This window comes from Punica granatum, chromosome 6 (genome assembly GCF_007655135.1).
Source record: "Punica granatum isolate Tunisia-2019 chromosome 6, ASM765513v2, whole genome shotgun sequence".
Lineage (NCBI taxonomy): Eukaryota > Viridiplantae > Streptophyta > Magnoliopsida > Myrtales > Lythraceae > Punica > Punica granatum.
In genome coordinates, this window is record NC_045132.1 from 16,376,076 (window position 1) to 16,444,052 (window position 67,977).

Here is a 67,977-nt window from a genome sequence, read left to right on the forward strand (position 1 = left end):
TCAAACGTTAACTAACAGTGGGTCCTTCTTCCACCTCCTCCTCCTCCTCCTCCTCCTTCACGCCTCTGCCTTCCCAGCTCCTCTAAGGGTCCACCGCTTTCCTCTTTCCGCGGCCTTCTCCACCTCCTTTCCTCGGCAATTTTCGTCGCCGCCTCTTTTCCCTTTCTTGCGAGGAGTCTCATTCTCATCCTCTTTCTTTCCTTCAATTTCTCCACAGCGAAATCCTAGAAATTGAAGAGCAAATTGATATGATAAATCCTTTTTAGTTTCTCCGATCAAGGGAGAGGAAGTAGGTTACAGTCTCAATCGTTTCTTGTTCGGGTTGATGTTTCGAAATTCATTTGTCGATTGTTTGAGAAAGGGGGAACATGTGGCGGTCCCGAGTTGCTTTTCTGTTTGATTGCAACAGAGGGAACAAGTGATGGACCTAACTACGACAGTTTGGAGAATCATTAATAAGTTCCCTTGTTTCTTTACAGTTATTATATGCGAATTTCCTCGTTTCTTTATTGCGTTTGGGCCCTACTTCTTTACTACATTGAAGAAGACAAATGACTTAGATTATTCCCTTACTTTGCAAGTGGCCTTAAATTGCGTGGTTGAAGTTGTCAATTTATTCATTTGTTTATTGAAATCAAAGTTAAACAATGTAAGCTAAAACATTCAATTACTTCAATTGTTTACAATTGATTACTTTATTTGATTATTCATAATTAATGATGATTAATTTAGTTGAAGGTGTTCGTTATTTTATTTGTTAACTAATGATTTTTTTTAATCTTTTACGATTAGTTCATGACAATAAATTTGTGCTGATAATTTTTACATGCTCTGGCTATTGTAGGGTTCGAACTGAGGTTGGTTTGAGACTACACCATGGAGGATATATGGAGTCTAGGCTACAAGTTAAGTACATTGGGGGTTCATCAACCATTTATCTTGTGGATATTGATAAGGTGTCTTGGGTTGAGTTAAGGAGTATACTTGGTGAATTTGGGTATAAGGAACCAAAAAGGATGTGGTATTTGATCCATGATACTAGTTTGGTTGTTGGGTTGTGTGACATGAACACTGACTTTGAAGTTTGGAAGATGATTGAGTATGGGATGAATCATAAAATTGTGGATATACATGTTGAAGCTGATAGAAAAGCTGAAACTTATAGTGAAGATGATGCAGCGGAGGATGACGATGATGATAAGGGTGAATATGATCCTTTTCAGCATGCTAGTTCAGATGATGATGATGATGATGGAAGTGTAACTGATGATGATTGCTTGAGTGACTTAGGTAGTGAAGAAGATAATGAAGAAATGGTAGGTTCTCAGAAGTTTTGTAGAGCTTTTATTAGTGAATGGAATAAATGTGACATTGTTCACAACACCATATGTGAGTGCTTTAATGCCTACATTTTGCAAGCGAGGGCTAAACCGTTGATAGATATGTTGGAAGATATTAGAACTAGATAGATGAAAAGGATGGCCAAGAAGAGGAAGTTGGTGATTGGGTCTACTGATGAGTTATGCCCAAGGGTGAACAAGAAAGTTGAGGAGGCCATGGAACTAAGTAGGCGTTGCGCCATTGTAGATGTTGGGGAATCAAAATTTTAGGGTGTTGATCTTGGGAAAGGTTATGTGGTTGATTTAAAGAGAATGATATGTACTTGTAGAAAGTGGAACCTCAATGGCATTCCTTGCCTAGATGATGTGGATTGCATTGTTTATTGGAGCAGAGAAGAACTTGAAAAGTATGTGCATGAGTACTTTAAAAGGGAGATGTACTTGAAAGCATATGAAGAATCCCTAAATGGTAAGAACTTATGGGCTAAAGTACAAGATCTACTAGTGTCGCCTCCACAAGTGAAAAAAATACCAGGGAGGCCAAAAAATCGAAACAAGGATGCCAGTGGAAAAGAACCCACAACAAGAAGAAGCAACAAGAAAGAAAATAGCCAAGCTTAACTTTCCACAACTCGTAAAAGGAGAGGTAAAAAGAAAAAAAGATAACCAAGTTGAATCTTTCACAACTCGGGTAAGTTTTTGGTATTAGGTTATGTTGGTGGAATATGTTCATTTTATGATTTGTTTAAGCCTGAATGCATTCCTGCATGTTGGACATGTTAAAAAGAGAAACAATACTGACTCAGGAGACATGAGTCAACCTTTTATGCACGAGGTGATTACACATGACCAATAACGTCTTGTTGTGCTAGAGGTTCCTTCTGTTAGACCTGGTTGTGTTTATGATTTTAGATCACCAAAGCTACAAGCAAGTTGGATATATCTTATGTTAATGAAATCCATGCAACTTTCACCACTTACTCTTTATTTGCATGTAAAAAGGAAACAAATGCACCAACTCCTAAGGCACAAATATTTAAAGAAATTGCTTTAGCTAAGAAAGATTGTAGAGTCCTTACTGCAAATAGTGGCAATACCTATGTCTGTGTAAGTCATAAAAAAATTGTCAATTATTATTTGAATATAAGTTGAACACCTTTGTACAATTTAATGGCGTGGGTATATGTTATCCTTAGATACCTTGTGAACTAGTGAAAATCTCTTATATCGGTGAGTATGGAGGGTAGTTCATTGCTACAACTCAAACCAAGCCATATCTTTATCTGCAAGGGCAACAACAGAAGTAACAAAGGCAAGTGCAACATCAATGGAGACCCATTAAAAGGGCTCAATGAAAGTATTTGGTGTTGAACAAGAATATGGCAGTCAACAGAGTAGTGGCACACTCCAATTTGATGTTGGAAGATTTGAGGAGAAGAAGAAGAAGAATTGTGCTTGGAGCTGGTAATTTTTGACGTAGGCTCTTTCATGGTTGATTATAGACTTTTTTGCTCTTTTTGTGGTTATTGATTGAGATATTTACGGTGCGTTTGGTTTCAGAGTTAAAGTAACTTCGATTTTGATTGTGGAAAATGACAAAATGTTGTGTAGTGTGTTGAGTTAAAGTTAAAGTTAAAATTTTTGACTTGAGAAATGTGTATTTTTGTTGTGTAGTGAGTTGAGTTAAAGTTAAAGTTAAAATTTTTGTGATTTTAACCCTGAAAACAAACATGCCGTTAGATTTGGGAATCTTGTGTTGATAGAAATGATTTAGGTAGATTGTTTTTGTGGTAGTACTTGTTGGGTTAAGATGGAAAGTAATGCATATGACGTGTTTTTTGGGGGTAAAACTTGCCCATGGATATAATGAATGGATCATGAGCATGAATTGAGAAGGGATTCGCCTAAATTTGCTCCAATTTCGAATCTTTCTGCCGAAATGGGATCCAGGTCGAGGATTGCAAGCTTGCTCAAGCTGCTGCTTCAGAGCTTCGATGTTTTCACCGGGTAATGCTCCTCTACAGGAGTTTTCCAATATGCCCAATTCGAATCTAGCTCGAAAATCCCAGAAAGATCGAATTTTTACAGCTTATCTGTCATTGTTATTGAGTTTTGTTTTGTGTTGGAGCTGATTTAGTTTCATGTTTAAGTTCATGTTATGGGTTGGCATTTTGGCTGATGACTTGTTGGAATTCTTGCATTAGATTGGATGATTGGTAGTTGATGATCCCGATATCCAATTCTCTAAAGTGTCGTAGTTGGGACCATCACCTGTTCCCTCTCTCGCAATCAAATAGAAAAGCTAGTCGGGACCGCCACCTGCTCCCTCTTTCCCAAACAATCGAAAAATGAATTTTGAAACACCAACCCCACCAACCCAAACAAGAAATGACTGCAACCGGAACCTGTTTCCTCTCCCTCAATTGGAGAAACTAAGCATGATTTATCCTATCACTTTGCTCTTCAATTTCTAGGGTTTCGTTGTAGAGAAATCGAAGGAAAGAAAAAAGGAGGAGAAGGAGACTCCTTGCGAGGAAGGGAGAAGAGACAGTGGCAAAGATTGCCGAGGAAAGGAGTTGGAGAGGGTCGCGGGAAGAGGAAAGCGGTGGAACCCTGGAGGAGCTGGGAAGGCAGAGGCGTGAAGGAGGAAGAGGAGGAGATGGAAGAAGGACCCACCATTAGTTAATGTTTGATGGCGTTATCTTAAGAGAGAGATGTCATTAAGTTTTAAAAACGAGGTTTAATGATGTGCTAGATCTGAAAATAAAATGGTGATTTGTGTTAGAGCGTGACAACTTTTAAAAACGTGCTAGGAAGTGAAAATAAAGTCACTATTATATGGGGCTATTTTCCCTTATAAATATCATAAAAGATATAGATAAAATATAATATGATTTATATTATTTTTTCAGTGAACAAACCTGATTTTTTTAAAAGAAAATCTAACTTATATATATCTATAAATATTATTTAATCTATATTTAAAAATAGATATATGCAAAAACATATAATTCATATATATTTTTTTCTCACTATATATTCTAAAAGTTGTCAACATAACCATATATTAACAAATTTTATATTATGTATCAATATATACTAATATATATACTTATTTTGATGTTAATATTTATTTATGAAATGCTAATTTTTTATTTTAAAAAATTCGAGATTATTAAATAATATTTATACATATAATAAAATCTTCTCATTTATTTCAAATACATTATGTTATATAGATTACAAAAACTAAAGAAATCAAGAAATTGGATTTTATGATGAGATATCATTAAAAATATTTTTTTATCGAAAATCATTCAGAAAAATAAAAAATTCAAAAAACTAGAAATTCCATGTATATCTATAAAATTATATAATCTATTTTAAAAAATTAGATACCTATAAAACAATATAATTCATATATATTTTTCTTATTATATATAATAAAAATTTTCCACATAGCCATATATTAATATATCTATATTATGTATGAATATATAATAATATATACTTTTTTGATGTTAATATTTGTATGATGAAATGTTATTTTTTTTATTTTAAAAAATAAAATTTTATTAAATAATATATAGATTATACAAATTTTTAAAAATCAAGAAATTATATTTTATGATGAGATGTATCTTTTAAAAAATATTTTTATTAAAAATGATTCCGGAAATCAGAAATTTTTTTAAAAATTAGAATGTTCCATTTAGAAAATTCATATTGCATTCAACAGAGATCACTGAATTATCCAAAAGATTTTATGATATTTTTTATTTTATTAAATGAAATATTATTTCGGAAGATTTTGTTGCTAACTTTATAATTGAGTATAATTTAAAATTTTATAAAACTCAAAAAATAAAGATAAATTCATTCACAAACGGAGCCTTCTAAGGCCATCGTGATGAAATATTAACTTTTATATTAAAAAGTTCAAGATTATTAAATAATATATAAATTATGAAAATCAAAGAAATCAAGAAATCAAATTTTATAATGAGATATCTTTTAAAAATAGTTTTTATTAAAAATGATTCCGAAAATTAAAAGATTTAAAAAACCTAGAAAGTCCATTTAGAAATTTCATAGTGTCATCAATTGGAGATTATCGTATTATCCAAAAGATTTTATGATATTGTCGATTTTTTAAATGGAATATTATTTCAAAAGATTTTGTTGTTAATATTATAATTAAAGATAATTTAAAATTTTAAAAACTAAAAAAGCCGAGGAAATTTCGTTTAGAAATGGAGAGTTCTGTGGTCATCTGGCAGTGTCCACCCTATATCTTGCTTATATATATATATAGATATATATACACATACATACATATAACAGGCTGATTGTCAATGTTTGTATGTCGTCCACAATTTTGTTTTATATATTTTTTTATATGCATGATATCAAGTCTAGAACTTATGATATTAATTTAGTATGATTCCCCGATGCAGTTCAAATCTCATTTTATAAATTGTAACGTTCTTCTTACATCTCCTATCGTACTTGTATTCGTATCTTTGTTATTTTTCAGAAGTGAAGTTCCTGAAGTTCAAAGTAAAGTATCTGTTCGATGCTTGAGCAAACTAATACCTAGTTATTCCCATAAAAGCTTGTGAATATATATATAATGCAAAAAATGCAGTTTATTATGCACATTCCTGAAGATCCCAAACATAATTACCGAACACAATTCTCATCATATTTCCATTTATATATATATATATATATACACGTATATGTACATACCCGAGCATCTGAAAGTTGGAGCCTTATTCAATCATTATCAAGAATGTGAGTATACTCAAAAGGCCACCCTAATGTGGAAATTTATCCAGTTGGACAAAGTGGCGACCGCCTACTACATTATGTTGGACAAAATGATTTGATGTCCTTTTCTTGTTGTTGGAAGAGAAAGTTTCTTTCTTGTCAGATTGTATCTCTGTCGTTTTTATTCTCCAAACTCTTGGAATGTAAATATATTCGACTCTTATTGTTAATTATTTTTGTTTGTTTCAGAGATATTATTTTCAAGTATCGAAATGGAATAATTATTGTTAATTACTTTTGTTTGTTTCAGAGATATTATTATCATAAATCGAAAAGGAATAATTACGTTTATCGTCACATTTTTTTTTTAAATTACACCAAATAACATGATTTTTTTCTTTTTTTTTATACGAAAGCAATACAATTACGTTATATAAGACAACGAAAATTGGTCCATAAGAAGGACAGAGGGAGTAGGGAGAGTTTTTATATTCTCATTATTTTATTTTCTATAAAATATCATCCGTAAATTTCACGTGCATTCTTTGTGGTTAATTATTTGTTTGTTTCAGAGAAATTATTTTCATAAATCTAAAAGGAACAATTATATCTATCATCACATTATTTAAAAAAAAAAGGAAAAAGTACAAAATCCCCCTTATGGTTTGAGTTTGGGACAAATTAGACCATATGATTTTTCGAGGGATAACTAACACCATGAGGTTTACTTTGTGAGACATAAAGGACCTCACCGTTAGTTTTTTCGTTACTTTTGGTCATCAAACTATTTTTTTGCCATTATTACCTTCAAACTTTCAACTTTTTACAATTTGATCTCAAAATTCAAAAAAAAAAGAAGGGAATGAGCTGGGGCCGCTGGTTGGCGACTCTAACCCCACCATAGAGGTCGCCGACACCCACAGAGGAGGCCGGAAACCTCGAGGTTGGGGTTGAGATTCCGGTTGATTTGGGCCAATCGGCGACCTTGACCCCACCTCCATGGTTGGCTAGCAACCTCTATGGGTGCAAGCGACCTCGATGGTGGGGTTGAGGTCACCGACCGTTGGACCAAATCCCTTCCACTGTTTTTTTTTCTAATTGTAGAACTAAATAGGAAAAAATTGCAAGTTTGAGTTTAATAATGGCAAAAAAGAAAAGTTTGAGGACCAAATGTGACAAAAAAGTTACTAGTGAAGTTCCTTATGCCTTGCAAAGTAAACCACAAGGTGCTAGTTATCCCTTGAAAAATCACATGGTCCAATTTGTTCCAAGTTTGAACCACAAAGGAATTTTTGTATTTTTTTTCAAAAAATTACACTGTAAAACACGATTTTTCCCCTTTTTACACGAAAGCAATACAATTATATTGTATAAGACAACAAAAATTGGTCCATAATAAGGATAGAGGGTGTAAGGAGAGTTTTTATACTCTTATTGTTTTATTTTTAGTAAAATATCATCAGTAAATTTCGCATGCACTCTTAGTGGTTTCATTATATACTACCAACACTCCCTCCTCTTGAACGAAAGTACTTACCAATCTTACTTTTATTGACGTGATAGCTGACTCAGTACTATGTGAACCCTTGAACATACATTATTCTCGTGAGATTATTACTTATATTTTAGAAAATAAGAAAACAATTATGAAAAATAAAGAAGAAAAAGCCTGAAGGGTAGTCCTCCACCGGCATCTGGCTGAATCCCACTCCCCAGACGCTAGTTGGCTACATATTATTGTCATATGCTATCGTTTGGTCCATTTGGCTTGCTAGGAAAAATGCTATTTTGAATCAAAAGATTGCCAATTTTGACGAGCTTATTGAGATAAGTTTCTTCCTCTTGTCCATTGGGTCAAAGCCACTTGTGATGACTTTCCATACTCTGCTTCTGGGCTATCTCGTTCGTTGGTTGGTGTTCGTACTTGGTCAAATCATCATAAACAATGTTGTTTAAACTTATTTTCCGTATCTTGTGAGGATTGTTGAGTCTGGACATATAATTAATGATTTTTATGATTTTCTAGGGTTTTGGAAATATGTGGGTGCCGATTATGGAGGAATAGGTCGTATTTATTATGGATCGGGCCAAGTTAATTGGCGGTCCGAGCAAGGGAGAGTGGGCCAAGGGCATCGTGACAGGCCGGGTCGGATTTGAGTTTAAGTTTGGACCCAAGCCATGGGGAGCCTAATGGGTTAGAGTCCAATTGAAGGAAGCCAGCAAGAGAGCCTATCATCATGGAGAAAATTGATTTGCTTGGGTGTGCATGTGGCAGAGGCAATAGAGGATTTATTTTCAATGGCAGCCGGGCATTTTGGAGATCAAGGAAGTAATATTCTCGTGTTATGTCATGATATCTTTGATCTTTAGATAGTGAATAAGTCAAATATTTCTCCAATATAGTTTGACATTCTATTTTAGGCAATTTAGTTTGATATTCAATTTGGTGGGCTGCAGGCCCATTAGGCCCAATTGGGATAGTCCAGTAGTGGGCTGAACTAGTTGTCTCGTCTTTCAGAGACGACATTCCAGAAGTTGCTTGATTTCCTTGGTCTCAATGATGATAACGTGCCTGCTAATACTGGTAAAAATTTTATTTTGGTAAACCTTGGGCATGATTGGATAATTGATAGCGGAGCTTCTAGGCATATGACTGGACGTGCAGATTTTTTTGTTGAGTCACAACTACTTGCCAAGAGGCCGAAGATTCATATACCTAATGGGGGAGCTTTTGATGCTTACATAATTGGACGAGTCCATATGGGCTCTCTTGTTCTCTCATACGTTTTATTGGTTCTAGAATTCAATTGCAATCTTATTTCCACATCTCAGTTATATAAAAACTTGGGATTGTTGTGTGATATTTTACACCGATTTTTGCTTGATACAGGACACACCACCAGGAAGACGATTGGAGTGGGTGAGCTCCAAGGGTGTGTGTATTATCTACGGCATGTGGCTATTCGGGAACTAGCTAATCGAGTCATCAGTGATGAGACAAATGATTTGTGGAACATGCGACTTGGACACCCATCATGATGAATTAAATTCAATGGCACTAATTTAGAATCGAATGTAGCTACGAATAAGGAGTGTGATGTTTGCCTCTGGGCTAAGCAAACTCGATCAAGTTTTGAAGTAAGTATGAATAAAGCTGCTTTTCCATTTCAATTGATTCATTGTGATTTATGGGGACCTTATAAGGTGACGTCTATTTCTGGGGCTCGTTATGTTTTGGCAATCGTGGATGATTATAGTCATGCCCTATGGTTATATTTATTACGAGAAAAATTGAAAACACAATGTCTTCTCATCAACTTTAGCAAATTGAAGAATCATTTTAATCGCATTGTGAAAATAGTGCGAAGTGACAATGGGAAGGAATTTATTTCTCGGGATTTACAGAATTATTTTTCCATTGAAGGAATGATTTACCAAACATCTTGCATAGACACGCCTCAACAAAATGGACGCGTCGAGCGAAAGTTTAGGCACATATTACATGTTGCGCGATCATTGCTTTTTCTGGAGGGGCTTCCGATTGAATTCTAGGGAGAATGTGTTACCACGACGGCTCATCTGACCACTTCTGGGATGTAGGAGCCCATACGAAATCTTGTTCGATAGGCCGCCAAATTATTCTAATTTGAGGGTATTTGGATGCTTATGCTATGCTCATGATGAGCCGAGGGACAAGGATAAGTTCAAACCTCGATCTCGTCGATGCATATTCGTTGACTATCCGTTCGACAAAAAGGGTTAGAGAGTTTACGATCTTGAGAAAAACGAGATATTTGTAACCCGAGATGTACAGTTCTGCGAGAAGGAATTTCCATTTTCTATGCAAATGGATGATTCGGGCTGGAAAGATACAGATCGCATTCGATTCTTTACTGATACTGAGAGGCGTGTCTGTCGAGCAAGGAGTCAGGGGGAGTCGAGATTCGAAAACTGGGCTGGAAAATAAAGAGAAAATGGGCTTTTGAGTCTTTTAAGCCAAATGGGTAATCAAAGGGAAATGGGTCGGGCTGGACCAAGCTGATCCTACTAATGGACAGCCTGGAAGAAACAACGGGTTGAGAGAAGATTTTCTTGACGGGTAGGCTGTAGATGATATGGGTGAGTGTAAGAAACCTGATACATCTCACACTGAAGTGGAGGGTACGAAACAAAAGTTACGGCGTTATGATTGACTAAAGTTTGCACCCAAGTATTTGAAGGATTTTGAAGTTGACATTCACACCACCTTACCCTCCCCCAGCTCATCTACTTTATCTAAATCCACAGGTATGGGTCATTCTATTGTGCAATATTTATCTTATTTTGGTGCATCTAATCAATATCTTGCATATGTAAGTGCTTTGGATTCAGAGGTGGAACCTTCGTCATATCAGGATGCAACAGCCAATTCACGATGGAGGCAAGCTATGGCAGAAGAGATTAAGGCATTGGAGTCTAATGGGACATGGACTATCGAGCGTCTGCCTCCGGGAAAGCGACCGATCGATTGTAAATGGGTTTATAAGATTAAACGTCGAGTCTATGGGAGTATAGAGAGATATAAGGCGCGACTTGTTGCGAAATGATTCACTCAAGTTGAGGGATTGGATTTTAATGAGACATTCGCACCTGTGACGAAATTGGTCATTGTAAGGTGTCTTCTAGCTATGGCTATGGCAAAGGGATGGGAGATACACCAAATTGACGTCAATAATACATTTTTGCATGGAGATCTTGACGAGGAGGTTTATATGCGCTTGTTGCTTGGATATTCTTCTCAAGGGCATGGTGTAGTTTGTCGTCTCAAGAAATCACTTTATGGGTTGAGGCATGCTTCGCGCAACTGGTATGCTAAACTTGTAGAATCTATGCAGCATTATGGGTTTCGGCAGTCTGGAGTGGATCATTCGCTCTTCGTATTTAATCGTGGCAATGTTTTTCTTGCGGCCTTGGTATATGTTGATGATATTCTCGTGGTTGGCAACAATCATGAGCAGTGCACATGTTTCAAACGATATCTTGATCAGTGCTTCTGCATCAAGGATTTGGGACCTTTACGGTATTTTCTTGGTATTGAGGTGATCAAAATGGAATTTGGGCTCTTTCTTAATCAAAGGAAGTATGTGCTCGACATACTCATGGAGTGCCAGATGCTTGGTGCACGACCATCTCCCTTTCCGATGGAGTAACATCATCTAATGTCAGCAGGATCCAGAGCTCCTTTCAATGACCTTGGCTAGTATAGACGACTAGTTCATCGTCTAATTTATCTGACGATTACTCGACCAGAACTTAGCTATCCTGTGCATCTCTTATCTTAGTTTATGCAAGATCCACGTCAAGACCATTGGGATGCCGAGATGCATGTACTTCGTTATTTAAAGCAGTCTCCAGGACAGAAAATTCTTTTACGACCAAGCTCATTGGAACTCGAAGTTTATTGTGACTCGGACTAAGCCAGTTGTCCCATGACGTGTCGTTCGATCACGGGATATTTTGTTACATAAGGAGGGTGTCCCATCTCTTGGAAGACAAATAAACAATCTACGGTTCCCGTTCTTTAACTGAAGCAGAGTATCGAGCTATGGTAGGGGCCATTAGTGAAGTCTTATGGCTCCAGAGTTTACTCAATTCTCTTGAGGTTAATTATATTGAGCCTACTCGACTATTCTGTGATAATCGGGCTGTTTTATATATTGCAACTAACCCAGTGTTTCACAAGCGGATGAAACATATATAGATAGATTGTCACTTTATTCGTGAACATATTCGGTCTCGCGTTATCGAACTTCACACGTTCCGACAAGATTGCAGCGTGCAGATATCTTCACGAAGGCTTTATGGCGAGATCGAATCCACTTTCTCTTAGGCAAGTTGGGCATTCGAGATCCTCATGCTCCAACTTGAGGGGAATTATTATGGGATATATTACGAGATATGTTACCGAGATTAGAGGAATTATCTTGTATCATATAATCATAGCTAGCCTTATTAATTTCATGTATATTAGGCAATAGATATCTTAGATATCTTTTCCCTTTTTTCCTGTAATCAGTAATATATGTACATGACTGAATAGTGAATGAAATTACGCTTCCCATTTGACAAATTATCAATAGTCAATTTCTTATTCGAATATTATCTTGATATCGTATTTTATGGGCGTATCCGATTATGATATATTTCTAGGATTTCATTGTACACGCCTATACATACATGTCTTCTAGTTTGTTGTTAGGTTCCGCACATGAATCTATCAAACCCGCACTTTTTATATCATTCGTTTATCGCACTTTCGTTTATTGCACTTTCCTTATCCCGTACTTTCATTTATCGCACTTTACTTTACTGCACCTTTCAATTGCCATTCGTTTATCCTTTGATCGATTCCCTGCTGATCAAGGGAATTCGTCCTTGGAGGTCCTGGGTTTTGAAGGCGAGGACTTTCTTCAGCATCACTTGCCGAAGTCTATCTGAGGATTAGATTGACTTGCATGGGGGTGAATGTCCTTCATTTTAAACTCAGCTTCTTGGGCTGTGTAGTGGCCGAGTATCTATGCAGCTTGGATGTTTTCGGACTCGAGTTCGTGCTTGTGCGTAGCAAATTGGTGGAGAACTCTAAACAGCTAAATTTCTCAACCGTGAATTGTCTGAGGTGCATTATCCTTTTGGATTTGGAAATCTAGCCGCCGTGCAATCCTGTGCACTTCTAGGGCCGTGGTACGACGTTTTTTTTTTTCAATGGGGCCGGCTTGTGACATGTTGATACAATTTGGAACCACTTTCTGACACGCCTGGATCATTCCACGTGTTGTCGATTAGGTGTCAAACGGTTTTTGATGTGAACAAACGTCCTCTAGTAAGCTGGCTCGCTCCTTGTATTGGATGGTTAAAATGGAAGGCTGATGGCTCCTCTTTCAGTAAGCCTGGGCCTTTGGGCATTGGTGGTGGTGGTGTTCTTAGGGGCTCCAAGGGGTTCATTATTTGCTTATTCTCCTCACCCTCGGGAATTGCTTTCTCTAATTTGGCTGAATTGTTGGCTACTCGGAAAGCTCTCCAAGTTTCGGCTTCTAACCCAGTGCTCTTTGGCGCTTCGATCGTTCTCGAGTCTGACTCTAGAGTTGTTTTTTGGATTGCTAACTCTATTAGAGCACCATGGAAGTATAGAAATCTTTTTACCGACATTCAATGATCTTCGCTCTATTTCGCCCCGTTTCGTTTTCAGCACACTCCCAGGGAAGCTGACAATTTTGCGGATTGTCTCTCCAATTCGGGGGTTAGTCGGGACTCAGAGTTTGTTGCTTGGTTGTAATTTTCTTTCTGTTCTGTGTTGTACTTCCTTTCCTCTATGTTTTGTTGTTCCTAGTCTAGTTAGCCTCTGTTTCATCTCCCCCCCAGTTCCTTTTTGCTTTATCAGATTGTACTAAAGCTTGTTGGCTTTTGTATTGGGCTGGTTTTCCCCTTTGATTAATGGTAATTCTTGAGCTATCAAAAAGAAAAAAAAAATCCCCACTCCCCAGACGAGGCCGACGAATAATATATCCACTCCATGGTCTAATTAATAGACATATCGACAAATGGCTGATTTAAACGACAGTCACTATAAAGGACCAAACGTTTTATGGCTAATGTAACTAAAATGGTTCATTTAGAACTCGAATTTAAATTTAGGATACTTAAAATACTTCGGCTATTATCCCCTTCTTAAATTGACATATCATTCATTCATAGTAATTTAAATACCGTCTTATAAGTTACAAACATTCTAAATATATTTTCATGATTTTACATATTATGATATCATATTTCTTTTATCAAGCACATCATCAGTTTATTTTTTCTAATACTTGACTCCATCCGCGTAATGCATCACAATTATAATGATTTTTTCAATACGCTCATAGATTGATGGATTGATTTGGAAGAGGAAGAACAAAAATCAATGGCTAGGAAAATTTTAAAAAAGTAAGAGTAGGCGGTAAAATTTTTAAAAGAAACAAAAATAATATGATAGAACATGAGATTGGAAGTAAGAGTCGATCGAGGGAGTTATTCCCTCAGTAATTTATAAAAAAAAAAATTTAAAAGTTAAAAAAATTTATTAAAAATGAAATATAGAAAAAATATATTTTTTCCTAACATATTAAAATGTTAAGTTTTACAAATAATAATTAGATTTAATTTCTAATTATACTAGAAATATAGTTTAATTATATTTTGTTGATAAAAAATTTGAATAGTAATAGAAAAATTAACTTTGATGGGATTAGAACACAAAAGAAAACAAAAGAAAAAAAAATAATAGGGACGAATATGAGAGGTGGATCTGGACCTCATTAACTTTTATGTTTCAAAAGTCGTTTAATTTGATGTGAGAATTGTTCTTTGATTAATTTTGTGAGAATAATATGAGGTAGCTAGATTTTTCGGTTACATAATATGAGGTATTTATATGTACGTAATATGAGGTATTTATATCGTATATAATATGAGAAATTTAAATCAAATAAATACAACATAAATACAGCTATGCTGTAAAATAATCAAAATTAATTTTAATTACGTTAAAAAATTCTATCAATTTTATGTTGATAAAGAAAAAACTGAAAGCCAATTCAAAAGTTAAATACATCGGATTGTATAGTAAGTGGAAAATATTGTAAATAAGTAGAAATAATTGTATAGAAATGACACAAGCAAAAGTCATAGGGTGCTGGTAGTGCACTGCGTTGCTACCGGGGCATCCCGGGACGAATACCGCCTTGCCCATCTAGTTCCCCTCGGCGACCTCAATTTGATTTTCTTTTTTCTATTATTTTCTATTATTTTTGTTGTTAAACACCGTTTGTTGCCATGTCAGTAAAATGGACGGAAAATAAGAAAGATGACAAACGTTGGAAGAGAATCAAAGTCCGTAATTTTTTTTTTCAAAATATAAAGTTTGTGCTAAAAAGTGGCAAATTTCGTGATGTTTTGGACATTAACCCAAACATATTAATGAGAATGAAGCATACACAAGATAATTAACCATAAAAAAGAATACAGATGATTTGGTTTCACGATCTTTTTGGATTTGAACCATAATATTCAAAAACTCAATGGATTTTGACTAATCTAATTCGAGTCGAATCAGTCCATTATTGTTTTACAATTTACTCTTACGAGTTTCTTATCTAGTTTTTATTATCACATCATAGCTATGCGTTTTGTAAGGAAAGAGTGATGTATGATGGATTATTCAGTGCACTTTTCTTTTTAAGATGCTCAGGAACAAATAAAGAACATATCGGATTATTCATTAAAAAAAAAAGAAGAGAAACATTGGATCGATCCTTCTAAGATCACACACACTGGCAATGTCATAATTGATTCCGCATGTGTCCATTTAATTTCAGTTTTTTATTTTTTCAATGAAATCATGGGATATATTAAATCAATATGTTGGAACTAATTCTTAATTATGACTCGGTTTGGCCATGAGATACAGTAAGCTGCGACCTCTAGCATTGCAGATGGAGTCTGGTCATCGTAAGTCCAGTTTGCAGCTCACGAACCAAGCATCCTTGTGGCTAGAATTTACACCTTTTTTCAGCAAAGCATATCGCTAGAATCTGAGCATGCTTGTTCTTATGATGGGTTTACATATACATATACATATACATATATATATATATATATATATATAGCCCTAAAGGCCGAAAAAGGGATTTTATTTATTTATTTATTGTGCATAAAGCGGATTGATGGACTGTGGAGATGATCATCACATATGTAGGACAGCTCATCATCCTCCTAGATAAAAGCTGACATTTATATATTCTGTAAGCTAAGGTCCATTAGCACCAAACATGTTCTGTTAATGTCCTAGGAAAATAAAGATCATGGGGGCTTATGATGTCCCTTTTCCTTATTTACCTAATTCCGTCAAGTAATTATCCGACATGGTGGTTGCATTTCTCATATAATCTATAGCTTCTTCAAGAAGTATCAAATGCGTTCAACATGATAATATATCATAAATTCTCCCAATATTAGAATGTTCACATATATATATATATCCGTTATGTCACCGTCTCGTCCCCTATTTCCGATGGCCATATATATCTTTTGATTCATAAACATAGCATCCTTAGCCTACCGTGTGCCTCCTTTCAAACAAAAGCTTAATTCAAATGGCAATCCTGAAAAATAATAGGGATGCTCACCTCCATCAGAATATAGGGGGGGAAAAGTTAACTTCCAATTATATTATATTATAGTAAAATATTAAACCTAGTCTCTCCGCAAATCGAGAAGACAAAGTGTCATGTTTACAGTTTTTTAAGCTTTTCTCTTTTTTTTTTCACAAACAAAATATATATGAGTTACACGTGTAAATAAAAAAAATAAAGATTACATTTTAGCTTTCGGTTCCCAGGTTCGACTTACTGTCATCTTATTTTTGCCTTTTAGAGTGAAGTCTCTTTCTTTCTATTTGAAATGTACATATCAACCATTTGTGAACTATCTACATCCAAAAAAATCTTTCAAAATTTCATTCAACTGTTTCATTATAGTAAAATATTAAACCTCGTCTCTTCACAAATCGAGAAGACCAGGTGTCATGTTTACAGCTTTTTAAGCTTCTCTTCTTCTTTTTTTTTTAAATAACAAACAAAATATATATGAGTTATCCATGTAAATAAAAAAAAGAAAGAAAGATTGGTGTAGTGTTAGAGACATTTTAGCTTTCGATTCCCAGGTTCATTAGACCTTCCAAACCGCCCAATTTCCATTGAAATTTTAGTTCTCCCTCCTTTATTAATGATTATCGACAAGATACTTCCACATTATCGCTTCGCAAGACTTTTTTATTTATTAATTATATCACTTCTCTATTAATGATTCTACAAGGCACTTCCATATACTTAGAGGTGTGCATGGATACCAAATATATTCGCAACCGGTCGGAATCTATCAATTAGGATATGGTCTGGGTAACTCCAATTGAAAATAGGGTAGAGTTCGAATAATAATTTAAGAAAACGGTGAAAATAAGTTCTTGTTTCGATTCCAACATACAGGGTACCCACGAAACCGGTACCCGAGTTTTATATTTTTTTCTGGAAAAATTATTTTATATTTACATAATTCTCTATGTGCGGTGTAGTAGTTACAGAATCCTAAGAAGATTTTATTTGCTTTGTCTACTAAGAAGAGCTATATCATCCTTTTTTTTGGCTAAATAGCCACATAATCTTTTAGTTGCGTATTTGCTTTGTCAATTATATAATCCTAAGGAGAGCTACATAATATTTTAGTTCCATGGATAGATGTGATTTGATTAATCTATCTCGATATTTATTTATTTTGCATGATTGTGAATGAGATCATTTCGATATTAGTTATTTATTTCATTTATTGTGCTTCAAGAGCAAAAAATACATATGATCCAACGTGGTACCCGGAACTATCGTATAATTCAGGTTCCGGATAGGTTTCTATTCCAGGTTCTAACAGGTTAGGGTCCGATTCCAAAATCTTGGAACCTGTTTCCTACATAGTAGAGTCCAAATATCGTGAAAAAAAGGAAATACTCAGATCCGAACACCCCTACGTATACTATCACTCCGGGGAGGTTTTTGATTTACTAATTCTATTACCTCCCAATTCTATCGTTTTCTAGAACTGTAAATATAAGCACCACCATATTGATTTAATATGTTCAAGCTACCGATTCTTAACAATATTCAAAGTCTTAGCTTCTAATTTATCTTAGTATGACTAAAATTACAGTAAGAAGTTATCAAAATCATGTGAGTATAATAACACAAGACTTCCTTAAAATACATAGCAATGGATTTATTACCTAATAAAATTGAAAAAAACAATATATGTAATAATAGTAAAAAGCAAATTATATTTTGTGGACGAATAATATTAAGAAAATAATTCAGTATATTCGTGTCTTACAAGAATTAATCATATTTTACAGATTATATATATATTATATGGAATTGCGAAAGAGTGAATAATGGCGAAGTAATAATACTAATATGATTCTGAACATGCTTTTCCATTAGAAATTGAAATTGGAGATGAGCAGGAAGAAATGTTGACTTTTATACCATTTGACAAACCTTAATTATTATATTTCTTTAAGAAATCTAAAATATTTTGTCGATAAATTATTGTTATAATTAACTTGAGCCTATATTTTATAAAAGTTATTGCATCAACTTAAGTAACGTGATTAACATATTAATTATCAATGAAAACTATTTTTGGTTAATTTCTGCGGGGATGGGCAGAGTCAAGCCTAGTATATAGATCTTTAAAGTAAAACTCTTTTATCCAGCTTCCTCAACTTCATAACACATCATCCTCCTATCAACCCCTTTTGCTAGAAAATCCTAGACTACTCCTTACAGAAGTATCAACATTTACATGGAAAACAAAATTTACTCGCGATTTTAATGTCATTTTTAGGTTTGGTGAGACATAATCTCAAAATTTATCATTTTCTTCATACTTGTAAGAAAAGAAGAATGTACGCAGTTAGAATGTCAAACGGATCCTTGTAATTTGTCAGGTCTGAAAACGCTGTCTAGGTTAGGAAAACAAAGGCTTGTGAGTGTTAGCAAGGCAGAGCATCCAATCGTAATGATGGCAATCCCCAAAAGCAATGCAGCTCTTCATGATTCATGGGGATTTTGCCTGACTTTTTTTTTTTGGTATCCATAATAAAAGGGGAAATAATTAAATAAACATGATCATTAAAAATGATTCAAATGATTCTTATAGGAAAAAAAAAATTACGATTGGAAGAATTTTATCTCTTGATAGTCCGATTCCACTTAAATCTAGAGTCGTCGGGATTCATCGGACGTCTAAATACTAGTGTGCATAAAAAAGAAAAATAAAAAACTAAAAGGAAAAAGGGGCCACCTTCCACCGAAAAGCGCACGCACGCTTCCACTCGTCTCTCCCCTTGACTTTTTCCCAGATGTCTTGCCACAAACACTCATCATTAACATTTAACAAATGGGGCTGATTTCCTTTTTCGACCCCCAAAATGCCTTTGCCTTTGACGCATTATGCATCCTATAGTTTACATTCCATTCATGTTTGCACCCTCTCAAGTTCTACCTTCTGTCCACTCCGCACCGCGAAATGGTTAAATAGCATCAAGTCTTGCGCAATGCGTATATTGAGATTCTAGTTCGGGTATCACTTCGCATTAGATACCTCGCATCAACCAGATACGAGAATGAGATTAGAATCGTACTTTTCGCTCCGTGAAATTGTGAGGTCCAGCTTGACAACCTACCGAGTTGCAAGACACGATTTGGGGGCCTCTGTCGATGCATAGAAAATCTCGGGGTGCAGAGTGGGTTGAGAGTGAAACTTAGGGGGTGAAAGGAAAAGGAATTTGCCCCCAACAACAAACATTCATCATCATGAACATCATTATCATCATCATAACAAAAGAAAGAAACAATGCTAAATTGCAAACAAAGGAAATAAGGGAAATATAAAAAAAGTCATGATCCCTCCTTCCCCTCCCCCCTTTAATTCTGCATTCTATTTTATAGTCAATATCAAAGTCCAACTTTCTGCCTCCCTCATACATATTCCTCCATTTTTTATGTACCTTTCCCCTCACTCCATCAAAGGCTTCTCCTCTTCACTTACATACACACATTGAACACAAAGAACAGAGAGAGAGAGAGAGAGAGAGATGGGAGTGGCAACACTTGGGGAGCTGAAGCCTAGCATATCAGGGAGGAGGACCTTTCGCCCGAGTTCCAGTGTTAGGCATGCCACTGAATGGTAAAACTTCTTTTCCCGCTCTTTTTTAATGGGTTCATCACCGAATAGTCAAGTGGAAAGTCAGCAACGGATACCGATACCCTCTCCCTGACTATTTTTAGAACTCTGGTTATGTACTGGCTGCAATACGCGGTGTCATATAAGAAGCAGGAAAAGGCGGGCTAGTTTATCGGATGGTCGAGTCATGTCATTTTTTATTGGGTATAGGAAATCTTTAGGACGAAAGTCGGTGATTGATTCAGTTTCTGGGCACTCCTGTGGTCATCTTCGGCTTCTTCATCTTCTCTTCTTTGGTGCACCCTTTGCCTGCCAATCTGCCAAGCCACCTGTAACCGAATAATTTCTTCTGCAGGCCAATATCAGATGTCTCCAGTGATCTCACAGTCGATGTAGGAAAATCGAGCTTTGCCCTTCATAAGGTAAGGTTCGATAAAACAAGATTTGGTTTCTCTTCTATAAACCGTAAAAAAAAAAAAAGACAAAAAAAAGATTTACTGATAGTTACTCCTTGCTTATTAATCTGCAGTTCCCACTTGTCTCTCGGAGTGGACGGATCAGGAAACTTCTGCTGGAAACGAAAGACTCGAAAGCAGCTGTTCGCATAAACCTCCCTGATGTGCCAGGTGGACCAGAGGGGTTCGAGCTAGCTGCAAAGTTCTGCTATGGAATAAATCTCGAATTCACGCCATCCAACATCGCCTTATTACGCTGCGTAGCGCACTTCCTGGAAATGACAGAGGAATTGGCAGAGAAAAACCTCGAATCACGGACTGAGTTGTTCATCAAGGAAGCAGTTCTTCCAAGCATTTCCATCTCAATCTCGGTGCTCCATCGATGTGAAACCCTGGTGCCTGTTTGCGAAGAGATTAATTTAGTTAATAGATTAATTAATGCGATTGCAAACAATGCGTGTAAGGAACAGCTCACCAGCGGGTTATCGAAGCTTGACCACGGATTCTCGGTGAAGCCAAAGACCCCAGAACCGCCTGAGACTCCCTTGGACTGGTGGGGAAAGTCGCTTACTCAGCTGAAGCTCGATTTCTTCCAGCGGGTTCTTATGGCAGTCAAATCCAGGGGTCTAAATCAGGACATGATAAGTAAGATCCTGATAAACTACGCGCAGAATTCTCTTCATGGACTCGGGGTCAGGGACCCTCAGTTTGGAAAAGGAAGTTCATTGGACCCGGAGTTAATGAAGAAGCAGAGGGTCATTGTCGAAACGATAGTCGGGCTACTTCCCACCCAGTCGAGGAAAAGCGCAGTCCCAATTGTGTTTCTGTCAAGCTTGTTGAAAGCTGCCATAGGTTCCTTTTCCTCCACTTCTTGTAGATCAGATCTAGAGCGGCGGATCGGGCTCCAACTGGATCAGGCTATTCTTGAGGACATCCTCATCCCAGTGAATAATTCTCATGGGAATGGTCATCAGGGCCCAATGTATGATACGGACTCGGTCCTAAGGATATACTCGACCTTCTTAAACTTGGATGAGGATGACGACGACGATGCTGAGGATAATAATCACTTGACTGACGAGAACGATATGGTCTATGATGATCATATCGACAGCCTCGGTTCTCCTAAGCAAAGCGCGATATTGAAGGCATCCAAGCTGATGGACAGTTACCTTGCAGAAGTAGCACTGGATCCTAACTTGCCACCGTCAAAGTTCACTGCATTGGCCGAACTGCTTCCTGACCACGCTCGGGCAGTGAACGACGGGCTCTACCGAGCAGTGGATATCTTCCTTAAAGTAAAACTCTCATTTCCTCCCTCCTTCCTGCCCTTGCACTCTCTGTCGATTGATGCTTCTAAATTATGCTTGCCGGATGATGATAATTCACTTGGTATGAATCACTGATGCAATTTATAGTCTGGACATATCAAGTTTACTATGTTATGCGGCTGATTCAGAAAATCAGTCATGCCGATTGTCTTACGAGTTTGGTAATCCCGCTGATTCATGGATATGTTGTCCAATCTACTTCTGGTATGTTCTGTCAGAGTAAATTTGCCTGCATATTGACTGGCCCGACTTGTATGTAAATGGACTTGCAGGTACACCCGAACATGAAGGACTCGGAGCGATATCGACTTTGCAAGACCGTCAATTGCCAAAAACTGACCCAGGAGGCATGCAGTCACGCAGCCCAGAATGAGCGGCTGCCAGTCCAGACGGCAGTTCAGGTCCTCTACTTCGAGCAGGTCAGGATGAAGAATGCGATGAGCGTAGGGCCCGGGGGTGGGACCGGAGTACATAGCAGCAGCAGCCAGTTCTTCTTCAGTCAGTTCCCGCATCGGTCAGGGAGCGGAGCGGGCAGTGGGGCAATATCCCCGAGGGACAACTACGCATCCGTGAGGAGGGAGAACAGGGAGCTGAGGCTGGAGGTCACGAGGATGAGGATGAGGCTGACGGATCTAGAGCGGGACCATGTGTCGATGAAGCAGGAGCTCGGGAGGCCCCACCCAGCGAACCGACTATTAAGGTCATTCACCCGGAAGCTGAGCAAGCTGAACACGATATTCCGGAGGAGCAGCAGCAGCGCTAGGCCAACCCCAATGGCGGTGAGGGCAAGTTCGGAGAACGGGTTCTTATTCCAGAAGCGGAGGAATCTCTCCATTTCATGATCGATCATCGTCTCTACATAGTTTTAACTTCTTTTCCAAGTATAATATGGATGTTGATGAGGAGTGTATAGTTACTGTATGTAATATGGGGGCTTTTGGCTTTGCTCAAAAAAATCAAAATGCATCTGCCTTGTTGCTGCCCTAATTTTCTAGGATTTGATCGACGTATACGTTCAACCTGAACAGCAAGCAGTTGATTTTATAGGATTTGATTGATGGGACGGGCGGTAAATCGATGAGACTTTCAATGGAAGGTCTGGGTTCAAGTCTATTTCGTGACCTTTTAAATGGCACTCCAGCCTTTCATAGAGGTTAGAGCCTTGGTAAAACTCAGGATCTGAGACTCACCTTGCCGTCCCACTAATACTATCACCGGTGGCTCGTCCGGAATGACAAATATACGAGTTTCTTGCCCTCATGCTAGAAAGGCAACCTTTGTTGTCATTGTGGTAATCGCATGAGATTTTCACCTGATGCGGCTCCTCGGGGGCGATAATCACGATCAAATAAGGCATATCAATAGACCGACCGCAGATTGACTCCATGGCCCAATGGATAAGGCGCTGGTCTACGGAACCAGAGATTCTGGGTTCGATCCCCAGTGGAGTCGTCTTCCGTTATCCCTATTTTCCTTTTTAATTATAATTATAGTCCCGTTCGAGAAACGACGTCGGTTCCCCTGCACCGCCATGCAATTGCTGCTGCTCGCCGCGTCTTCTTCCCCTTCAAGTGAATCGGCGGTTGGTTGGAGTCCAAATTTCTTCCGTCTTCTGCTTTCTCGGAGACAGAGATGACGAGGGTGTCGTTTTCAGGACTGACGAAATCCCTGCCCTTCTCCGGTTTCTTCAGGTAAAGATATGATTCGACTCAATCTCCTCTGTTCCCTGCGATTCAGGCTTTCGGATTCACCCCTTACTTCGATTAATTGCGCTTGCTTCAGCCAGCTTAGGTTGTTTATGGAAAAATCAGATGACTTTTGTGATGGTGTTGACTTGTTGTGAACATGCCCGGATGATTAATCGCGTTTGTATTGGGGGGCGGGCTGAAATCGAACTTCTCTCTTAGCTTCAATTCCATGTCCTGATTCTGCTAGAGCTGTTGTTGATTGATGATTCGGTTCGGGTGATAACGAAGAATCAGATTACTTTTGTGATGGTGTTGCGTTTGTATGAGGATGCTGAGGGTGTTGTTTTGATGACTTGTGATGGTTGGATGACTTGTGACTTGTGATGACTTGTGATGGTTGTTGATTGATGATTCGGTTCGGGTGATAATGAAGAGCACGAAGTTGGGATAAAAAAAAATTCCTCTCCGGTTAATCTAGTTCCAGTTTTAAGAAGGAAAGTCCTAGGCAATCATATCAATGAAGTAGAATACGGTTCGAGGGTTTACAGTGTCCGATGGTGGATTATTAAAGTTTATTGTTTGCTCCGAAAAGTCTGGTGGGATTTGGGTCGAAATAGATATGGGGCTGCGATTGATATACATGTCAAAATCATGGAGAATTGCTTATTTACCTCAATCACATTCGGTATTTTCAGAGGCTATATGGTTTTCTGGCAAAAAGTCCTTTCGTTGGTTTTGGTATGTAGGGATCAAATCTAAGAATGATCCTGAGTGTTTTGATGGCCTCTCTTTCTTTTCTTTTCATTCCCTTGAGTCTGCTGTTTCGGTTTAACATTCATTTAGTTCGAGTGAATTACTCAGAATGATGGCTTCTGAGGCGTGCATTGATCAGTTGTAATCTATCACCATTTAAATTCGAATGCAAACATCCGTTTTATAGTATTACCGTTTGAATTCGCGTTGTCCAAGATACTGGTTCTTTGTTGATTTCTCAAAACAAAGATAGGAACAAGTGGTTGTTTGTTTTTCAAAAGCAGAAATAGCTCAATCTCTACTGTGGTTCCTTTTGAATTGATCCCAGTTGCCTCTTAATCAGAACTTACCTGAAAATGGATGATTGTGGCACTCATTTACTATGATAAACTCGCAGAGCTTTCCGGTTGACTTGCATGTTGTGATTCTGGGAGAACTTAACATGACAACTAAATTCATAACTGTGACCTGCGAAAGAGATCGTTTTCTGTTTATTTAGTCTTCCTTTTGGGCTCTGGAGATCAATGCTTTGGCTTTATCCTATTTACAGGCAGATAGAGCAAGAAATGGAGACTGTGGTCAGGGTTCTTCAGCCCGGTCCTTTAGGAATAGTAGAACACAAGTTTTCTGCAGATGAAATAGACGAGGCCAATGCAACAGTTCGACAAGCCGTGCAGAATTGGAGGAGAAATGCGAGTGCAGAGAAGAGGAACAATCCCAGCTTAAGAGAATACATCAGTTAGGGATGAAAGTAAGTTTTGCAATGTTGCTAGTTGGAGCTCTGGTGTCTGATGGGAGTGACTTGCACAGAATCCCAGCTTGTTGACATTCATCGATAATCAAAATTTTTGTTATTGCTTGGTAAGCGAACAAATTGCGTATCTCTATTTACAGTTATGTTGCTGTCTGAATGGATGGAGTAGATTGGTTGGAAAAGAATCGAGGAGCGTATTCATGGAAGTTTTCACTATCCTTTTCCTCCATCTCGTAAACAAGCTTACGAGTATGCCTCCATCCCTTCAATGCCTCCACACTCATCTTTTATCGTACGTTGGTTCTAAATTATCGTACGCAGCCAATCACATTGTTTGACGCATTTGAGGATGCTGTGCACCGCATAAAAGCAAGATAACACTGTGTTTTCGATTGGGATTACTTCATATATAAAGCATAGCCCCGTAACTTAGGATCATGTAATGAATCTCTCTAGCTGGCGTTCATGGCATTTTCCTAGGTAAACAGTAATTATCATGCGTTTTTAATGAGTTAGTTGCTTAGAAGTCGACAATGCACTACTGTTTTCCCTTTCTTTTTCTTGTAAATATTTCAAGGCGAGTCGAGAGTATGATATCTCCCAGGCTCAGCGCAAATGGCTACCTTTGACTTGCTCGAGAAGATAAACTAGTCAAGGTGCGTGCAAGCTGACCGAATAACTAATTGGTCGCCCAACTCAAAGAGAAAAGGCACCCGCGTATATTATCGAACTTTTAACAGAAAAGCCCCTACTGGTTTTCTATTGCTTTGGACCTATCCTTACCAGGCCTCTCTAACACATTTATAAGTGGAAATGAGTTGGCTTCAATGAATCTTCATTAAGCTGTTTACTCGTTATTTAACAAATTAATGTACGGTGATAGTACAGTGGTTCAAGAGTTAATTATTATCGTTGGAACTTCCTTTAATTCCCCTTTCATACACTAGGTCCATAGAGAATGTAACGTAGCATTATCGTGAATATGGTAAAAAGCGGCCAAAGGTAACTTCAATCCCCCCCCCCCCCCCTTTTTTTGGATAAGTTAAAGGTAACTTCTATTATTTGACATAGAAAGTATTAGATTCACAACTAACAACAATATCATTCACCAACCAAACTGCAAAGTACGTACATAATGTCACTCTCTCGAGTCTTGATCGAAGAACATCGCAGTACAGATTATGTTAGAAGATGAAATTGCAGCTCGTGATAATTTGATCGAAAATCAATCTACGAGCTTTTCTCATCTATATGTAATATCTATATCTATATATTTATTTATTCGATCCTATATTTAATTTGACAACCCAAACATATATGATAGGGTTGGGCGTACAATAGGAACCCATGAAAACAAAGGGTCATCTCCACATATCCTAAAACTATATTTATATATATGAAGCCGTAGGTCACCTCTATGTTAAACTTGGCTTAATGCCTTGAATATATAACTCTATATAAGTGCAAGTTAAGGCTAGTTTAAAACTATAACCATAACATTGCTCTTCATCTTTTAATTTGATTAGTCTGATCATCGATATCAAACCCAAATAGCCCCAGCCTGTCGGAGTAGAGGGACGAGGTTGCCCCTGACCTGGAGGCTCATGAGTTCGTTCGTCCCACCCACAAGCCGCTGTCCGATGAACACTGCCGGCACAGCCTGCCTGCATCCGAGCTGGAGCAGGGCCTGCTCTATGGCATTCCCATCAGGCATTTCATCGAGCTCATACACAGTTGGGTTCGCCCCATAGCTGCTTATCAGCGCCTTCACGGTATGGCTCATGCAGCACGTGGTCCTGCTGAATATCACGATCGGCCTGTCCCTCACCATCCCCATCACCGTATCGACGGTCATTTTTCTCCGAGTAGTATTCTGGAAATGAGCAGGTAGGAAGCTAGCTAGCTTGTGATCGAGAATTTGCTTTGGTGCTGTTAATGAAATATGATCGGACTCGTATTGGAGTGAAGGAGATCGGTTGGGAGCTTGAGTTGTGAAGAGACGAACTGGGGTTTTGAACCCTTATATAGTGATCATACGGGTGAAACTGTTCCATTGAGATGTCAATCAATCTATCCATCTATTCGTCCATTTGTTCCGTGTCGTTTTCTTACTTTATTATCTGACTTTTTCGTACAATTTGCAGCTACTGTACGCCTCATAAGATGAGGAACGGTACGTAAGGAGATTCCGATCTTATAGCTCTAAACGATTGATGATTGCCCTGAAAACGACCTTTGCTTGTATGGCAATTTGCATAGATTTTCCTGTTTCTTTTATCCCCAAATATAAATCTAGCTATGCCCATCTAAAATCTAAAACACAAAAAAAAGAGAGCATAGTGCAGTAATACATACGTTCACCTATAACAAAGATATGCCCCTATATTAATTCGTATGATTTTTATTTTATTGTACTAAGTTACTAATCCATGGGCTTCCTCTATAACTTGAAAAACAAGAAATCTAGAACATATAACTGTTATAAAAAAGGTGTAGAGCAGTGGCTTACGCCCCCGCCTGTGGACCTACAGGCTACATGTTAGATACCTAATGTGACTATCCGTATCCTTTTATTAGTTTTTTAGAATTTTTCTTTCATTGTACTATGTCTTAGGCCTTCTTTGTAACAATATATGTATATATATGTATATATATAACTGTTATATGGCAAAGAGTAAGAGAAATATTTCACCCTCAGAAACTTTCTTAATTCACCTTATTTTAGTAATTTAATTTATTATATTATAAATATACATTTTACTTTTTAAAGAATAAAAAGAAAGAAACTTTATCCCTAGCTATATGTATTTTGTTTTATTAGACAATTAAAAATTTTAAAACGAACAAGGAGAAATAATGCGTCTCATTGTTTTCTTTTGGAGTTCGAACCCTCTCAATGCCTTCCTCAAAATCACGTAAATGCAGAAACGACCATCAGTTTCTTTGCTCATTTTCTTTATGTGCATTGATATAATTTTTTTCATCTTATTTTGATTGATTTATTGAGATCGTAATCAGTACTATTTATGCGTATTATTTTCCAATTTCAAAAGAAATCTCTCTTACTTGTAATATTATTTTTCATCATTAATTTTGTTATTGCTAGATATTGTATTTCATTTTGCAAATATTTGCTCTTCATTTGCCGTATTCTATAGTTGAAAACGAAGATGTGCACAAGTAAACACATTTTTATAGTAGTAACAAATATTTTTCTCGAATTCTCTTGAATATTTTAATAAAAAAGTAAATTAGCGAGGTCAAAATAAATGCAAGGCATTTTTTTTTTCCGGTTAGGATAATATAAGGCCAGTTTAAGTACTATGTCAGACATGCGAAGTAAGCGAAACTGCCATTGCAAAGCTTTCTAGATGTGTACATATAGCCAAGCAAGGTAGCCGAAACAGATAAATATAGAATCAGTGACAATAAAACTTCTCTTATGAACAGATATTAAGCACTATAATGTAATATTTACAAAAACTGCGATATATGATCATACATATAATCTTTTTATACGCACATCCTAGCTAGCAACGTAGCCAAACACAGATAAATAGAATGTGTGACAGTCGATGAATCATTGCAGATAGAATCTTGTTGTACAAGTGAGAAACTTCTAGGGTAAACAATGCATATAAACTGTTATTTGTTAAAGATCAAGTAATAATATATCGCTGAGCGTCGAACCCCCAATGTAATTATTCTCTTGGGTTGAATATCTTTTAGTAGTCTTGCTGAACCCGAATACGAGGACCCAATATTGAATAACAAATACATAATTTACACAGAATTTAATAAGATTAAGACGGTTATGACCACCTTAAAATCTCACATGGTATTCGAGCGGGTTACGTCCACTTGCACGTGCAAGCTCACATCACACGCCATGTCCAATTTATTGTCAAGATAACTAAAATGCGTGTCATGGTAGTCAGGTTCAAGTGTGAACTCATGGTCGTCAATCAATTGAAGTGCGGAAAAGATAACCCACATTGTCCTCCTCTCGTCCCAGTGTAAGAATAAAGCCTACTCGTATTTATAATCCCGAGCACGGAAGTCTAACCCTGACTAGCTCGAAGTTCATTCATGGGGGCCGGTGTTTAATTCCACATGACACATTGTCATGTGAGGGTGGGTGTTGAGAGTAAAAAAATTTCACATTAGATTATTCATAAGAAAACCACAAGTTTATAATAAATTTGGTGTCACAATTTATTAGCTCGAACTTTTATGTTGGAGACGGACACAATCTCTTATAGATCGATCTATATTTACGTTGTGTGTAAAGGCGGGTGTTAAGCATCATGAATCTTGGAATAATAAACAAAAGCTATTGGATTTATAAGACGATGGAATGTGCCATCCCATTAGTTTAAGATTTTGGGATGGACATGGTCAATTACTTTTAAGCCTAGCGGCATTCAAAATCAATCCATCTCATGCATGATGAGAGTATTGAGTAATAATACATAAACCACACTATCTAACAAGGTTAACCTCTTAAATTATGATTGTGATCATCTTAAAATCTTACACGCGTGACATGCATATAATATTGTGATAAATATGTATTTTCAGGTCATGATAAGATCATGGCAGCAGAGAATCGAATCCGTAACTCCGATATATCATGCTAAGATGCCAATCATGCAATCATCCGGTTTCTTCAACCATGCACAATTTAAAAAAAAAAATGAAAGAAAGTCCAGTTATTCCAGTTCAAAACTCTGTGCAGTGGGACCCTGTAAAGATATTACAACGTGAAAAAGCAAAGGAAATCCTGTTAAGCTACACGTGTTATATTATCATCTTTTCTGAAGAAGAATCTTCTAAGAGAACTGATAGGAGACGCTATGAGGACGAAATGGAGGGGTGGCACCTCTCCTTTTCCGCAATATGGAAGAATCACATTTCCAGAAGCCAAGACAGATAAATAGCACCAGAGTTGTAAAAGATGAGAGACTTGGCGAGGAAGAATATAAGATATATGCTTCTGTCATGCACGGGCGCAAACTCAGCCGCCAGTCAGGAATTCGGATTTCGGGTAAGTCTTTCTTAAGTTTGACAAGTTAACATGGATACTTCAAGAGTGGATACGAACACTTAGACTTCACACCTATAATATTGCAGCACATATTAATTCATTGACATTGAAAGCAACCCATTGAGCATTGAAAAATTTAAGGGAAAATCACAAATTTATAAGAAATTGGGTATCGCAACCAATCAACTCAAACTTTTGGATTGAAAATTGGCCAAATCGCTTGTGAACCCAATGAAAATTTTACTTGGTATCAGAGTAAGTTATGTATTCGCGCGCTCATGTGAGCTCACAACTCATCAAGTCCAGTTTCAAGGCAATCAAGTGCGCCTTATCATATTCCAGCCCAAGTGTGGACTCATTGTCAATTATTCCCCTCCGAGGGGTAAGAAGAAGTCCACGCAGTGGTTATATGTCCTGGCCCGTAATCAGTTCTTGAGAGCGGGTGTTTAAGTCCACATGACACGTGTAGGTGAAACATTAAAGTCATATGATGCTACGTGAAGACATGAGTTGAGAGATTTTATCCTATATGGAAAAATTCAAGAGAAAACATAAGTTTATTAGAGATTGGGTCCCACAATCTGTTAGTTTTGCTTGTAAGCCCATTGAAAATTGTACATAACCCATAAATAGATAGAGAGTTTCCTATTATTACACTTGGGGAGAGACAAAAATGCCAAACCAATAACATTCTCTCACACCCAATATGCAAAAGCCTCATTGTATTATTGAAACACATTAATTATCACATGTGCATCGGCTTGTAATATTCTACTGCACCAAATCCAACTGCCCTCGTTATAGATTGTCCTCAATGATTAGGGGTGTGCACGGATATAGGGTATACCCGGAACCAGTCAAAATCTACCCATTAGGGTAAGGTCCAGGTAACTCGTATTGAAAATCGGGTAGAATCCGGGTATTAAAATAAGGAATCGGTGAAAATCGATTTCGATTTCAATTCTTGCATATTGGATACCCAGAACCGAAACCGACACTCGGACCCAGGATTTCCCCGTTATATATAGAGTTACAATCAGATATTCCTATATTTAAAAAATATAGTCACCAATTTTTTTTAAAAATATATCCACATTCCGTTTTGCGTGATTATTGATTATGGATGAGACATTTTCAGTTTTATTTAGTGAGAAAAAAATTTTCAGGTTCCAACAAGGTACTCAGAACGTGTGATATAATACAAGTTCCAAGTAGGTCTGGTTCCAGGAATCAACATGATAGGGTCAGATTCCAAAATCTTGGAACCTATCCTTTACAGGGTAAGATTCAGGTATCGTGAAAAAAATAAAGGTATTTGAACCCGCACATCCCCAGTCCACATAGCATCCCCGCACCTAATCCGCAACCACCCTCGTTGTAGATTGTCCGCATAGCATCCCTTCACTCTTTGACGTTGCCTTCATCCTACACCACACCCGTGGTGTCATAACTGAGAGCGCGATTTGTGGCCTTCCGATGCCTTCCGCTGCACACTTGCTAATCAAAGTTATCAGGGATTCATCCCACCAAAGCCAGTTCTGATGTCAATTTTCACGGGATCAAAGATAGCTGCCCGTATGGTCACTTGGAGGATCCCCATGCCAGCTCTCCTTAAGGTTGACGTGCTCATACAAATATATCACGATTCAGACAAGAACACTCGGAATACATACTGGTAATATTGCATGACACATTAGCACACATATATTGAAAACAATCCATGCACAATGATTCCTAATTATGGCCTTGGAGAGGGATGAAAATGCCAGCATGTGACACTTGAAAAGGGAAAGCGGTTTTTTTTTAAACTTTTTTTTCACAAGGTAACACAAATCAATCAGTTTCGCGGTATGGCAAAAAAAAAAACTTTTTCATGCCACAATACACTGTTGATATTTCAACGCAAAATGGACAGGAAGCTAATATGATAGCTTTTTTTGGGACCTTGCACTCGTCGAACCTTTGGGATCCAAATAAATTAAATAAAATAAAAGATAAAATGAAACTAAAAAAAATCAAGGTGGGATTGGAGAAATCACGCTGAAGTCCTCGATCGAGGTGGGTGGCTAGCGGGAATGCTCTTGGGTGGTAATCAAGGTCGTCGGTGACCTTCATCAGGGGTGGCAAGGGTGCCCCACCCCCTTCTCTGATCCCACATTTAATTTGTTTGGGTCCGACAACGTTCAATGTGTGTAACACTCCCAATAACAAAAAACGTTATGCCAGTTTTCCATTCATTTTCTAACGGAAGATAAGCGATGTGTATGATGTGATTTTTGTTTGTTTGTGTTATATGGTGAAATTGAAATGATTTGTAAGAAACATAGCCACTAAATATGCTCTCTCCGAACACGGACGGTGCGGAAGCGGCATCTCTTTCCATCACGGCGAAGGAGGCCGATAAGCTTGATCGTAGCACCAAAAGGGCAAAAAAGGTGGTCGATTGCGATGGAACACGAAGTAACTCCCGTGCAAGGGAGCCGAGCCAAGGACGATCGGTGGTGGTAGATGACCCAAAGGTGGGCTATGCGGCGGCGCTGCTGGGAAGCCAAACTAGAGCGGGCAGTGGCATATTTTTGGGGGGGTCCGGAATCTGAGGAGAAGGCCAAGTCGATGGTTGATTTTACGAACCCCTTACGACCGAGGATCCTATACACCGATGAAGAACTCTCTTGCCTGCGATCTTAATTCACAGGCTTTATCATCATCAAGGTGTTAGGTAGGAATGTTGGATACACTACGCTAAAGAGGAGGCTTGACCAGCTGTGGAGTCCCATTGGCCATTTCGACCTTGTGGATCTACCAAACAATTTCTATGCGGCTAGATTTTCGTCTGTGGATGCCAAAGAGTGGGTGATGTTAGGGGGACCGTGGATCATACAAGGGCATTATTTGACTGTTCGGGAGTGGACCAATGATTTTAATCCTCGGGTGTCGAGGATTACCAAGGCCGCGGTGTGGGTACAAATTCCGAACTTGCCAATGGACTATCACACTGACCTGTCGTTACGTCGAATTGGTTATGCGTTGGGTCGTACGATGAAAATTGACAAGCATACTCAAGGCCTCATTCGGGGGAACTACGCTCGCCTCTGCGTTGAGGTAGATTTTCGGGCAGCCACTGGTGCCAGCAATCGATGTCAATGGCATGAAATATCAGGTGGAGTACGAGGGGCTAAACCTCATTTGTTTCCATTGTGGCCGATACGGACACGGGAATGAGACATGTTTATCGATGGAAGCCACAGACCAGGTGATTGGGTAAGGCGGTGACCCAGAAGTAGAGATGACGTCTCCAATGACAGAACAAAACGAGAGTGCTAAAGGAAAATCGAAGGAAGGTGATATTGCCATTGGGTCGGCGGAGGATGGCTAGGGGGAGGTGGCTCCGGCCGATGATACGGAATTTGGGCCATGGATGCACGTCCGGGGAAAGAATCGCAAATCATGGCAACAGGTGGGAAGATCGAGACCTATTGGGGGAAAAGAGTTGCATAGTCAAGCGGGAGGATCCGGATATGGATCACGTTTTGCTGCTTTGGTGAAAGAGAATTTTCTCTCAGATTCTCCTGACATTTCAGCAACTGCTGCATTAATGGTACTTCCTGGAGAAACAATGAAGATTTCAAATAATGGACCTGATGGTGCTGTGGCCCAGAAGGAAATGGGAAGGGGCTAAGGGCCGCAGCAGGCCGACCCAAGGTGTTGCCAAGGAAGAGTGTAGATCATGGCCAAACACGTGCTAGCCCGGTTTAGCATTTACTCGTCCGAGCATTTTGCGAAGGAGTGGATATGGCAGAACGAACCCACTTGCCACACCCCAGCACCAAGACAGCCTGCGGGCTCAAGGGGCAGGTTCGGTTGATGCTGCCCATCTCCAGGTGGATGGGGTTGCGGCAAATTCCACATGCGAGGAGAGCTCTCGTCTTGTCCTGGATCCGGACCCGGACCCGGACGGTTCAACGTTGGCATATGAGGGACTGAATGATATGGAAGATGACTTCCCCAAGGTGGACTTCCAACCACCAGATGGTGTGATATTGGTTGGAAGAGTGGGTGAGGAAGACGAGGGAACAATGGCTATTGATGAACTCGCCAATCATACGTGGCCAGATCCCGGGGCGGGCATGTCCGCTATGGAATGTTGAACCAAGTGGTTCTCTTGTGGTGAGGTCATAACCCAACATCCCATTAATATAATGCAATCATTTTTTTGGAATTGTTGTGGTGCTAGCCGAGGATCAGCGGCGCTAGAGCTAACGCAGTCTGTCGGAAATTTACTTCTTTTGCCTGTGAAAGAATTGAAGCTCAAGAATTTGCAGGAGGTCTATGGGTTTGGTGGAAGACGGAGAAAATGCAAATTAGGGTGGTCAATCGACATCCTTGTGCGCACCCGAATTTCGTCTCGTCGGGGCACGCATGCGCGCGCCTAAATGCAACGCGTCTTGGGAGTGTCCACCTTCCCGGGGACGCGCGACGGACACACGTGAGAAGGAGTCGCCACTACCTGTTTACGACCCGAGGGTCAAGGGCTGGTGAGTCGCCCGGGTCTAGGGGTACGAGGTACACCTAAAATGCTAAGGCAATGGTCTGTACGGAACCGGAAATTCCTAATTCGAGGGTTCTATTATGTGTGGGCCTATATCCCACACGCCTTTTCGGTACTCTAGCTTGCTAGGCTTGCCATTTTTTTTATTTACCGCATGATTAAGTTTCGTTCATCTTATGCGTTTTGACACCGTAAATTCGAAGAAGCACTCTGACCGTCCACTCTCCGACCGGGATTTTACATGAATATATGTATAATATAAAACCTTACATTGTTCTCTCAAATAAATAAAAGACAAGCTATAATGACTAAATCCCGGTCGGTTCGTGTTCGGTCGTTATTTCACTCATGCTCACCGTATGGTTTGGGAAAGACCGAAAATTAAATTAAATGCGCACTCAGTGTATAGGGGCATTGGACCCGTGATCGAAGGTCATGGGCGTTGATCCCAATGTGAATCGAGTCCTAAAGGATCGGGCTCGATCCGCATAACAAATAAGTGCATAAATGTAACAAACAAGCTCAAATAAACAAACAATGGGGTTTTGTTATCGCCGAATTTACGTGAATTAACTGATTATTACCCGAGGTATCTTGGCATTCAAATCCTACCTTAAAACAAGCAAAAAAGGGTGATGGATAGGGTATGTAGCATCCGGCATTATTTTAACGGACCCGACAAACATGATGTCTGTAGTCAAGTCTCGAATGTGTAGGTTGTTTTTGGATTATTATGTATCGCGACAATATGACTTTTATAGATTAAAAGTATTTTCACCTAAAACCCAAAAATCTAACCCTCTATTTGACTATTGCCCATGTTTGATTTAAGCCGAATTTGAAATTAATCCGTTTTCCCATGTTTTAACCCGTTCTAAACACAAACCTACACTAGACTGACGGCAGGACAAGAACCGGTAATCATGCCCTCGAATCGGTAAATATGTATGTGCATGAAAATCAAGATTACGTTGTACGTATCTTGGTGCTTTTGAAATTGTGAATTTTGAAAAGGGCATGACTAACAGTTTTTGAACTGTCGATACGATTACAGGTTATTAATCGGTTCGTGCAATTCACTTAAAAGAGTCAAGTGATTTAATTTAACCAAATTTAACGTTCCGATTATCCCGTATGTAAAATTTTTGGGTTAATTAGAAGTTTACCGAATGCTTTAGTTTACGGATTTCGAGCCGTCGAGATAGCTATTAGTTGACCGCCCGATAAACTCTAATTTCCGACATGGTCACATAATTACAAAAATGAAATATTTAAATGGGGCACGTACATTGTCGGTGGGTGATCCGAGTAGGAAAGGGTCGGATATTTTAGAAAATGTCCAGGGGATTGAATTGAACGATTTTAAAAGAGCAAGGACTGATTTGAAAATTCTAAAATATGTGGGGACTGATTTGAAAATTCTAAAAAATTGGGACTGATCTGAAAATTCTAAAAAATGGGGACTATGTAAAAAAAATTACTGATAATGTCCTAGGACTTATTTGAAATGAATTTGAAAATCGGGATCGATCTGAAAATAAAGAAAATGACCCCAGGACTAAACTGAAACAACTTGGAAAGTTCCTTGGGATGCTTGAAAAATTCTGTAAATTCCAGGACTGATTGGAAAATAGTAGAATAACTGGGACTTGATTGAAAAGAAATTTTGAAATTCGGGGCAGATCTAAAAAGGGTGAAAAATGGCCCAGGGACTAAACTGAAACAACTTGGAAAGTCCTTTGGGATGCTTGAGAAATTCTGAAAAATCCAAGGACTGATTGGAAAACAGTAAAATGATCGGGACTTGGTTGAAAATAAATTTTAGAGTTCGGGGCAGATCTGAAAAAAATAAAATGAGTCCTCTGGACTGAAATGTGACAAAATGGAAAGTTCGTAAAATCGAGTTCGGGACAAATCCGATCACCCACACGACCCAAGAACACTCATTTCACATTATATCCATCAAGCAAGCAATAATATTCAGGAGAGGAGCCCTAATCGTGCCATTAAGTCGAGAATTTACCTAGTTTGGAAAGTTGAGGGGCTTCTCTGTAAAAATAAAAAAATCACCGGGCAATCGGGTCGGATCGGATCGGTTCGGACTGCCCGCCCGAAGGGAGAACCGCCCGGAAGAGCTGCTGGACCGGACCGGAGCGTTGGGCCGAATTTCTGGGATTGGGCTGGGCCTACAAAAGAAACCGAACTGGGCCGAGGCCCGTTAACCAAAGGCGGTCGGGATCGGGGGGCAGCAGCGGCGACGGCTTCTGGGCGGCGGTTCTCGCCCCTGGCCGCCGCGATGAAGGTCGGAATGGACGCGGGAGATAGCTCTGGACACCGCCGGCCCTCCGCCGTGGTCGATCGGGACCTCATTGGCGCTTAATCAGTCGGAATCGGGGGGAAAAGCCACGGTTTTCCGGCGAGAGTTCCGAGTTCTTCGACTTCCAAATTCGCCAAATCGAAAGCCAATTTTCCGTTTGTTTTCACTGGGTCCTCTTCCTCCCCCCCCCCCCAATTAACTCTCTGTCCATTTAATTTCAATTCCATCCCCTTTTCCATTAGGATTTCGGCCGATTTTGGCGAAAATCGCGAAAATCGTGATTTGGGGTTGCTGGGCCGGCGGGGATCGCGGGCAGCCGGCGAGCGCTGCCCGGCCTGCCCGGTCTGCCCGAATCTTATTATTATTATTATTTTTTTTATTTTTTTAAATTAAATGGCCGGCGGGTCACGGGCAGCCGGTCAACACTGCCCGGGATTTGAATTTTTTTTTTATAGAAAATGTAATAAATTGGAAAAATGACGATTTTGCCCCTGGAGCCGATGGACCGAAATGGGGTGCTGACAGCTTGCCCCTCTTTGGTTGTGTGCTCGGATAGAGGATGCAGCTAAAGACCATAAGAAGCACCCCGTTTGATCTCGACGACCGTCCTGGCATCTTCCCCCATAACCACTTGTTCTCTTTGATTTTGGATAAATGGGAGGGAGTTGGATAAACGTATGTACCTAAAAGCAATGAAGGGGTGGTTTATGGATCCACTAACAATAAAGGTGGGCTTATGGCCCTGAAAGCGGTAAAGAATGGTTTACGGGCCCAAAGAAAGTAAAAAGGTGGGTGTCTAAACCCCAAAATAATAAATGGTGGGTGTCCAAACCCAAAACAATAAATGGTGGGTGTCTAAACCCAAAACAGTAAAGGTGGGTGTCCAAACCCAAAGCAGTAAATGTGGGTGTCCAAACCCAAAGCAGTAAAAGGTGGGTGTCCAAACCCAAAGCAGTAAAGGTGGGTGTCGAAACGCAAAACAGTAAAAAGTGGGTGTCCAAACCCAAAGCAGTAAAGGTGGGTGTCCAAACCCAAAACAGTAAATGTGATTCGGTCATCGAGGATGGCCCGAGAACGCGAGAGAGTTGACTTGGGCCCGTTGATGCTGACGGATTTGTCAGATGATGGTGCCAGGTGCCTCCTTGAGGGCCTTTCACTCGAGTTTAAGATTGCAATCTTGTCGTATGAGGCAGACATGAGTCCGTCAAGGGGAGATGCCCCTTGGGGTTCCATGCGCATCTGCACGTAGGAGAGAACAATAGCTAACGGTGGATGTCAGTCGCGTGAGACTACTGAAATTGCAATTTGTCCTTGGCGAGAATGGTCCGGTCGCTGTGTTCACCGAAGATGCCCTAGTAGCTTGTGAATGTTATCGTAGAGAGGCGGTGCTGTAGAGAAGAGCATAACTCTTCGTTAGTCATGTGGACAGTGGTGTGCGCTGAGTGTATAGGGCTGATACTGTCCCAAAGGTGTTGATCTGTTGTCGATTGACATTGCTGCCGCGATGAAGTTGCTTCGTCGGTGCTTTGCCCTTGAGACGGCAGTGTGTTTGATCTGCCGGAAGTTGACCCTGCTGCTGGATCGATTGTTTGTTACTCTTGCTGGCAGCTGGTCTCGCCGCTGAAGCGATTGCTTGCTTGGAATGCCCTAGTCTCGCTACTAGGACTTTCGCTTGCTAGGCGGTTGCTCGTTGCTCCGCCGGATGCCGGCCCTACTGGGATGGTTGTGCTTTGCTGAGGGACCGACGTCTTGCGGTGCAGGACTCGAGCTCTGAGAGTGCCTACGTGCCCTCTTGGACAGGGGATCAGAGTCTGCCGTAGTTCTTCGTTTCCTGTACCTGTGGTCCTGGCATTATCAGTAAGTCATGGGGTTACTAACAATGTATAAGTACAGGTAAAAGGATGTGTTCGCGACGCATGTTCTTCAGTTTCGGGTCGCCGATACGACCCGTGGAGAGTCTTTGTTTTGGCGATGCGCATGAGATCCCATTTTCGAAGGCCTCAATACGAGGCCTCCAAGGCTCATGTTGGCCATGCATGAGCATATCGAGACATTTTCAATGATGCTCTAGCGGCTCTGTCGATTATTCGACGCCCCCATCGGCTTAAGACCCTTCTCGTCAGGGTGCCATAAGGCGACTGCGTTTGTAACCCGCACGGGGATTTTTTTGCCCAGATTTTATCAGACTCGGTCTGACCATTTCCAAAATACTATGACTAGACCTCAGAAAGAAATGTCTGGGATTTCGGCTTTGTGGTAGCCTGTTGAAGGGTGGCTGTGACCCATTCTGGAGTTATGCAAAGACAAACAGAAAAGAGAAAGCTTGGGGGGACGCGTTGCCCCAAGCTAAAAGGATACACGAGTTCACGCCTGTAGCGAGATGTACCATTTTTCCTATGTTCTTCTGTTGTGTAGGCTGTATCAAACTGCTTGGATAGCATGCTCGGTTTGCCCACTGTGCTTGAGGAGGAATCCACGCTAGACAGTTGAGCTGTGTTGGAGGGCTGATCGAGGATCATGTTGGAGTAGATAATCTGGCCATTTTCCTTGGGATCCCTGGTCCGCGTAGTGTGCGAGAGCCTAGGGTGACGGTTTTGTTTATCTCTCGTTTTACTCTCCTCTTGCTACGGTTACCTACCTCAGGGCCGTACCTCTTAACCTAAAGGGGATTAGCTCTCCTCTTGCCACGACTGCCCGCCTCGGGATTTTCAGTCGTGCCTTTCTCTTGCCCTAACTTTTGCCTAGGTCGCCCCGAGGGGTTTTCGACCTAGCGGGCTCGATTCTTTTGTCTCTCGAGTTTGCAAGGGCGAAGGGTTCGAAGGATTCGACCTCCGAGTGCGTTGCGTTCTGTCTCCATCGAGGAGTTGCATCTGCTGCTCCCCTTTTGTGGGGGTTTGTTGATTTCTTCTTCGAATTTGCGGTGCCGGAGTTTTAAATCTTGGGGGTGCCTTGTTTTGTTCATTGGCGGGTTTTTCCCGTTTCTTTTGCTCTATTTTTTTTTTTACAGCTGGGGTTTGTTTTGTGCCCCATGTTTTTGTTTGAAACTCCACGATTTTGCATCTCCGAGACCGCTTTGGTGTGCTTCTCCTCGTGGAGACTGGTTGTGTGTTACTAGCCCTATTTTGTGAGGACCGACTTTATTGGAAGTTTGACTCTCGCGCACTCGGAAGTCGAATTTCGTGTCATTTGCCCTTGCAAGCATTACATGTGAATTTCCCCTGTTGTCTAGGAAAGGAAAATGTCAAATTGCCCCATGTGAAATAGGGAACCGAGGTTGTCTCGGAGCGAATGTTGAACGGGGATGCCCCGGTCTTCATTTGTTGAAGTGGCCCGTGGTAGGCGCCTGGTGTGATGTCTCCGATCATCTCTTGTTGTTCTTTACAGCGCATGCCTCTTGGAGGGTGCACGCTGTTGAAGCCACTGGATGTTCGAGGAAGACAGTTGCATCAATGCTGAGTGATTCGTTCGATTGTCCTTGTTTTCGACTTCATAGAGGGGTACCTCATCGTCGGACACCTCCCTCGTCAAAGTATAAGGAAAGGGTCCGAGACAAGTTCTCAAGGAAGCGTGAACTCGTGCATCGTTCTTCGCCTGTGGTCAATGTGCTCCTGTGAAGGATGACAAAGAAAACAATGCATTAGGCGATTATGTGGGGAATATGTGGTAAGAAATATGAGGTGGTCCCATAGGAAAATCTCTTTTTGTCCCGCGCGCAACCCATGGGGTGCCACGTGTAGGTGGCATTTGTTTCTGGGAATCTAGTCATCACTACTCTAGAATGGTTAGACCGTGACTAAAGTCACATAAGCATATTTTCCCTAGTTGCGAGTAAGCATGCGCAGTCGTCCCAGGGAAGGCTCGAGGAGTCGGGTCCCATGAGGACAAGCGAGTCAAACAGGTCCAACAGAACTAATAGGGCGTTGCAAAGACTGTCCTAATGCTCTATTGAAGGATTTGTTCATGTCGAGAGCCCATTTGTGGGAATGCATTTAAATTAAAGCAAAAGAGAGTTTAAAGAAGACTGTGCATATTGCCTCCGTATTCAATCGGCGACCATAACAGAGGTGGATGAGATCCATTCTTTGATCGGAGGCCTGATCATGCTGGTATCTCCTGTGATCGAGAGTTGGGTCATGCTCTGCTTGTGGAGCTGTCACTTCCGGTCTTTGCAGCGAAAGGATTAGACTTGTTCCTCGAAGTATCGCTTGGCTGAATTTGAATCCAAGTTGATTTTGGATTTCAAATGAGCTTGAAAGCAGTAAATGCGAGGTGTCAAAACCTAAATGTAGTAAATGCTGGGCCGGAGTTCAAAAGCAGTAAATGCTGGGCCGGGGCCCGAAAGCAGTAAATGCAGGACCGAGGCCCTATACGGGGCCGAAGCTCAATGGTGGAGCCGAAGCCCAAAAGTGGGACCGAAGCCCGATGCGGGGCCAAAACCCAAAAGCGGGCCCGAAGCCCGATGCAGTAAATGCGGAGCCGGAGCCCGATGCGGGGCCGAAGCCCGATGCAGTAAATGCGGGGTCGGAGCCCGATGCAGGGCCAGAGCCCGATGTGGGGCCGGAGCCCAATGCAGTAAATGCGTGCTCGATAAGAAAGTGCAAGAGATGCAAAAGCAAAGGTCAATGCTGAGGAAAAGTGCAGGGCACTGCAAAGCGGTGACTCTGATTTTTCTTGCGGTCTTGCTTTGTGGAGCAAGGATGGGGACTTAATGTTGAAATCCCAAGGAGCTGGATGAGAGACGTTTGTTGTCTCAATTGTGGTCGCTCAGTATTCAGGCTATCTTCTTGTTGGGAATTTCCTGCAATGGGAAAAGAAAACAATGAAAGAGCATAAATTGTTCAGGATTTCAATGCAAGAGTGTAGGGAAGCGAACTAGCCTGGTGGGCATCGTGCGAGCGCATCGAGGGATGTATGCTGAAGATTCAGCACGGGCAGGGAGTGATGTGCTCGCACGACGCCTAGTGACGCGCTCTGTTGCATTGAGGGAGGTGCACAGGACAGGCCAAGAAACGTGTTGGAACACGTGGAGGCGTAGAGGAATGGTGAAGACTGTAGGTTGTCTACCAGCGAAATTTGGCACGACTCACCTGTCTTGCGAGAATGCGTGGTAGCTGCAAAATAATAAATAAACAGAATACATGCGATGTATGAGTTTTGAAAATACTAATGCGGTCATTCATATTGATTAGGACAGTTCAAAGTACAATGCAAGTTTTGAAATTGAAGTCCTAAGTGGTTTTTTCCACTGTGCTCGGGGAGCAAGCAACCATCGCCATGAAAAGTTCTAGTTCGAGGGTTTGGCGGGGGTTTCTATCCTAGGGTGTATATGGACTCTCGCGGGCCCTTTTCCTAGACCTCTCCAAAGCGGCGTTTGCTCGTGCCAATTCCTGATTGCGCCTCTGTAGCTCGGCACGGGTCTGGGCGAGCTCTCTTTGTAGTTGGCGCTGATCAACAAGTTACTCGTCATTCTCTGCGACTTCTCGACGAAGACGATCTCTTTCGGCTTTAAGATGAGTGAGCTCGGCTTGGATGTCCATATTCGGAGTGGGAGTTACGCCGGGTGACCCGTCGTCTCCGACTCGCGGAGAGTTAACGAGATCCTCGTGTGCTGCTGGACCCTATCGGTAGAAGCGAAGGATGTATTCTTCTGTAGCCTGGAAATCCCGCTCATCAAGGGTCGGATGCTCGGGGAAGTATGGACACTCGGTAATCACAGTTTGCCACGCATTCAGGACCTGTTTGACGTTACTTTGGCGATCTGCGGGTATCTGATCCTCCCACCAAGTATGTTCAAATCTAGTTCGCGCCGTATCCTCGGGGACCGTCTGTAAGCCACCAAGCTGCCTCACTACTCGCTTCGGAAAATAAGTGGTGGACCCCGCATGACTCATGAGTGGGACTCCATAAAAATCAGAACACCTAAGAGCCATGGGTCCGGGTGGCATCCACGCGGCACGCCACTTGAAGCCCCTAGGTGCTATTTCACGAAAAATTTTGATCCACTCAGAGACCTTGCGTTCTTCCACATGCAAGAGGGGTAGCAATCGAGAAATAATTGACTCTGGACCATTAAAATACATAATCGAACGCACCAAACGCAGAGGGTTTGCGTGATTTTGAAGCCAAATTTGTAAAAGCATAGGGGATCCTCTTATCCTTCGGTCGCAGGTTCTCAAGACGCGGTCGAGAGACCGGATGGTCTCAACCACGAGGGCTACCTCATAACCACGCCCTCCGACCACGTGGAGGACAACGCTGGCTAAGGCCGCATCGATGAGACTATGCGAGCGAGGGAATAAGAAGGTCCCAAAGATTAGTAATAGAACAGCATGACATAAACCATTTCGAAGAAAATCTCCCAGGACCCTATGCGCTCGGGACTCAATAAAAAAGAGGAGTTTCTCGATTGCAATCTCCGTGCTGCCGGAGTATGCGAGTTCAGCATTCAAACGTGTCGTGGGAACCCCGAGTAGGCGTGAGACTAGGGTTGATCGGGCGGTGTGGAAGTTGGGTTCTACAATGTCGTGGACAACTGCGGTTCGACCGATGAGTGTCCGATACTCCTCGATGGTTGGCGTGAGCTCGGTACCCTGTATGTCGAAGACGGCGCGACTTGGGTTCCAGAATGCGATGGCGGCTCCGAGGAAATTCCAATCAACTTGCCGAGTAGCCAGCAAAGGGATATCCCCTATGAACGTAGAGATGTTACGGCGGTCGACTGGGCGTAATGCTCTCCATATACGGGTAATCTCCTCGAGCAGTGGTGTGACTCTATCGAGGCGCGGGCAGGAGACCTGGCGTGACATCCCTTACCAAGATGAAAGGAAAATCGACTTAAGACTAGTCAATACAAATGACACCATAATTTTGAAATTAGATGATGCATGCATGTAGAAAATAAAAATGCCCACGGCTTAATGAATAGTATATATCGCACATCTCTCTCAAGAACAGAAAAGATTCAAATTGGCGTGCAGGCCGACTCAAGGACTGTTGTTGGAGTCCGGTTGGAGGATGGCGTGGAGCACCTGCAGAATGCATGGTTTTAGTATTATAGGGACCGTGCTACGTAAGGATGGGGGCTCTGGACTCAAGGGTATCAATTCCTTGAAATCGAGCGGGGATCTTTGGGGGCCTAATCGACGGTCCAACTGTGCGACGTACCCTTACTCGGAACCCCTATCTAACCTGTGTTTCCTAAAATCGGTCGTGGGACGCGACCCGTAGGTACCTGAAACTAGTATGATATGTAATGTGCATGCGAGAAATAAAGGTGCGTAAAGTAGATAAGCGGGAAATTGCGAAAAGCGATAAATAAACAAGCAAACAAAGCAAGCGGGAACGAGCCCGAACCCTCTGAGTATCCCCAGTGGAATCGCCAAGTTGTGCGCACCCGAATTTCGTCTCGTTGGGGCACGCATGCGTGCGCCTAAATGCAACGCGGCTTGGGAGTGTCCACCTTCCCAGGGACGCGCGACGGATGCACGTGAGAAGGAGTCCCCACTACCTATTTACGACCCGAGGGTCGAGGGCCGGTGAGTCGCCCGGGTCTAGGGGTACTGGGTACACCTAAAATGCTAAGGCAATGGTCTATACGGAACCGGAAATTCCGTATTCGGGGGTTCTATTACGTGTGGGCCTATATCCCACACGCCCTTTCGGTACTCTAGCTTGCTAGACTTGCCATTTTATTTATTTACCGCATGATTAAGTTCCGCTCATCTTATGCGTTTTGACACCGTAAATTCGAAGAAGCACTCTGACCGTCCACTCTCCGACCGGGATTTTACATGAATATATGTATAATATAAAACTTTACATTGTTTTCTCAAATAAATAAAAGGCAAGCTATAATGACTAAATCCCGGTCGGTTCGTGTTCGACCGTTATTTCACTCATGCTCACCGTATGGTTTGGGAAAGACCGAAAATTAAATTAAATGCGCACTCAGTGTATAGGGGCATTGGACCCGTGATCGAAGGTCATGGGCGTTGATCCCAATGTGAATCGAGTCCTAAAGGATCGGGCTCGATCCGCATAACAAATAAGTGCATAAATGTAACAAACAAGCTCAAATATACAAACAATGGGGTTTTGTTATCGCCGAATTTACGTGAATTAACTGATTATTACCCGAGATATCTTGGCATCCAAATCCTACCTTAAAACAAGCAAAAAAGGGTGATAGATAGGGTATGTAGCATCCGGCATTATTTTAACGGACCCGACAGACATGATGTCTGTAGTCAAGTCTCGAATGTGTAGGTAGTTTTTGGATTATTCTGTATCGCGACAATATGACTTTTATAGATTAAAAGTATTTTCACCTAAAACCCAAAAATCTAACCCTCTATTTGACTATTGCCCATGTTTGATTTAAGCAGAATTTGAAATTAATCCGTTTTCCCATGTTTTAACCCGCTCTAAACACAAACCTACACTAGACTGACGGCAGGATAAGAACCGGTAATCATGCCCTCGAATCGGTAAATATGTATGTACATGAAAATCAAGATTAAGTTGTACGTATCTCGGTGCTTTTGAAATTGTGAATTTTGAAAAGGGCATGACTAACAGTTCTTGAACTGTCGGTACGATTACAGGTTATTAATCGGTTCGTGCAATTCACTTAAAAGAGTCAAGTGATTTAATTTAACCAAATTTAACGTCCCGATTATCCCGTATGTAAAATTTTTGGGTTAATTAGAAATTTACCGAATGCTTTAATCTACGGATTTCGAGCCGTCGAGATAGCCATTAGTTGACCGCCCGATAAACTCTAATTTCCGACATGGTCACAAAATTACAAAAATGAAATATTTAAATGGGGCACGTACATTGTCGGTGGGTGATCCGAGTAAGAAAGGGTCAGATATTTTAGAAAATGTCCAGGAGACTGAATTGAACTATTTTAAAAGATCAGGGACTGATTTGAAAATTTTAAAAAATTTGGGGACAGATTTGAAAATTCTAAAAAATTGGGGACTGATCTGAAAATTCTAAAAAATTGGGACTGTGTAAAAAAAATTACTGAAAATGTCCTAGGACTTATTTGAAATGAATTTGAAAATCGGGATCGATCTGAAATTAAAGAAAATGACCCCAGGACTAAACTGAAACAACTTGGAAAGTTCCTTGGGATGCTTGAAAAATTCTGGGAATTCCAGGACTGATTGGAAAATAGTAAAATGACTGGGACTTGATTGAAAAGAAATTTTGAAATTCGGGGCAGATCTGAAAAGGGTGAAAAATGGCCCAGGGACTAAACTGAAACAACTTGGAAAGTCCTTTGGGATGCTTGAGAAATTCTGAAAAATCCAAGGACTGATTGGAAAATAGTAAAATGATCGGGACTTGGTTGAAAATAAATTTTAGAGTTCGGGGCAGATCTGAAAAAAATAAAATGATTCCTCTGGACTGAAATGTGACAAAATGGAAAGTTCGTAAAATCGAGTTCGGGACAAATTCGATCACCCACACGACCCAAGAACACTCATTTGACATTATATCCATCAAGCAAGCAATAATATTCAGGAAAGGAGCCCTAATCATGCCACTAAGTCGAGAATTTACCTAGTTCGGAAAGTTGAGGGGCTTCTCTGTAAAAATAAAAAAATCGCCGGGCAATTGTGTCGGATCGGATCGGTTCGGACTGCCCGCCCAAAGGGAGAACCGCCCGGAAGAGCTGCTGGACCGGATCGGAGCGTTGGGCCGAATTTCTGGGCTTGGGCTGGGCCTGCAAAAGAAACCGAACTGGGCCGAGGCCCGTTAACCAAAGGCGGTAGGGATCGGGGGGCAGCGGCGGCGATGGCTTCTGGGCGGCGGTTCTCGCCCCTGGCCGCCGTGATGAAGGCCGGAATGGACGCGGGAGATAGCTCTGGACACCGCCGGCCTTCTGCCGTGGTCAATCGGGACCTCATCGGCGCTTAATCAATCGGAATCGGGGGGAAAAGCCACGGTTTTCTGGCGAGAGTTCCGAGTTCTTCGACTTCCAAATTCGCCAAATCGAGAGCCAATTTTCTGTTTGTTTTCACTGGGTCCTCTTCCTCCCCCCCCCCCCGAATTAACTTTATGTCCATTTAATTTCAATCCCATCCCCTTTTCCGTTAGGATTTCGGCCGATTTTGGCGGAAATCGCGAAAATCGCGATTTGGGGTTGCTGGGCCGGCGGGGATCGCGGGCAGCCGGCGAGCGCTGCCTGGCCTGCCCGAATCTTCTTCTTTTTTTAAAAAAAAAAAAAATTAAATGGCCGGCGGGTCACGGGCAGCCGGTCAACGCTGCCCGACCCCTTCCCGGGATTTGAATTTGTTTTTATAAAAAATGTGATAAATTGGAAAAATGACGATTTTGCCCCCTGGAGCCGATGGACCGAAATGGGGTGCTGACAATCCCATGCTATGCATATACGTGTCCGTTGTGGTACCTCGACTTGGTTTCTTACAGTTGTGTACGCGTGACCTGTGGAAAGAGCCCAACTCGATTTATGGCGGTTTTTACTAGAAGTATCGGAACAAGTGACTGGCCCCTAGTTGGTATTAGGTGATTTTAATGCGATCGCATTAGCCGAGGAAAAATGTGGAGGGGCTCCCTTTGATCCAAATCGGGCTGCTCGGTTCCGTGAGGTGCTTGAACAGTCGGGCCTCTTGGATTTGGGTAGTACGGGCCCACGCTTTACTTGGAGAGGTGTTGCTCGGGGTGGATATGATCGGGTGTTCGAGAGATTGGACAGGGCCATTTGCAATGCGGAATGGCGAACCCTCTTTGGCGATACAAGTGTGAGAGTCTTACCGAGAGTGAAATCGGACCATCACCCTTTGCGTGTGGACTTATAAGGGCATCAGCAAAGCCGACATGGCACCCGCCCCTTTCGTTATATGGCTGCTTGGAAGCGTCACCCCGATTTCGACCGACTATTGCGGGCAACTTTGGACAATGGATCAAGGCTTACACAGAACCTTGCCACTTTCAGGGAGCATGTTAAAGAATAGAATTGGGACACTTTTGGGCACATCCAGAGACTTTTAGTCATGCACTTGCTAGACTTGGTGGTGTACAGCGAGCACAGCAGACCCGGTCGAACCGACATCTATGTGTACTAGAAGTGTCTTTGGCAGCGAAGTTGGAGGAGATCTTGGTACAAGATGAGTTATTATGGTTGCAAAAGTCCTGAACCGAATGAGTGGAATCCGGGGACCGCAATACGCGATATTTTCATACGGAAGCTATGATCAAACGGAAACGTATTCGGATCGAGGCTTTGTAGCAGGCAGATGGAACTTTGATCACGGAGGAAGAAGCCCTTCATGCTCATGCTACAGACCATTTTCGGAGGCTGCTCTCCAGGGAGCGTGGTCCAATCCAATCGACCATACCACACTGTTTTCCTCAACTGTCACCTACGGCACTCCAGTCACTGGTCCGGCCAGTTACAGTAGAGGAAGTTCATCGCACCCTTTTTGATATGGGGCCGTTCAAAGCGCCTGGATCGGATGGATATCAAGTCGTATTTTTTCAATCCAACTGGGAGTTTATATGGCCATCGCTATTTGAATTTATAAGGCAAATCATGGAGGGAGCAACTTCGATCTCTAGAGTCAATGAGACTCTCCTCATCCTAATTCCAAAAATTAAGAGGTCCGAGACTATCCATCATTTCAGACCGATCAACTTATGTAACGTATCGTACAAGCTGGTGACAAAGACCATAGCGAATCGATTACAAGGGTATTTCTGAGCTAGTTTCGTCGAACCAGGTGAGCTTCGTACCGGGACACCAGATCCATGACAATATTGTTGTTGCTCTAGAATTAGTCCACACGATGCTTTGCATGCGGGGTAGGAAGAAATTTATGACAATTAAGGTGGACCTTGAGAAGGCATACGATCGGTTCCTCTGGGATTGTATTGATGACACATTGGTTGCCGTGGGCGTTCCTTCTCAACTCAGGGCTATCATCATGGATTGTATACCCACTGTAAGCATGAGACTTTTATGGAATGAGAATTTAACATATGTTTTTGAGCCAAGTAGAGGAGTTTGCCAAGGGTGCCCCTTATCACCCTACCTTTTCGTTTTGTGTATTGAACGCCTTGGTCATTTAATTCAAGAGGCGCTCTCAAATAGGAGATGGCAACCAATTAGAGTGGGAAGGTCGGGACCGCTTATTTCGCATTTAATGTTTGCAGATGACCTGTTACTCTTCGCCAAGGCATCAGAGGACCAAATCCGAACGGTGTGTGAAGTTTTGCAGAAGAAGACTTCGATCTTTTTTTCACAAAATGTAACAATGCTGGAGCGAGATAATATATGCAGGCTGAGTTCGTTTAATGCCACCAGCTCCTTGGGGCGCTACTTGGGTGTCCCGGTGGTGCATGGGCGACTTCCAAGGGATCATTTTCTACATATAATAAATCAAGTACAAGTGAGATTAAGTGGATATGCTGGGAAGACACTATCATTAGCTGGGCGAGTTACATTAGCAAAATCGGTCCTCCAAGCTATGTCCTCATATATAATGCACACAATGAAGTTACCGGCATTGATTTGTAGTGATTTGGAGAAGCTTTGCAGGAGCTTTGTTTGGGGGCATTCATCCAATCAACGAAAAATCCACCTTGTGAATTGGCAGACAGTAACGCAACCGCTTGCTCGTGGGGGACTAGGCTTGCGGGATCTATCTTTGTTCAATGACGCCATACTTGCTAAGAAGGGATGGAGTGTAATTACGAATCAAGGCTCCTTATGGGTGAGGGTAGTCGCGAGCAAGTACATGGATAGACTCGATGCCTCCTTGCAACTTAGAGTTTTGGCAATCGATTCTTGGCAGTGGAAGGGAATAGCTTGAGCCTGGAATCGTGTGGTGAGTGGGGTAACTTGGGCCATCCGTGATGGGACAAAGGTTCGATTCTGGGAGGATAGATGGGTCCGAGGATGCGGGCCCTTGATAGATGATACAACTCGAGCAGTAGAACCGACTGTCCGGGGACGTATGATATGTGAATTTGTGACAAATGCGAGGACTTGGGACTATAGTTTGATGGAGGGCTACCTCAGTCACACAAAGCTGCTTCACATTGTATAGCATTAACCTCCAGCAAGGGATCAGGGTGAAGACTCCTTTGTTGGACATTTGAACCCACCGGCAATTTCTCTGTCAAGACAGCGTACTGCTTTCTCACATAGGCTGACTGGGCTGAGGAGGACCGTGTGTGGAAATCGATTTGGAGTTGGAGGGGACCACAGCGGGTACGAGCCTTCCTATGGTTTCTAACTAACAAGCATCAGGCATATCGCCACCTGACTAGCTCAACCCTCTGTGAGGGATGCTCCTATGGACAAGAGACGACTTTACACGCACTCCGAGACTGCTCGAGGGCACAGGCTGTTTGGCAGAAAATTGTCCCGCAAAGCTGCCAACATGATTTTTTTTTGTCATGCCACTGCAACGACGGCTCGAATGCAATCTGTCAAGTAGTAATGATCACTGGGCTGCGACATTCAGAATAGCATGTTGGTTGCTATGGAATTGGCAGAACAAGTATTTATTCGAGGAAGGCTTGGTGCGACCGTCTGACGAATGCCAAGCCATATCGAGGGTGGTAGAGAGTTGGAAGGCAACGGGCGACAGTGGACGAGGGTCTGCAAAGCTGCGAAAATGCTGGAAGTGTATTGGGTGGCAGTGTCCTTCTCCTGGGTGGGCCAAATTAAATACCGATGGCGCCTCGAGGGGAAATCCAGGGTTGTCTGGTGCCGGAGGAATTGTTCGTGATGCAGACGGACTTTGGATGGGCGGTTACATGCAGAATATCGGCTATGCATCGTCCACAGTAGCGAAGCTTTGGGGTGCACTGGAAGGGCTGCAATACGTTTGGGATCTCGGATTACGAAGGATCATCCTGGAACTTGACTCGAAGGTTGCCGTGCGACTCATTCAGAGCCCGATCACGCCAAACTTACAGTTTGACCCGCTCATCGGATGAATTCGGGAGTTTCTCTCGCGAGACTAGCAAGTTAAGGTCAGTCGCACCTACAAGGAAGGCAACATGTGAGCAAACTGGATGGCCCAGTGGAGTTTACACAGTCCCTTGGGCTCTCATCTTCATGCCGTCCCGCCACTAGGAATTCATTTACTCCTACTAGGAGATCTATCTGGGGCCTCCTTATCCCGCATTTGTGTAACTTAATTTCTTTCTTTGTACCGGGCGTTTAGCCCCCTTTTGCACTGAAAAAAAAAAGAATCGATTTGTGCTACCTCGTCAATCTCGTCAAAAAGGTAAAAAAAAGTTGTGTTATAGCCTTATAGGGTATAATTTTCCCCATTGAGAATTGCAAATATGTCAATTGGTAGAATATGACTAGAACTCTTCAAATTTATATTGTTTATCGATAATTCAACGACACTTTTCTTGTGCTTAATTTGATTAATTTTTCATATTTTCGGTATACTTGAGAATAATTTTAAAATTTTTCTTAAAAACCAAAAAGATTTATAATATAAATAACTTAATTATGCATGTATGGAGAATGTCTTAAGTAGGAAAGTATACATGGTAATGGGCTTTCTCTTATTCTTTTATTTTTTTTCCCTGTTATGAGAGAGACCTATAAGCCTATTGAAAATAAAAATTCTAATAACTAATTAATAAAGGGGCATAAGAAATCCCACCACGAATTTCAAACCGTAAACCTCTTAATTACTAAGTAAGAGCGTGCATTACTATGCTGCACTCTCTTTGATAAAATCGACTTTTTTTCATTCACACAAACTCCACTAATTGCAAGGGGGGCTCTCAACTTGGGATCAAGAGTTCTAATTTCAATTCTCATCAATGTGACTGCTCATACCTCTATATTCCTCCATCCTCTAATTTTCTGAAGCCATATTCTCTTTTGTGACTGGAAAAAGAAAAACTCCATTACTAACAAGCCTTCCCCTGGCCTTGGTATAAATAAGAAATTCCTCAATGATGTTACCATGCCACGAAGCATGAGAAAACACTAATTGGATTGCAATAGACAGTGGAATGAACATTAATCTCTCAAGTATTTGTATTAATTACTCTTAATTATAGCAATATTATTAGTTATTTCTCATCAATTGGAAAGTAAGATTGTTTTAAAATTTTCTCAGACCGAACACAGTATTTGCTCCTTACAGAATCTGGAGATTGGAAATTACGAGATCCCTATTATGTTTCTTATATGTATACTTGTAATATATAAGAGTGGGTATATTTTTACTATAGACCGTTGAACAGATTACAGCTGTTGAATTGTGTATATATAAATAGATATGTTTTCTCTGGAGAGTATAAAGAAAACTATACAAACTAATATATATATTATTTATTTCAAGCATATGTCTATTTACGAGAGAGATTATTCAATTTAAATGTTTGAACAAATCGTTCTGCATTATATAAAACAACAGGATAAATTAGAATTCACTTTCAGAGAAAGCACAATTTCGTACAAAGCTGAGTGAAATTTTTCGATATTTAATGTCTGTTAGTCGTGGTTATCATTGTATTATGGAGTGGTTTACAATTGAAACCCAACAAGAAACCCTTCATAATTATGGACAAATTTCACTTAAGGAACTTGTCTCAAATCAACCCTTGTTCACGTCCACAAACCCGGTCCAAGGATGGATGGCAGTCAGGAGATCAAGCAACACCCAATGTAAAAGGGAGGAAGCCCGGATTGGTGTGTAGAGGTCACGTCCTTACTAGCACACTCTTTCTTTATAGGCAAAATATATGAGAGTTTTCTAAAAGACAGATCAATAGTTGTCCGTTGTTGAGGAGTAAAATGGGATAAATCCCACATCGGAAAAGAAAAAGGAAAATCCATGGGTTAATATATGGTTTGGGTACCACCACTTATCAGCTTGAACTTTCAAGTGGATATGGGCCCAAGTCCGTATAAGTCCAATGGAAATTTAATATAGTATCAGAGCCTAGGTTATGTGTATGAGTGCCTATGCGCGTGTGCGTACCCACACCACGCTAGGCCCAGTATGTCGAGTGCAGCCAAAGTGAGCGCCTCATGTTAGTGTCCCCTCTCGCTCGAGCACGGAAGATGAGCCCATTTTAATTTAAAAATTTATCTAACTGGTATCAGAGCCCATGGTTATAATCCTGGGCATGTAAGGCCGCCTTAGTGCGGTGTAGTGCGTGTATGCACGGGTCTGTATGACCCGTAGGCTCGAGTGTAAGCGTAGCTTGCGCCTCGAGTAGGCACCCGTTGTGTCCGATGTCGGGACTTCGAAGTGAGGGCGGGTGTGATTAAGTAGTGTGTATACACAAGTGGTCCCGTCGATTGGTTTATGTCACGTGGCTCGTGTAAAACGACATGATACCACGTGCTTACACGATACCACGTGAGGGCGGGATGTTGAAAAAAAAATGGTGATGTGAGAGCACACAATGTCCCATATCGGTTGAAAAGAAAAAAATGAGGAAGTTTATAAAAGACAAAGGCCCAGTAACCCATTAGCTTAAGCTTTTGGGTTGCAGATGAGCTCAAGTCCGTGTAGGCCCAAGTGGTTATTTTACAATAACCAACATATGTTTGTCTAATGATTTAGTGTATGTTTCTTTTTAATAAGGTATTGGGTTCGAATATTGTGAATGAAGAAAAATCTATGCTAGGAAAAATTTATCCCTTAGTGACCAACCCGGCTTGAATTAGACTGGTCGAGGATTATTGGGTTTCCGGATATTAGCGTACACACTGAGTATATATATATGTATAATGTGTCAAAAAATAAAATATAGAAGAATATATATGTTAGAGATATTGATTTATCAAATTAAAAAATAAAATATTTAAAAATAAGATTGTATCAATCAATTAGACTAATTTATATTTTAGAATTTTTAATATATGATTTAGATTTTGTGATGATATTTTGAGATTATTTGTTTTCTGCTTTGGTTACTTTGGGGGCCAAGGCTGATTATTTTTATGCATCCCATTAATTAGTCAAGCCCGTGGTTTAGACCTATAGCCACCACATTTTAAAATCTCTACTCTTTCCTTCTCATCCATTATTTTTTTTCTTCATGGTATCAAAGCGGATCGATCAAGACCAATTTGATGCGACCATCAATTGCAGTCTATATTTTTTTGTTACATGCATCAATCACATGTTTATTGCCTCCGTCAAAATGAAAAGAAGAACGAAGAGCTTTTATTAAAGTAAAAGAAACTCCTTTTTCTTATTGTCGCAAATTTGATTGTAGACTAAGGTGCTCGAATGATCAAATGAAGAATGAGAAGATCAAATTTATGTGCAAGAATGAACATTTTGTTGCACTCCATGGGAGTGTTGGAGATAATGATTTATCAAATTAGGAAATAGAATATTTGAAAATAAGATTGTATCAATCAATTAGATTAATTGATATATTAGGATTTCCAATATCTGATTTAGATTTTATTAGATTATCTATTTCCTAGTTCAATTACTTTCTGAGCCAATAAATAGGGTAGTTATTCTATGCATTTGACAATTTAGTCAATATAAAAACTCGTATGATTTAGGCCTATGGCCACCACATTTCTATATCTCTAGTTTCTCCTTTTCATATATTATTTAATTTTCTTTTCATGACATTAAAGCGGGCCAATTGGGGCCAATTCGCTGTGACCATCAATTGAAGTTGATGCTTTTTTGCTACGTTCATCGATCACGTGTTTATTGCCTCTGTCAAAATGAAAAGAAGAACAGAGAGTTTTCATTGGAGTAAAAGAAACTCCTTTTTCTTGTTGCCATAAAATTTGGTTGTAGAAGAAATCGCTCGAATGTTCAAATGAAGAATGAGATCAAGATTATGTGTAAGGTGAACAATATGTTGCACCATGTTCATCTTGAGAGGGAGTGTTGGAGATATTGATTTGTCAAGTTAGGAAATAGAATATTTGAAAATAAAATTGTATTAATCAATTAGGTTAATTAGTATTTTAGTTATTAGATTGGTATTTTGAGAGTATTTTTTTTCCTAGTTTGGTTACCTAATGAGCCTGTAAATAAACTAGTTACTCTATGCATTTGACCAGTCAGAATAAAAACTCATGTAGTTTGTACTATGGCCACTACATTTCGATATTTCCACTCTCTCCTTCTCATCTATTAGTTAATTTCTTCCCAATGCTTATTAATTAATTGTTTTCATGGAAACAATATAGTATATATATACACACACATATATATGTATAGTTATCCATGAAGGCTTCATGTATATAGCTAGTGTGCACCCATATTGCATATGTAACTTCATTTACACGCCTTGAGGTTGGAATATTTAAAGTCATTTGTTTTATGGTCAAGGCGATATGTATATATATATGTGTGTATGAAAGTCATTTTAAGCCTTGTGACTGGGGCTCGTAGCAAGGGAATTTGCTTATCTCTTTGAAATCCCTCGTTCAAATCTAAATGGGAGGTCATAGAAAATATTTCTTTTGAATTCGATATGGCTGGCGTACATGACATGCTTTAATGGAGCTAGCAGAAATTAGGCTGAATAAAGCATTCACTCATTTAGAGTACGTTTGGTTTCAGAGTTAAAATAACTTTGATTTTGATTTTGATTTTGATTATGGAAAATGACAAATGAGATGGTATTATAAATTTGACTTGGGAAACGTGTGTTTTTGTTGTGTAGTGGGTAGAGTTAAAATCAAAATCATGATTTTAAAATCAAACTCTTAATCCAAACGCGGCTGTGTTATATATATATATATATGCTTTCAGTAATTAAGTGTTATTTGAGAATTATTCCCCAACTAATCTTATTTTCTAACACTGATTACGAGATTTATTCCGGAATCAAATTACTTTCGGTGGTTTATATCAGTACTCATCATTTTCTCGTAGTACAAGTTTATCCCAGCAATAACTGACATTTTGGGCTTAGTAAATCAGAACTCACCCATCAAAAATTTAAAGAAAATATAATACAGCTTACCTGCTTCTTGATTGGCAGGAGATCTTTTAAGCACCTTTGTCATTTCTAATCATTATATCATTACTGTTTCTGGAAAATTAAAATCATTAACAGTGCTTGGTTCATAATTTTAAAATTATGTTTTAGAGTAAATTTACATTTGCAAATGTGATTTTTTCTGATAGATTAACTAGCTAATTATCAAAGTATGCTTTGTTAATTTTATAGTTCAAGGATCGACTAGTGATAATTTTGATTTGAACAGCTTTAAATTATTAACCCCTATATATGTATATATTTTCAGGTATCTTTCAATCTTGACTCGAGTGCAAGCTGTACGTCGTCATAGAAGAAGATTTTCAAGAATCGGGAAAAAAGTAATACTTAGAAATAATGTGGTAGATAAATAAAAAAATGTTTTTTTTCTATCATATCTAAGAAATTCCCACTTTTCTGTTTTTCTTGTTTCTCTCTGGATATAAATATATACATATATGTTGTATAAGAAAGATAAAGTCGCGTCGGATGGATCTCTCCTTATCTTCTGCAAAAACGAAACGTGAAAAAGTATATGCCAACTGCGTACTACAAAAGTATCAAATTAAAGGGACACGTATACGATAAGTTTTAAAGACCAAATTGAGTCATGACTATCGCATATCGTGAGATTCTATTTGTACCTTTCTTTGGCTCATCGTAAATGAAAGGGCCAATTTTTGCGGGGGCTCTTATGAAGTTCGAAGCAACGTGATATCATGAGTGGGTCATGATCATGAAACCAGTGAAAGAAGCATTCACCAGGCAAAGAAAGAATGATGTAATAAGTGGAGTGTGGAATAGTTCAGGAACTAGAGTAAAGGAGTTCACAGTCAAGGAGAGAAAATCGAGATTCTTTTTTTTATTTTTTGATGATAACTTAATGAAAGTTTATTCGAGCTATAAAAAAAATCTAACTATTATATCATCCAGCAGAAAGCAGAAAAAGAAAATTCTAAGTATTATATGTCGTTTTTTTCTCTATCATTCAAAGGCCATAATAATGAGACATAGGATCAAGTAGTTCGTTGGACATAGGTTTAATTCAATCCTAGTTTTTATTGATCATAAAAGAGGTTCATGGACCTTAATATAATCCTAGTTACATTTGCACAAAGGTCCCTAATATATGCTACCGATTTTCTAAAATTCATGCTTCTAATAAGTATCATTCTTAAAAGAATTAATTACCCAGAAAAGCACAACCTTTGCATTTTTTAAAATATAACATGACCTTTAGAAAATAGCACATAAATATACGACCTTTGTATTTTTTCTAAATATAGCATGACTAGTATTAAAAAGGTATGACCTCTGCTTTTTTTCCCCTAAATATATCACTATTTTTAAAAAATAGCGCAGAAATACACGTTTAGCACTGATTCTAACACGACATCAATTATTCTTTAAATATAATGGTAACAGCTAATGGCGCCTCGTAACACAACATGATTGGATGAGTGAGTTTCACATATTTTTATTTAACTAAAAAATAATTCTAAAAATTTTAAAAATTAAAAGAAGATTTTTCCCTAAAAAAAGAAGAAAAGAAATGAGCGGATTATATATTGCGGGGGCGCAATTAGGGCCCCCACTGCCGAAATGAAAAAGCCCCCAATTTTGGGGCTCTTTTGATTCCGGCGGTGAGTGCCTCAATTATGGCCACCACAGATATAATTGAGGTCTTGTTGCGGCCAGTGATTTTATATATTCTAAAGGTCGTGTTATAATTAGAAAAAAAGTTCAAGGGTCATACTTTTACAAGTAATTAACCATTCTTAAAATAATTAAATAGTTGCTTTTTTGTTTTTATTCAAACAAAACTCGTGAGCGTACAAAGAGATAATGAGAACAAGGAATAACAGTTGTATAAGTTTTTTTCTTATTGATTTTTAAGCAGAAGCAGTGTTTGATAAATAATTCTAAAACCATGGTTTGATTGTTTTTGGCAGTTGGAAACATGATTTTTTTTTCAACAAATTACTATGTGCATATAAAACTGTTTGTGCTTATTCTCTATTTCAAACATTAGTTATAATTTCAACAATTTCAAATTGTTACCTCCTAACTACTTTTACTTATTTTGAAATCAGTACTTATTTCAGCAATTATATTGCAGCACTTTCGTTTCGGCGACAACACTCCCAAACCAAAGTAAGAATGGGACTCATGACGTCTTGATCTCAACCTGAGAGCGTCGTCGCTAAACAAACCCCCTTTCTTATGGTAATAATTATGAAAAAAAGACATTTGTGATCCTCAACTTTTGATTTTTTGTCATTTTTGGTCATAAGCCTTTATTTTTTTGTCATTTTTTGCCCTTAATCTTTTGCTCTTTTTGTCCGTTGGCCCTTTCATCCACTTTTCCGTGATAAAAGCACCTTTTCTCCAAAATATAATTTTTACAAAAAAATATAATTTTTGAAATTTTAAAAATACAAAAAATTATAAAAGAATATGAAATTAAACAAAAAGTAAAAAAAAAAAAAGTCTTGAGGGTGTAGTCTGATGGTGAGGGCTCCCCCCACGGGCAATTGCCTCCCCCTGTGGGGGTTGGCAAAGGTGTTGAAGTCCTCCGGTAAGCGCTACAGGGGGAAAATGTCGGCGAGGGATCACCCACCGCTGGGACTGCCCCTTTCTCTCTCTTAAAAATTTTGCCTCTAGAAAGTGGGGGGTAATCCTGGCGGTTTGGCCTCCTTAGTCGACATCTGCTCCATTGTGGGGGTCGTTAGAAGATTTCGCTCTCTCTTCGAAAATCTTAAAGATTGAGAGGGGACAATCCCGTCAATGGGGGCTTCTCGCTAGCTACCACCCCCCCCCGGCGGTTGATTGTCAAAATCTTCCGGCGGGCTACCCCCAAAGTCTTTTTCTTCTTATTTTTCAATTTTTTAACTTTTTTGTAATTGTTAAAATTTCATAAAGTATAATTCTTTTTTCTTTTTATATTTGACTTATTCAAAAAATTAGTTTTAGGACGGAAAGTTCTTTTTTAATGGAAAAGTGGTTGGAAGGACCAAAGTGGCCAAAAAAAACTTTAGGGTAAGAATGACAAAGAAAAAATGAAGGTTTAAGAATAAATGATAAAAGCGGTAAAAGTCAAGGAAAAATGTCTTCTTCCTAATATTTAATTTACAATATGACAAATAAATTTTAAATAGGTGTTCATCTAGTTTCTATTGCAAGATGATTAACTGATTATATGTAGGAGTTAAGTAAAGTATATTATCATAGCTAACCTACTATATATACTTAAATATTTGAAATGAGCATGTCATAATATAGTATTATTATACAAACAATATTATACAAACAGGTCCATCTCTCTGTTGGGGGAAGTGGGTTGGTTTTTTCCACTCGCGGCCCCACCATTCATTTCTTTTTTAAAAAATTAAAATTTTTATATTTTAAACTTTTGCCTCTTTCTTTTGCTTTTTTTCAAATTCTATCCGAAAAATGGGTCATGTAATTTGATCAATGCATCATGTCAAAAAATCTGATAATAAAGTCAACGCATTGCACCTTTTTATTGATTTCATATTTGATACCAATTAAATTAAATGTCATTCGGTCGACGTGTTACACCAAATGGTATGATCTAGATCGAAATATTTTGCCTTTTTAATGTTTTCAAAGCTAAACTGAATAAGGCACTACGTAATCTTGTCAACATGTTATGCCAAATGATCTGATCATAAACCTTTTTATTTCATTTGTTTTGTAATTTTCATTTTTAAAATTCACCCCCTCCCCTTTTAGGGTTTTCAAATCCTATTCGATAAGATACCACTTAATTCGATGGTGCGTTAACCAAACGATCCGATTGTAAGATCGACGCATTATGCCTTTTTAGCATTTTCAGATCCAACCTCAATAGGTTCCACACAATTCAGTCAATGCGTTACACCAAATCATCCAATCATTAGGTCGAAAAGCAATGCCTTTTTAGTGTTTACAAATTTGACTCGAATAAGATACCGCATAATACAGACGATGCGATATGCCAAATAATTCGATCGTTATAATTGGACTATTTTCAAAAAATATTTTTACCGCAACTTTTATTTAGAAAATTAGAAGAAATTCCGTTCTAGAGGTACTAGTATACAAATTACAATATATGTAGTATTCTTTTTCAAATTTTAATTTGCGAGTGAAAAACTTTTTCCCACTCACTTTTTTTTTCCTTTGTTGTTCAATATTTTTAATCTTGGCTCGATAATATAGTGATGTAACCTAATTGGTTCACCTTGATTGAATGACCCATCATTGTGGTTGACAAGGTATTCTTTAAAAAATATAATGTCCTATATTATGTCCAAATGGTATACAAGTTTTCCTCTTTTTTTCGATCACTATAAAATTTGACACAATGCATTTTACTCTATTCCCTATATTTTTCTACCATTTTATGAAGAGTTATACATATATCCGGCAAATTCTTGGGTCCAAAGGCTGAATTTTCAGACGCTGCCCCGGTACGAAATATTTTCGTACTTGAATAATAACATTATAGCGAGAATAATGTTTCGTAACTTTTAGTTACATGTAATATTTTTTTCTCTCTTTATCCATATGGGAAGGCCCAAAATTTTAATTTATTTATAAAACGCAAACATTTTCATTTTTTAAAAATCTATCATGTCTTCCTTTACTTAATATTATTTTCAAATCTTATTTGTACCTATTTTTTTAAGAGCAAAACTATAAACTTTAAATTCAAGAGTCAACCCATTTAACACACTCAAAACACACTCCATGAAATAAAAACAAAAATGATATCATATATGATAAAATGATACCATCTTTTAGAAAAAAAAAATAGATTATTTACTATTAATAGAGAGTTCATAATTTTTACAAATAAGTAGATTTATTATTTGTTTCAGTTATACACTATATTGATTATTACACAAACCATTATGGTGAATCAAAAAATTAAAAATAAATTTTCAACTCACAGCAATGTGCGGAGTCACACCTAGTTTATGCACAATCAAGCTTTTTACAAGAAACTTACGAATATGTCTGACATATAGAAGCAGCAGCAGCACCCCCCCTCCTGACCTTTGGTGATGGCGGCACGGCGGGGCTGCCCTCCTTTTAGCCTCTCCCTCCCCCTCGGTGGCGAGTTCTTTCGACGGATCCCCCAACCCCTTATAGTGCTAGTCTCCCTCGCCCAGCACGCAAGGAACCCACTTCGCAGTAATAATCAAGCTCTGATCAAACCACCCACCTATTTCAAGAAGCTTTTTTGTCTGATCCTATCTTCTTTTTGTGATCTTTGAACATGTTTCAATTCCCCGACGTGATCACTAGTTTAAACTGACCGAGGTTAAGTAGCGGTACTTGGTTTGACTAGTTGGGATTGGGACATTGAGGGTTAAGGTTTGGTTAGTCTAGCACACCGAATCAAGGCATCCTCTCTACGCTATCTCTTTCAAGGTAGAAATTCGTCATGAATTAATGGATCGGACTGAGGATCCCCCTTCCCAGTTTTTCCTAGGGTTCATCGCGAATTGTTGCAAGAAGATGGTGAATGGGGATTATTGGTTTTAGGAAGACATGCTACAATTGTATTGTTGTTACTCGATGTGGTTTTCATTTATTTTCATTTATAATATGCCTGGTAGGTCAATCAATATATCGCACTCTTATAATTTCTGCTTGGATATTTTTCCTTGTATCAATTTTTGGAGTGGACAGATTTATGAAGGATTCGCATTACTGAGTGAGAAAAAAAAAGTCTAATACATAGATGATTAAATAAATAGGAAATTACGCCATATCTCCTAAGATTTCACCAGATTTTTATATCTATCCTATGCTTTAAAAATTACTACAAATATCCCATGGTTTACATTTGGTTCCAAATCTATCACACCGTTATATCTTCCGTCAACATTTAACGGTGTTGCTAACTTGGAACGTAAGTGGGCTCATTCTTGCCACTGTGGTCCTTTACTCGTGATAGATTTGAGAAAAAATTAAAGCCGTGTGATAGATTTAAGAAAAAATTAAAATCGTGGGATGAGTTTGGAGCCTACTTATGTTTCATTAACAGATAAATTGACGGAATGATAGATTTGGAACCAAATGTAAAATTATGGGATATTTTGGGTAAGTTTTAAAGCATATGATAGATTTGAGAATCCACTGAAACCATAGGATATATGGGGTAATAACCTCCAACTAGGATCTTGCTTGGCGTATTATCAGAATCAATGGTTGTTTGATACGCGACATATTGAGGAAATTGAGTGAAAGAACTCGCAAATCCTGTCTTGATATCATGGAATTGCCTCTACGTATTTCAACCTTATAGATAAACCGTTGATTACTGCAGTCAACAAGAAGAGTTAGTTCATTGACTATCCAACTTGAAGAGACGACAAGAAAAACAATTCTACAATTTCACGAAGAAAAATAAATAAAAGAAATACTCCAAAAAAAAAAATCCTTGCAGTCTGAAAATGAGAGAACATCAACTTTTACCCAAATTGCTAGCATAAAACGATTAAATGTTCCAATTCAGTGGGCTTTAGTTATTGCAACAAGGTCTAGATCACGAATTACGTGTTTATGAATTGGTAATAAATCAAGAAGTACTAATAAATAATAATTGTATAAAATTATGAGATGTTGAAGTTTGATTCGTGCATTTGGTCCCAAATCAAATTATTTACTACATAATAGCTTGTAAAGATACTTTAAGGACCAACGTCAGAACACTATTTCAGCGGAAGGTATTCAATGGTTTACATTTCAATAAAATAACATGTGAAAAATATGAATGACTGTATAATGCCTAACCTTCGCACCAACACCACCCCCCCCCCCCCCCCCCCCCCCCCCCCCCCCCCCCCCCCCCCCCCCCCAAGTCAATTCCTTTGTTTTACGAGATAATCTAGCAGCATTACTTCATACATAAGATTACTGAAAAAAAAGTTACATATATTTATCCATGGAATTAGAAAAGGCGAGCATCCTTTCTGGTTACAATCGAAATTTAAAACTTTTAAGTAGAGAAATGAAGGTACAACCCGTGATAACATGTCCAAAATTAAGTCCACGAGCTTCTCTTCTCTTCTCTATATCTCATTTATCGACCAAAACACAAAACAAAACAAAAAAGAAGAAAGAAGAAGAAGAAGAAGAGATTAATCTAATTATGTATATATATCTTGACCCCTAAAGGCTAAAACCAAAGGGTCAGATATACATATCCTAACAACATGTATTGCGGTTACATTTATACCAAAACCTTGATCCATAGAGATCTCTATAAGTTAATGGCAGCGTCAATCAAAACTAAGACATGGGGCATGCTCTTCAATTGGGTTATAATCAGACCCAAATAGCCCCAGCATCTCGGAGGAGAGGCACGAGCCTGCCCCTGACTTGGAGGCTCATGAGCTCATTCGTCCCGCCGACAAGCCTCTGCCCTATGAACACCACAGGCACGGCCTCCCTGCATCCGAGCTGGATAAGGGCTCCCTCTATCGCCTTCCCGCCAGGGATCTCATCGAGCTCATAAACAGTTGGGTTGGCACCGTAGCTGCTTATGAGCGTCTTCACCGTGTAGCTCATGCAGCAGCTGCTCTTGCTGAATATCACAACCGGCTTGTCCCTCACCATCCCCATCACTGTGTCCACGGCCATAATTTGCTTCGTGTAGTACCCTGGGAAACGTACGGATCAGTTTAGTAAGTGGGAACTATATGTTTGAGAATTGACTTTGGTAGCTAACTTGCTCGGTGATGGAGGAGGGGGGATTTAAGACCCTTTTATAGTGATCACACGGATGAACTGTTCCATTGAATTTATAAATATATTCCATCTTTTTTTTTAATTATTTCTTCTATTTATTATTTAATTCCTAGCATTATTTTCGGCTACTGTACGCCTCATAAAATGAAGGTACGTCATAAAGATTCCAATGTTGTACCGTTGTCCCAAACCGATGATTGCTGTGAAAACGACTGTCCTTGGCAGGGCAAATTGCATGCATCATTTGCTCGGGTCGCCTTTGTGTATTTAACCACCATGTTGGCCAATGATACAATTCTATCAATACCATGGTGTCATTCTGAACTTTATTCATCATCGACCAAGTTGAATTGGCATATATATATATATATATATATATATACACGTATATATGATTATGGACATGCATATCTCAAAGAATATATACGTGAAGGTAGTCTGCAATTTTGGCACCTTAATATGTATGGTGAGGTTGAGAAAAGTTGATACAATGAAATTATCCATTAAACTGCGGAGGTGTACTAATCCCTTCATTGGGACATCGGTTTGGCCCATTGTCTGCAAGGTATTTCCAGTATGTTTTGAACCCCTGCATTGTATCTGACTACTCGAGTATAATTTATAAGCTGTATTCATACCTTATGATTAATGTGAATATACATTAGAAATAATTTTCTGTCAACAAGAGAAATTTCTGACGATGAGAACCCACAGCAAGGTTCGATTACCTTTTGCCTATAAGCTCGAATAGAATCATTGAATATATCAAATAATGAAAAATGAAAAGATAAATTATCATGTGTAACAACACATGTTGCATTATCTTTAGAAGAATCTTCTGACAGGGGGAGGGTGGAGATGCTTGATTTATCCAAATGGGAGCAGCACCTTTCCTTCTTTCTCCCAATATGAAAGAATCGCATTTTAGCTCATGCCGGGAGAAACCGAAAGAGATGATATATGGTATCAAAGTTGAGCAATAAGGTTACTCCTTATAAAAATAACAATAAAAAATAAAGAACAAAAAGAGGATAGATTTAGAAGGAAAGCAAAAGGATGCTTCTCGAAAGGGTAATAATCCCCTCGGGAGGAAGAACTCTTATATGTAACGAGTGATAATATGTCTCATGAAAAAATTCATTGGTCAATAAGGGTTTACCAATACCTATTAATTCTTAGAGATATCACAAAATACGACAATAACACTCTTGTTAGTTCAAAAGACGCTAGCGCCTTTTACCTTCTGCTTGATGAGTTCCTCAGCATCCATCTTTCATAAAGTATAAGTGATTAGCGTTCTTAAGTAGGAGTTGTCATTATCATATTTTACAGGATGAAACTCTCATTGATCATTAACAAAATTTTAGGGATTGTTTAATTATTCTGTCCTCATATCATTACAAGAAAAGTACTATTTAAGTTTTTATCTGTAAAAAATATATATTTATATGGTTTTATTTTTGGTGGAAATATTGTTTTTTTAGTTATAACAGAGTCCTGTGAATCTAGTACAATGAAATAAAATTATAGTAATTAATAAAGGGCAATGGTAATCTGTGGAAATATATAAGGTTATATCAAATGGCGTCTTGAAGGTAACTATAAAATATTGCCAAAAATAATTATCAGTTAAATTTAATGCTTTAGAGAGTGGTAAGTTTATAAAAGTGCAACTAGAAATGAATAAGGATTTAGTGTGGAAGTAGCTCTCAGCTCGAAATCAAGAGCTCATGAATTCAATTTCTAGCAATACATAACATATGACTAATAGGGGATTAGGGGTATTAATATTACAGTAAGCATAATTTATCTAATTAGCATCCTCACTTGAGGAAATTATCCGTAATGATTCCATTGTGCGAGTAATTTCCGAAAGAAAGCCACCATAATTCTCTATATATGATAGATATTATAGGTTGCAGAAATCTCATATGCTATTTGTAATGGTCTCACCATCTTCCCAAAGAAAACTAATTCATCTAGCTTTTGGATTTATGGCCCTTCCCTCCAAAGAAAAAAGATATTGTCGTTGAAAATATCAATGAGCCCCTAGCTATAGCAATGGCCAGTCTGTATGCTGCTGATATGTGTCATATCAGTGTTGCAGTCTTTGCTAACTCACATGTGATTCCAGACCCTGTCGTGAATATCTATTTTTTTTCCAGTTACGCTGTCGTGAATTTTTGGAATGCCTCCATATATATAGATTTGTAGTATACAGAAATGGGAGATCAGAATATATAGATCTAAACATTATAGTAAAATATAACTACGCTTGGACTAAAGCATAATTTGTGGTGAATAATTATAAGTTAAAACTCATTCTAAATTTCGAATCCCTCTGAGAACTGGTTCAAGCAGACCATCTACATGAGTTTAGCACTTTGTGGCAATTACTTCTCATGAGACTTGCAAATTTAAATCTGTGATTTCAAGGGGATGAGTAACTCTCATATCTTAGGAAACTTCTTGTCGGTAAGCATAAAAAACAAAAAGAAAATCCTAAATAAATAGATTAGATTAATCGGGGCTCAATTAAACTTTCAAATACCATAGTTCATACTGAAAAAAAGGGGACACATATATGTTTGTGCTTAACAACATGGCTAAGATATGGGAGTTGCGCTCATCTTATTGAATTCTCGGTTTTAGTGAGATTCCATTAATAAAAACCGAATCTGAAATATTCTTGATTATCATGCGGGATCGTGTGTCACTGCACTGCATCTCCTTTCTCAAAAGCAAACACTTTTAAACGTTTTCTAGATTTTAACTTATAAGATGATGCTTTCAAAGAGACCTCAAGGATCATTAGAGAATCATTTCCCCACTAGTCTTATTTTTTAGGCTCCGATTACAAGACGGATTCAGTATCAAGTTGCTTTCGGTGGTTTATACAAGCATTCAACTTTTTGCCATTAGTTTAAATTTATCCTTATTGATTTTTCAGCTTATTAGTCAATCTATACAATCATTAATTGCTTAGGATTCAAGAGAACAGAAGCTATACTGAACACCTATATAATTAACTTCAACTTATGAGATAAAACTTCCAGAAACTATAATATAATCGACTATTAACTAAGCATGCGGCGTGTTAAGCGTATTTTTCATTAAAAAGACCGGAGAAAGTGCGGCTCCTTAACTATTTAATTACTCCGTTGGTCTTTCCGAGTGAGAACCTCTCGAATTTTATTTATTTTTTTCGATTACAAGGGAAGCCCATGGATCTAGCATAATGATAGAAACTTTCAAAAAAAAAATTCTTCAGTGATATTTCCTAATGGTTTGGAAGTTTTAGCCGAGTTCTTGGAGGATCATATTTTTGGGCGCAGTCTGATCTATATGGCCCGAAATGATGTTGTATTGAGAAACAATCATGGGTTCTTGAGGGCTTGTTGAAATCATCTACCTTAGACTCTCCATTTGGGATAAAGCCAGTTTGTAGTGATTTTTTTTATTACAAGGATGGCCTGTGGGTCTTGTACAGTGAAATAAAAATCTTAATAACTAATAAAGGAACACGGATAGTCTTACTACATATTAAATCTGGAATCTCTTGGCTTCCAGGCGAGAGCGTGCGCTACCGCGTTACTCTCTCTTTTGATCTATCATCCTCCTTTTTTGGTACTAGTACTCGACAAATGGTGTAACCAGAGAAAAGCCAAACCCTTTATCCTGTGGGCTGCACCCCAAGTAGGTTGGCTAAAGCATAATACTGATGGTGATGGATCTTCGTTCGGAAAGCCCGTGTCACTTGAAACTTGCAGAATCCTACGCAACTCAACCAGTTCTATTATCTATTTGTTAGTCGGCACCATTGATCGTACTGAGTTACTCAGAGTCAAGAAGGATCTCCAACTTTCAGCCTCCAACAGTCTCCCTTTGATTATTGTCTTGTTTTGATATAATTCCTCTAACATCATTAGGTGGATCAACAAGAACTCGGGCATGCCTAGAAAGTACAAAGAAATCTTTGTCGACATTCATTTATCTTTTCATTTCAGTTCGGTCATGTACTGCTATTCAAATTCATTTGCAGGTTGTTTAGCTAAGTCAAGTCTTAGTAGAATTCGGGATTTCACTGCCTTCTTATAATTCTTCCACTCATTGAATAAATGAAGCAAAAATTCAGAGCATTTTCCTTCTCTCTTCTGGATCCAAGGATATGATTTGCTAATGTGATTCCCTTAAAATCTTTGGTAATTAGTTTACACAATATTCGATTGTTATGTAATTATCTCGGCAGGTTTTTAGGCAACCATAGGAACATATATGTTTCAAGCATCAATATATATGTTCTCGATTAATATTCTCGTGGTTCTATATAGATGGCCATCAAGTAAATTCACACATTTTTTTTTCAGCTTTTTCTCTCTCGATGGACCTTGGAAAGATGAAGGG

At 39.5% G+C, this 67,977-nt stretch overlaps 4 protein-coding genes and 1 non-coding gene across 5 annotated transcripts; 3 read left to right on the forward strand and 2 right to left on the reverse strand.

The window, feature by feature from the left end:
- Nucleotides 1-19,683: 19,683 nt before the first annotated feature.
- LOC116212058 (BTB/POZ domain-containing protein At1g03010-like) lies at nt 19,684-22,754 on the forward strand. The gene is made up of 4 exons (XM_031546643.1): nt 19,684-19,925; nt 20,278-20,344; nt 20,452-21,675; nt 21,981-22,754. The coding sequence occupies exons 1-4, from the start codon at nt 19,834-19,836 to the stop codon at nt 22,548-22,550; spliced, it is 1,953 nt and encodes a 650-aa protein (XP_031402503.1). The 5' UTR covers nt 19,684-19,833; the 3' UTR covers nt 22,551-22,754.
- A 333-nt stretch (nt 22,755-23,087) lies between these two features.
- Nucleotides 23,088-23,160, forward strand: TRNAR-ACG. Its single transcript has one exon. It is a non-coding gene; the product is annotated as a tRNA-Arg (tRNA).
- Nucleotides 23,161-23,227: 67 nt separating this feature from the next.
- Nucleotides 23,228-25,044, forward strand: LOC116212059. The gene is made up of 2 exons (XM_031546644.1): nt 23,228-23,399; nt 24,700-25,044. Exons 1-2 carry the CDS (start codon nt 23,341-23,343, stop codon nt 24,890-24,892), a joined length of 252 nt encoding a protein of 83 aa, XP_031402504.1. The 5' UTR covers nt 23,228-23,340; the 3' UTR covers nt 24,893-25,044.
- A 936-nt stretch (nt 25,045-25,980) lies between these two features.
- LOC116210409 (monothiol glutaredoxin-S1-like) lies at nt 25,981-26,897 on the reverse strand. Its single transcript, XM_031544278.1, has one exon. It carries the CDS (start codon nt 26,756-26,758, stop codon nt 26,444-26,446), a length of 315 nt encoding a protein of 104 aa, XP_031400138.1. The 5' UTR covers nt 26,759-26,897; the 3' UTR covers nt 25,981-26,443.
- A 35,842-nt stretch (nt 26,898-62,739) lies between these two features.
- LOC116211538 (monothiol glutaredoxin-S1-like) lies at nt 62,740-63,570 on the reverse strand. Its single transcript, XM_031545977.1, has one exon. It carries the CDS (start codon nt 63,463-63,465, stop codon nt 63,151-63,153), a length of 315 nt encoding a protein of 104 aa, XP_031401837.1. The 5' UTR covers nt 63,466-63,570; the 3' UTR covers nt 62,740-63,150.
- Between the last annotated feature and the right edge of the window lie 4,407 nt (nt 63,571-67,977).

Coding starts and splice junctions, on each gene's coding strand:
- LOC116212058 (XM_031546643.1), top strand. CDS start 19,834: ATGGGAGTGGCAACACTTGGGGAGCTGAAGCCTAGCATATCAGGGAGG. Junction 19,926..20,277: donor GTTAGGCATGCCACTGAATG/GTAAAACTTCTT, acceptor TTTCTTCTGCAG/GCCAATATCAGATGTCTCCA. Junction 21,676..21,980: donor CAGTGGATATCTTCCTTAAA/GTAAAACTCTCA, acceptor ATGGACTTGCAG/GTACACCCGAACATGAAGGA.
- LOC116212059 (XM_031546644.1), top strand. CDS start 23,341: ATGACGAGGGTGTCGTTTTCAGGACTGACGAAATCCCTGCCCTTCTCC. Junction 23,400..24,699: donor CCCTTCTCCGGTTTCTTCAG/GTAAAGATATGA, acceptor TCCTATTTACAG/GCAGATAGAGCAAGAAATGG.
- LOC116210409 (XM_031544278.1), bottom strand. CDS start 26,758: ATGACCGTCGATACGGTGATGGGGATGGTGAGGGACAGGCCGATCGTG.
- LOC116211538 (XM_031545977.1), bottom strand. CDS start 63,465: ATGGCCGTGGACACAGTGATGGGGATGGTGAGGGACAAGCCGGTTGTG.